This window comes from Stegodyphus dumicola, chromosome 3, assembly GCF_044657685.1.
Source record: "Stegodyphus dumicola isolate Sdum_Otavi_A_Nest chromosome 3, ASM4465768v1".
NCBI lineage: Eukaryota > Metazoa > Arthropoda > Arachnida > Araneae > Eresidae > Stegodyphus > Stegodyphus dumicola.
Genome location: NC_140770.1, coordinates 160639031 through 160711119, shown reverse-complemented (window position 1 = coordinate 160711119; position 72089 = coordinate 160639031). Strand labels below are relative to the sequence as shown.

General features: G+C 33.4%; 2 protein-coding genes across 2 annotated transcripts; both read right to left on the bottom strand.

The window, feature by feature from the left end:
- Nucleotides 1-50403: 50403 nt before the first annotated feature.
- On the bottom strand, nucleotides 50404-50949 carry LOC146998170 (uncharacterized protein F54H12.2-like). The gene has a single exon (XM_085812466.1). It carries the CDS (start codon nucleotides 50947-50949, stop codon nucleotides 50404-50406), a length of 546 nt encoding a protein of 181 aa, XP_085668592.1.
- Nucleotides 50950-51049: 100 nt separating this feature from the next.
- LOC146998169 (uncharacterized protein F54H12.2-like) lies at nucleotides 51050-51685 on the bottom strand. Its single transcript, XM_085812465.1, has one exon. The coding sequence runs from the start codon at nucleotides 51683-51685 to the stop codon at nucleotides 51050-51052; it is 636 nt and encodes a 211-aa protein (XP_085668591.1).
- Between the last annotated feature and the right edge of the window lie 20404 nt (nucleotides 51686-72089).

The window sequence follows — 72089 nt, the reverse complement described above, 5'->3', positions numbered from 1 at the left end:
AAGTAAGATTTAATGCGGTTAATTCTTGGCACAAAAACTCCAGTCGAAACAGCAGCAAAATAATAATTTTGTAAACGGATTCATCAAGAAAATGCTCCCGTAATTTGACACAAACGTTTAATCTTAGCAGTTAAAACGGTAATTAACTGCATAGTGATTTTTCAGCCTTATGAGGTTCTGAAATTGTACACATAAGTCAAAGAGGAAGCAGGCGCCATAACATTTGCTTTCTTCTCATCCCATTCATTTGAATGAATGAATGCTTTAGAGGTTGGGTTAGGTTATTTAATTGCGGCAAAGCTTCGAGGGCTATCTGCGTAAGAGGAGAGATGCCTTCGTGGTGGACTTTCCAAGGGAAACTGGCTCGTATACACGTTACACATGGGGAAAACCACGAAAACACCCATGCAGCTAGCCCGTTCGCGGGATTCGAACCTCGGACCGAACTACCAGTGTTCAGCGACTTTGAATGAATGTTTTAATTATCTCATCGAGAATGGGATAAGGACGGTGCTTCGGAATCCACAGTTTCGCCTATAATGGCAAAAATGGGATGTCTTCCTATTGGTCATTCACTTACTGATATGAAATTAGCAAATTATTAAACAAAAAACTAAATGCAACATGACATTTTGTTTCACTCATTTTTTCATTCCTTTCCCTTTGTTCAACAATATTTATGCTGAAAACATATAAGCAAGAGTTGTCGACTCGATTCAATCAATCGGTTTTATAATTTACTAGAAAGCCCAGCGGTCATACGAAATGACCACTGTTCTAGATATTATAAATTGTAATTACATTTAAATTAATTGCATTCAGTTATAAACCATTTCAAAAACAGATGATTGCTTATGCAAACAAATGTTCACGTTACCCCTGACAGGCTCAATATGCGTTCAGCTGAAAATTCGGTTTAAAATACAATGTCGGAATAAAATCGGGCAAAATTTTAAAAACTCTTTACGCGAAAGGATATTTAGCATAGGAGTTTGGGTAAACCTCCTGATGAGATGTACTACGCACAACTCGTTAGTTGGTTTCGTCGCCTTTAATTTCTCAACGTTTGCAAGTTTTTAGGTAATTCATATGTAAATATAGTTAAATGCATAATAAGCAACAATTGTATGAATTAAAAATATTTAAATGTTCTTATATACCATGATAATTCAATTAAAACAATGATAACTGCATGTATGGTATCAGTGTATATGGACTTTTTGAATGCCGTGGCAACTTCACCCCATTGGCTACTACAGTTACGCAAGCAACCAATAAACTATCGGGGACAAACAGACACTTAAGCCGCATATATAAAGATAATTTATAAACCGCTTTTAATTATATGTTTTATAACGATATATATTTATAAAATAATATTATTATATGTAGTGAAACTTCGAGATACAAACACCTCTATATACGACAAATTCGAGATACCAGAAAAGTATGAACGAAAATTTCGTCTCTAAATACGAGCATCGACTCGAGTTACGAGCAAGGAGCCAGCTGTGGGTATGAGTGTCGTGTTTCTCGATCCGGCTCCACAAATGGAATTCCCTTGTCAAATCACTTGGTGTTCTACGTATTTGTGCGCTTGTGAGTTAACTGTTTTTTACATTTAAAGTGAAAATAATTATTTCACGATGCCTCCCAAGAAGATTGTTGCCTCAGATAGTGATGCAACGAAACATAAGGAAGCCATGGCCGTTGAAATTAAGAAATCATAGATAAACATAAGCTTGGTGTAAGAGCGACGGAATTGACAAAGACTTACGGTCGTACGACATCGACGATCTACACTATTCTGAAGAAGAAGGAAGAAATTAAGAAACTTGATGTGGCCAAAGTAATTACTGTTATTTCCAAGCATCGTCCAAAACGATGTTGAGAAGCTGTTATTGCTGTGTATTAAATAGAAGCAGTTAAAAGGCGATTCGGTGTCGGAAGCTAAGGCTAAGAATCTGTATCGGACCTTCTTCGAAAAACACCAATCGACTGAAGATGAGATGACAATGAGATTTTTGGGGGAGAGGAACGGATTAATTGCATTTCCATTATTTTTATGTTTGTTTCTAGATACGAGAAATTCGATATACGAGCACAGTGCTGGAACCAATTAAACTCGTATCTCGAGGTTCCACTGTATTTATAAACCGACTAATTGAATCGAGCCAACAATGTCTAATGAAATTAAACTCAGCTCTTCATACAAACAAACAATGCTCTAAATTAGTTCATGTAGCGGAGTTAGAGTTACATTACTTCTTTTGCTGTCCTTGATAAATAGCTTTGTGATTTTTTGCTTTTATATTTTTGATGATGGATCGATTCTTGAACAGTGATAGATGTCATATTGTAAATGAAGAGAATATCTCTTCAACTAGTGGTACGATTTTGGACAAACGAAAATATCCTAAATATGATGACGGTTATTTAGAGTTTGCTTTTACGTCAAAATAAATGAATAGTGATGAGCGACTACAATGTGTATCGTGTATGAAAGTTTTGGCAGCAGAGTGTATGCTTTCAAGTTAACAGAAGCGCCATTTAAAAGCTAAACACCACAGTATGGTTGGCAAAACCTGTGATTTTTTGGCCAAGAAGTTAAAGGAATTGAAACAACAAAAGAATGCATTTTTAAGACTGCATCAACGCCAAACAAAGCTTTACTATCATCTGTCTTACTAGGTGGCTTACGGAATCGCGAAATGTAAGAAGCTTTATACCATCGCAGAAGGACTTATTCTAGCGGTTGCTATAGATATGATAAACATCATGGTTGATGCTTCTGATGGTAAACTACTTTTAAAAATACCTTAGTCCAAAATCACAGCTAGTCGGAGAAATGGCGGAGGATATCAACGCTCAATTAATTGAAAAAATTAAAGGAGTGGAATTTGGTTTAAAGCTAAATGATGAAAGATGATAATAATATTAAAGAAGATCTTTTGTTTTATAAAAATGTCACTGCAAGAGCTAAGGCTCATTACCTGTTCGAGATTCTTGATATATTCATATTTGAAAATAACTATACTGGCGTAAGTGCCTTGGTGTCTGTATTTATGGAGTTCGCTCCATATCTAGCTGCTATGGATGATTACAGGCATTTATTCGAAACAAATCATCAAATGCACTGTGGGGGGCATTGCATTATTCACAGAGATGCACTTAAGTCAAAGCATCTCAATGCTGCATTGAATCAGGTGTTAGAATGTGTGGTGACTGCAGTAAATTTTATAAAAGCTTGTCCATTGAAACTAAGGTTTTTTTTAAAAAACATCTGTAAAGATATTAAAGCCGAATACTCGTCTATGTTGTGCTATAACAGTACACGATGGATCTCTTGTGATACTGTTTTATCACGAATACCTTGCATAAGAAAAAGGGACTGTTCTATATCTCCCGTTCTACTGGACCAATTTAACTTGCGTTTTTCACGTCTCGAAAGCACGACTCAGGACATATATTAGATTTATATATAGAATTCTGTAACATAGGTATTTTCATACAAAATCGGAGTTTTTCTGAAATAACATACCAGTTTTGTTCCATGGTTTGATTCTACGACTCAAATTATGGCTAGATATTAGATTTTGTAATTTTTAGGGGGAAATTTATGGAGAAATTAAAAAAGTCATCTTGGCACATTTTCTTCAATTTGCGCCAAGAATAAATTAGTTGGTAAACTTCTTAATTTATAGCAGTATGGAAAAGTTTTATTCGAAAAACAGCGCCGCGACTTTTTATGAACACTGTGTATTTGGTTTATAAACTGCAACTTTCAACTTTCTTTTGGAATACGACAATTTGTTAGTGAAAATACTGAATCTGAGAGCCAAGTATTAGCTCGCTTTAGCTGCCGCTGATAGCAAGGTTGAGAAATGCGGCTTCACGGATATCTCACCGTCCTTGAATGAGGTAAATGTGGTCTGGGGGGGTAAACAGGAGGTTTTCCTTCAGGCCAGTGCATTTACTGTTAGCAACAGAAGTCAAATATCATGCCACCAATACAAAACTACATCTGTATATTCGCTGTTGATATTTGAAATTATTTGCTGATGCGATTGCTGATTGATCACCGAGGTTGTTACAAATAAGCATATAAGATTTTTCAATAAATAAGATTCTTAGGTGCAGTCTTCCATTGTTAAGCATTTGTTACAAATCTCATTTTGAAGCACTTCATCTACAAAAGTGAAATCATTTATTGTACAGCCCTAACTTTGCTTTCGAATTAGAGCCTTGTTCAGAGGCAGAAGAACCTACTCGTACCATTAAGTGAGTATATTACGGCCCATTTATAAAAGCCCTCATAACGATTCGGTATAATGAAAGTTTTACAGGCGTTTCATTACACGCAATTTTAAAATTTGTTTATATGTGAACTGCGGCTGCTGCAGAATAGAATAACTGTTAGTTATAAACGCATTTTTATATTTGTAAATTTATTATCTGACTAAGAAGAAATGCTAATTTTCATAAATGCAAGTTAGTATTATTTATATCTCAAATTTGGAATATTTAATTTCCTGTAAATTTTTCTTAATTAAGACTGTGATGTTAAAGCTTTCCAAAATACACATATCTAAGTTTTAGAGAAACCTAGCCTTGTGTTTGGTTCTTGGATAAGTAAATCAACTTACCGACACGTGTACGTATTTAGAATCTAATTCACGATTTTTATTTACGAACTTTAATTTTAAGCAATAATATTCTAGACTATAATCCCCAGTTTGCACTCTACTCAAATACGCAGTCTATGAATTTAAATTGAGCATACATTTTTTTTTTCTCTCCTTCACATCTCAGAGCCATAAAAAGGATGCAGTCTATAAAGGATGTTTCGGTTAAAACTGGATTTAACATCCTTTGTTCCCGAGCACTCAATAGCTCTGATAACACTGAAATGCTAACTTAACATCTTTTTCCGAAGTAAAGTTGGACAAAGGAAGGAAATTTCAATTTTTCGTGAGCGATTCAATTCAAGTGTTTTCACCACTACATAGGCTTTATATTTTTCTTTGTAAGATGTACACTTGATATTTGTTTTAAAATTTATATTTTGTCAAACTTATCTTCAAAATTATTTTTTCAGTCAGTTTAAGAAGAAAAAAACTATAAAACCTCTTCTTAGTTCGAGTTAAATTTCCATTATTTTTAATAGCAAAAAGTGAATTTTTGTTAAATTTTTATTTTATAACACTGGTAAATTTATTCTCAAAATGGTTGAGCTGCAGATTCTAAATAAGTTAAACCCTTTTATATTTCCATCTAGCTCTTCTAAATTCTGCGCACTTTCGGTCGTTGCATTTTGTATTACGCAAACAGCAAATACCAAAATAATATGCAATAAAATTGAAATTCGTTTAAGAATATGATACGTATTTTCTAGCTAAAGAATTTTAATACTACTACTATACTACCATTATTTTGCAAATGCAATTACAATTACATTATCCAGCTTTACAGCAATTAAAATGCTAACTAAATTTTAACAAAATAAAATATTTTCTTTTTAAAATCATAAGAATTCAAACAATATAATCTCCACATATAATAAAAGAAAGAGTCTGTTTGTGTGTGTGTCTTTCGTTCGCGCTGCGCGTAAGCTAATAGATCCGCGGCTACCAAATTTGGTACATAGGTGCATCTAGACAAGAGCCAGTGCACCTCGAAGCGATATTTTTCGAAATTCGAATTAGAATTTTTTTTTATTTTATATTTTGTAACGAAATCGAGTCATTTTGAGACATAATGGGCTATAGGAAAGCGATATTTTACTCTACACACTCCATTTTCACATCGTCATGAAACGTAGGCACTTAGCTATTTTACGAACTTAAAATAAATTTCGTGTTTCAATAAATTAAATACGAATTTATTTAACAAAGTGAGCTTAATACCTTTCCAACGGGGTTTTTTTTTTCTAAAAAAGTTTATTTTTAAAAATGTACAGTTTATTTTTCTTTGATTTTTGGACGCGTTAAACTTTCATCGTTGCGACTGCTTTTACAAGACAAATTTTGGAAAAATGATAATATTTTGTATTTTTTAAAAAAAAATTTTAAATGAAGCTTCCGAGTACACTTATCACATCTCCCATCTTTAAAAATGTGAATTTGGCAACAATTTTCCTGTCTTATTGTTGTCGATAGATTTTTGATGAAATGGCATCATTTTGAATAGTTTCATTCTTTTAGAAATATGGGTTTGGCAACAATATTTCATCGTATTTCTTATGTCACTGTTTTTAAGAGATTGGCATATTTCATTTTTATATTTTAAGGTCATTTTATATATATATATATATAGTACATTTTTATTGAATTTTTTTTTTTTTTTTTTTTTTTTTGATAAAGTTGTTTTGCAGAGTAAAATTCTGCGCGGAATTTTATGTTTTTTGAGTTGCTTTCATGTTATTTTTTGCTTATTTCACTGTTCGTAAGATATTGAAAAGTTTTGCATGACTTTTTTTCTTCAAGGGAAAGTTGGTTAATTTTTTTGTTAGGATAATTAATATTTGGATTAAGGGATATAGCTTATTTCATTGTAATTTTTTTCTCTTGAAAATATAAGATAAAATATCATTAATTATACTTTGCTTTTCAGAATTTTTGTTTTTTGTATTCTTTTATGTTATTTATTGCTCATTTCACTGTTTTTAAGATATTGAAAAGTTTTGAGTGATTTTTTTAGGAAACAAAATTCTTAACCTCCTTTATACCATTTGAGTTAAGATTTTGCAAAGGGAAGTTGGTAAATTTATTTATTAGGATAATTAATATTTGTATTAAGGGATATTGATTTCATTGTAATTTTATTATAATAACTTTTTTTTATGAAGTTGTTCTGCAGAGTAAAATTCTACGCAGTTTTTAAATTTAACGTTTGGTGTTCCCTTCAGCTATTTTTCCGGTACATTTAAGAGCCAGACGAAGGCTGGCAGCGAAGCTGCTAGTACTTAATATAAATATGGAAGCAATTATACATTTATTATAATTATTCATCTTGAATAAATAACAGTTTTTTCACGAAGATTTTCACCTACAGATTCTAATTGATTTTTAGCGTAAAGTCCATAAGGCAAACAAGCCCCGTTCAAACATATTACCAAATGACAGAGATATGAATTCTCCCATCAGTAAACATGTCTGGTCAACGAACTCTACTTTCTATTTTGTCCATCCAAGCCACCCTCACTCAGCTTGCGAGCAAGATTTGAACCCCATCCAGTGTGAGATATTTCACACCTTTCTTTCGATCCTCTGTATCCCAACATATATTTTCAAAATGCGTCTGAAAGAAATTATTTTTTCGAAAAATTATCTGAGCTTTGAAAAAGAAACGTCAATGAATAAGTCAAGGAAAATGCTACGTATAATCAAAATTATACATTGAATAAATGAAGTATTTTGCTATTAATATTATTTCAAATACGTCGAGATACAGATAAAACGAGTATAAATTTAAAAGACGTATAAACAAGAAACGTATAAACCAGGGGTGGGCAAACTACGGCCCGCCGGTAGGTTCTATCCGGCTCGGACCAGCAAATTATTTTTAATTTGCTGGTGTGGTGTGGTGTGGTGTATTTAATTATGGCAAAGCACACTAGGACTATCTGCCTAAGGGGAGGGATGCCTTCGTGGAGGACTTTCTAAGGGAAATTGGCTCGTATACACGTTTCACATGGGGAAAACCACGAAAACACCCATGCAGCCAGCCCGTTCAAGAGATTCGAACCTCGGACCGAACTACCAGTGTTCAGCGACTTTACCGCTTGGCCGCTGGTGGGCCTTTTTAATTTGCTGGTCCGAGACAAATTAAAAGAAATATATATTTCTATATTATATATCCATCTTCTTTTCTGCTTTTTAAATATTTTCCTTCCTTTTTTGCAAAGGACTGATGATCTTTTTCTTCCACTATTTTTGTTCTACAAAACTTGATAGGTGACGGAGTACGGGGACGCCTGGTGTTTAACAGGGGTAAGCAGGCATATGTCCCACGCCCTCCACTATCCAAATGCAACAACTCCCTGGAGCCGCACAAGGCCGCACCGGGAGCTTATTGATACTTCCTTCAGATTAAACACGGCCATACAGGGGCGACATTGTGCTACAATGAAACTTGATGTACATTTGTGGGTGGGTAGTCTTGTTTATACATTAAACAAAGCATAAACGCACATGAAATAAACACATAAAAAGAAGAATATATAAACACTAAAAACACCTGTAGCACTTAAACACCTAAAACATTTAAACACTTAAAACGCTTCACACACGTAAAGACACCTAAACACTTAAAGACACTTGAGAAGGTACACAAAAACACTTAAACACTTCGTACAATACAATGTGTATTATACGAGGTAATACAACGTACAGTGACACAATATGCAATAATAAACGCATATAATGCAATACACATATGCTCAGAAGATACGTAACGCAGTTCACATGTACACAGTACGCATTGCGCAGGACATATAAGTAATAATCTGAAATATTAGCATAGTAACGCGAGCAGTGCTGTAGCGATAGTAGTGTACAATCACTGCGGCTATAGAGGTACTACAATGTGCAATAGAGGTAGTAAAATATACAATAATACAAAGTGCAATATAATGAAAAGCAGACCACGTCAGAAATCGTCGGAAACAGCAAGCACAGACAGCTTTCAATCGAAGTGTTAAAAGCGGAAGTTCTTTGTTAGTTATAGTTGTAGATTGGCGCCAACAAGCGTTATCTCTTTCTCGAGGAGCAGACATATGGGAATTAGACCTCACATGTGGCAAACTGCCCATTTTAAACTCCAACCAGCTGCTTTTCCTTTTGGCGCGAGTTCTAATATTATTGATTGCGTATGGAAAAATTTCTGACATATAGTATCATTGTGAATAGTGGTGAAATTATTAAATGTATAGCATAGCTAGTGCTTGTTTGGGTTATACGTAAAATTTTCAACTCCAAAATGGCTTCTAAAAAAACGTAAAGTTGATTCAGAGTGCCGGGCTTTTAATGATGAATGGACTTGGAAATCCATTTTTACAGTTGTAAAAGATAAGCCAGTATGTCTCATCTGCAATGAAGCTGTAGCAATCTTCAAAGAATATTCACTTAACATTTCACTTCATTTCACTTAACATTTCACTTCATTTCACATCTAAGGATAAGAATTCCAATTACGAAGCAATGTCCGAATATGAAGGAAAACAAAATGCAGAAAGTTTTTGTAAAACATTATCAGGCCGACTAAATTTTTTCAAGAAGGTAAACTGTATCCAAGAAGCAGCTACACATGCAAGTTACATTGTAGCATGCAATATTGCTAAAAATAATAAAGCTCTTAATGATGGGGAGTTCGTTAAACAATGCATGCTCCAAGTTTGTGATGATTTATGTCCGGATAAGAAAAATAATTTTGAGACTGAAAATTATCTCGAGAAACGGTGACTTCTAGAATCGAAGACATCCGTAAAAATTTGAAATCACAATAAGAGTCAAAGATTGGCCGGTTTAAATTTTGCTCCGTAGCTATGGATGAAAGCACTGATATATAAATGATACTGCTTCATTAGTATTATTTATAAGAAGTTTTGATGAGAACTTTGAAATTACCGAGGAACTAGCGTGCATGCGTTCTTTAAAGAGAACTACAACGGGATGTGATATTTTTCGTGAATTTCAGGAAGGGCTTTTAACTTTGCCTATAACAAATATATGTAATATTAACGACCGATAGAGCACCAAATACGACAGAAGAAAAAATCTGGATTTCTTGCAATCTTTAATCAAAAATATCCCGGGAACATTGTTTTTCTACACTGTAAAAAAAAAGGTCGCTCTTTACAGGCAAAACTCACCACAAAGGCAAAAGTTTTGTAAAGTTACAGAAATTAAAATGTTACATGAGAATTTCCTGTAACGTAAACAGTCTGAAATGAATTAGTGCCGTATGCAGACGATTTAAAAGTACACTTACAAGCAAAGACTAAGGTTTCAGTTTCGCGCGCATGAATCAGGCAAGGAGGTTAGAATAGAAGGAGGGAAGGTTCAACTCAAACGGTGAAGCTTGGCGGCCATGTTACTGTTACCACTGTGACTTGTGCAAGGAAGTCTGTAATTGTAACATTTTTCCCCCTTTTCTTTTTGAAGCATGTCAGCTTATATTGCATATGGATGCACAAATAGATTTTCAAAAAATATTCCTGGGATTACTGTTTACTCGTAAGTACTGATTTTCTTTTTGTGTGTGTGTGTGTAATTTCATAAATATGTTAAAAAATATCACAATGTCATGTTGTTTTCTTTCCAGATGTGAAAAAAAAAAGACTTAATAATAATCGAAACATGTTAAATACATTTTAATGTTTTTGCTTACAGCTGGTATCTTCGTTCCTTAACATACGATATGTGCTAGTAATTAAACTGTATGATTTGAACGCTTAGGTAAATAGTTTCATAATTTTCATGAAAAGTAAGAAATCAATTGTTACTATTTTTATGAATTGTAAAAGTGTTAAATAAAGCAACGCTTTCTTTATGCATTAATTATTATTCATTTTTAAGTTTTGTGAACTGTTACGAATATAATTTGTGCATTTGATCGAGATAAACTGTTCAGTTGTTAAAATGTTTTTGCATAAGCTTACAAATTTCTGGGCAGTATTGCGATAAACGTAAGTAAAATATTTACACAACTGAACATGTGGAAAGATATATCCAAAAATTTATATAGGTACATTTCTGTAATTCAGCTTAATTCAGGGTAATTTCTTTGAGATTTATAAATATGAAACGCGCATAAACTGAAATCATTGAATTCACATAAATCTGGTTTATTTTATTAATATTTATTTGCTTGTTGATATAAGGTTGTTGGTTGTGAAAAAAATCTATTTAAAACATTCATTTAAAAAAGCAACATGTTACCATTTTTTTAGATAATTATCTGCTATTAATTTCAGGTAAAAATTATTCTAAGTGATTCTTTAATAAATTGTAATAATATTGCGAATAAATCAGAAACATCACTTCTTAAAGAAACAATTGGAAAGTATACCCAACAAGTTGATAATAAAACCTATACAAATTCTTGAAGTTATGCAGAAACATCATTTAGATTTCGAACTATTTCTTAATGATTTTCTGTACTTAGTAAATTACGGGTATCATCTTTATAACTTTAAAACAAAAAACTAACAATAGCGAAGCATTTCATTATAAATTTAAGATATTTTTACTGGAAAATCCCTGCATTTAACAGCTGAGAAACACGTACGTTTCACTACCGTATGGCAAATGTTTTGAAGTTACAAACATGGACGCCGCTTGTTCCGTGGAGCTTCATTCCCCGATAGTGGAGGAAACTGCGAACCCTTCCTCCTTCTATTCTAACCTCCTTGGAATCAGGTGACCGATTGGAAAGTGGGGAGGGGGGGATATCTCACCCAATCAGGAGAAGACAATGATAATTGTTTTAAAGATAGTAACAGATATACATGATTGCCTGCGTGTTTATAACGTTCCTGAGCGGTAAGTAAAACTTTCATAGTTACTGTTTGAAATATTTTTATTTAATTTATAATTTTATGTATTATTCTTATGCACTTTACACTGTTATATATATTGATAAGTATTTTAACGTTTAGCCCCAGCTACTATTAAATATTAATGTCCGTAATATGTATTCTATTTAAGATGCTCGTAATATGTGTTCTATTCTCTATACTCAAAGAATATGTATTCTATAGATATTCTTTGGTCTAACGCAGAGTGATTTGTATTAGAACGATTATCTAGCAAATACAAGCACTATCTGCATTTAATATAGTGTAAAATATTTATTCTAAATCTAGATCTAATAATAATAATTGTGATTATGAATTCAATAAATTAAGCTTTTAAGTGACCATTTTATTTATAACCAGTATTTTTTATATAACCAGCAGTAATTAATTGAAACAGTGATATCGTATTAATTTCGTTTGACAATTTTATGATTCTAAAATGAAAAATTACATTTGATTAAATCGCATGATATGATATTGTATGATAATTTTTGTAATGTTTCGTTTTACTAACTAGGTGCAACTTCGTTATTCCATATATTTTAGTATATTAATATCGACAGGGAAAAGTGAAAACAACCTAAAATATTTTTTTTAGCAATATGTTAAACTAATTGTAAACAAAAACAACATATTGCACTCTATTCGCAAAAATATCATGTAATTAATATTTTCTAAATTAAAAGTTTTATTATACTCTGTAACTGCCATTGCATATTTATAATGTGTTTAACATATATAAACATGTAATATGATATGTAAATCATAAAATAAGTTCTTTTAAAAAACAAATGGTGACTATATGTGGAATTTAAAACCATTCTGTATGTGTATGTCTGTATTAAAAATTAATTGATAATAATATTTTTAATAAAATATTAATTTTAGAATTAACAATATAAATATACATAAATACAATCTCAATACAAGCCACTTTTCCTTACAAATCCCTTCATAATTACATATGTCTCTTTAGGAAAATAGCTTTACATGCTTTGCCATGTTCCATCAAACCAAACGATACAAATATGCAGCAAATTTTGCTTTAAGTTAATGCGGGAAATAAAATTCTGTACATTTGTAAGCTACATTAGTTCACTTATAGCTTGTAATTTAGTTATCCAATCATTTGCTAGCCAAAATTAATATAGAATGCAAATATCTTTTAAATAAAATAAAATTAGGAGGGTCTGATTTATAGACATATACATGAAGATTGATTTTTTTAAATTATTTTAGATTATCCAAATTGATTTCACATTTAAGTACGTATTTGTGACTTTCAATAGCATCTTTGTCAGAAGTCTTAATTTCAGTTGTAGAGTCATTAGGCTATTTTGAAGCAGGTGACATGAAAAATGACCAATGCCCTCGTCGGAACTTAACCCTAGACTTCTCGAATACGCGCCGAGTGTGCTATCGTTTCACCACAAATGCATGATGGAAGGAGGGAGAAAATACGTTATAGTATAATAACTGAAGGTAATTTTTCTTGTTAGCGAAATGAAAAAGCATGAAAGACCTGAAGTGTATTTATAATTTAAGCAAGTTGCAGGTTCAGAATGTCCGGTGGTTCAGAACGTCCGGAATGTTCCAATGGACCCTTTTTTTAAATATTTATTAAAAAATTATTTAAGCATAAAATTTTCAAGCTTTGCAGATGTGGAATATCACGCTTAATTTATTAATTAATTTCATAGTATTTTGCATGACACTAGTAATAATTATTAGTTAAATTTTATGTAGTTTCTGATCTGTGTTTTTAATATTAATTTTATATATTAAATTCAGATGTTCTGTTTGGTAAAGTAGAAATTCTGCAAAATTTCGAAAAGTACCAAACATGTACTGTGAAATTTTTTTTAAAGCCAAAGACAAATTTCTGTGAAAAATTCTAAATCTAAATGCAAAACGGAAGAATAAATTTGACAATTATCAGATAAATAAAAAATGTTGGTAATTTTTGCAAGTTTGTAGAAGAATTTATATACTTTTCTGAATTAAATATACTATTTTTTTATTAATATTAATTACTACAACTAAATTACTGCAACTTAAATAGATAATTTGGCTTAAAATTTATTTGAACTTAATTTTCTAATTTATTTTAATCGAATATATTTCATACACCTCAAGCCTAAAAATAAACTTAATTCTCATCCTATTTATCGATACAATGTTTTTAAAGAAAAATGCCATTTGTTTTCCTTAGGTGTTTTTCATGAAGATATATGTCTATATATATGGAGAGGTAGAGGTATCACCATGTTTATTCACAGATTTCCCCCCTTTTTTATTAATTTTATAGTAGGAAAATCCAGAGGGGAAAACTATTCCATTCATTTAATTTTGAAGGATGTGATTACAGTGAGAATATACCAATTGAAACGTATTCAAGGATAAAATATTGGTAACTAATTATTTATTTAAAAGAAACCTACTTTACAATAAGAATGCATTGTAATATTAATATTTCAGTATCTAATAAGATAATTTCATTCCTGCTTCTATTGCTATTAAGTCATCACCATTCAGTCTGTTTTACCCCATGCAATGATTTTCCAAACTTTTAAAATGTATTCGTCTACATAGTGATTGTTTTTGTCATGTTAAAAAAGACAAACTTTTGCTTACTACCTGCAAAGGCCATGCTGAAGCTTTCCTATCTAAGTGTTGGACTTTATGCCAGCCTAATACAAGAAATGACCCATTAAAGTGAAGCAAACATCAATCGATAGTCACTCTGCAATTTTGCCACGTCAGCTGTATAGTCAAATTCTCTAATTATTTGTTAGAGTTGAGGCTTAAGTAGTAGCAAAGATGATTGCAAAAATGGGAGAAATTCGAGTTATAGAGAAGTAGAAATGAGATAATTTATTAAATGTCTAATTACGTGGATTCTTATCGAAATGTAGCTTTATTTTAAAGAAATAAAATTATGATAGTTACTAGTAGTTTACCCATGATTATTTTGCATTTATGATCTTACTTCACTGTGTCTTTTGGAAGTTAAAATTGTCTCATTTTTCCCTCTCCATTTCAAATGATAAAATTAGTTTTAAAAAAATAGGGAATACGGCATGAAGAATATTAGATACCCCCATTTTCTTGAAGCTGTTCACTGTTATTGTTTTATTAATCATGACCCATGCACCCAAAATCTAAGGCAAATTAGTTATTAAGACGGAAACGATAACTACATGAATGAATGTTTTAAAATTTAGGGAAACTCACTGTATGGACGGCTGAAGGAAGGCGAAAAAATTACGTAAATAATTTTCAAAATTTCAGAAGCCTGTGCTAAAAGAAAGCTAGGAAGAACTAAGTGAGCTAATACGTTACTTAGGGACTGAGATTCAGTGATTCATTTGGCAGAAATCTCTAATATTGTTTTAGAAATCTAAAGGTAATTGACAATTTAAAATTTTTTGTGCTGGAATTTTTTTTTTAAATAAATATACTATATATATTACGTTTACCATCTGTAATGGCTTCCTTTATGAAAGAATTTGCCTATTTGCTATTTTTTTATAATGAACCTTCTCTAAGCTACAAGATTCCTGAAAATTTCAATAAAAGTGGGCATGCTAGAAAAAAAGTTATGTCTACTAAGTTATGCTTAGTTATTTTGTGCGAAATACTATAATCATTTTAAGAAGTTATTGAGGCAGCTAGACGCAATGAGACAGTTCACTGTAATTCAATTGTTTTAATAATATTAATTAGTTAAGATAAGTTATTATAAAGACATGCAAAAAATTTTTATATTGCAGATGTTTAAAACATCTATTAAAATAATTTTTATAAACATTTTAAAAGCATGATTTATTTATTTATTTAATAAATAATTTATTACTATTATAAAAATAATAAATTATTTTTGTATCTTTATTACTAGCCTATTATTTACTTCACAATATTACTAGTAAAATGTGTGTGATTATGGCAAAGCCTCGAGGGCTATCTGCCTAAGGGGATGGATGCCTTCGTGGAGGACTTTCTAAGGGAGACTGGCTCGTATACACGTTACACATGGGGAAAAACACGAAAACGCCCATGCAGCCAGCCCGTTTGCGGGATTCGAACCTCGGGCCGAACTACCGGTGTTCAGCGACTTTACCGCTCGGCCGCTGGTGGGCCCCTACTAGTAAAATGCTTTTGCAAGTTATAAATTGAATAAACTTCTCAATTAACATGCTGTACTGAATAAATATGGCCTAAAGTTCGTTTTCTGTTGTCACATGTATATTTCACAATTTTGTATGCAAATCTCCAAATTTATAATAATTGTGAATAATTTTTTTAATATCACTTTCTAAATGATATTATTTTTGAATTAAAATGAATCTTTTAATAATTTGACCGTAAAAAAACAATGTCACATTTATGCTTTACATTAAATCATACTTATTTGTAATTATGCTAAGATTTTATAATAATATAAAAAAAAATTGAATATTATTAGAAAATAACACTAAATTAAAATAAAAATAAATTATTGTCTTGTCTTAACATTTAAAAATATTTATATGTTTTTATAAAACAAGATCAGAAGCAGGTCAAGATGGAAAGGCAAAGTTTTTAACACTTTTTGAAACTATATAGCATTGATTATGCAGTAGGTTGTAGGTGTTGAAAACTATGAATTTACGAATTTATATAAAATTTTGTGATGCTTATTGTGTGCTTTAAATTTGGTTAACAGGGAATTTCGTAATGCAAGAAATGAGACATTGTAGCAGTTTAAAGTTTGAAAGATGATAATGTCTTTTTTTAACATAGAAAGAATATGAGGCAACTTTTAAAAAAAGATGATTATGAAAAATTAAAAATCAATTCTTGTGTAGCATGAAATATAAAAATAGTATTTCTTTTTTAAAGTGGCTTTTACATTCAGTGGTCAGAATTGGCAAACTTAACCTCACAATCTTTAATCTGCAATTTCAGATGCAAAGGATTTAAATTTAGTTGCTCTATAGCAAACATGTATAACATGTATCTGCATATGAGTTGGAAAACGAAAAGGTTTTTAATCTATGAAAACTGAATTTTTTAAATTTTATTTTACAAGTTTTTAACCTGTTAACAAAGAAGATTATTACCAGTAATGGAAAAAAGCCATCATTATACACAAAACATCTATTATCTTTACAGATACGTATATCCTTTAGTATTTCAGTTGTAACAAATATATTCAACATATGTAATTACATAATGTGTTATAAGAAGCAATAAATTTCTAACTTATACAGATACATAGTTTAGGATATTATATACGAAAAGTACGTTGTACTGACATAATTACTTCGTGAAATAATACAAAAAAATAACCTGGAATGGTTACATATTTACATGAGAAAAACACGTTCTTTTCACATAATTACTTGCTGTAATATTACCCGCAAATAATCTGTAACCATTACAGATATATCGTTTGGGATTTTACATGAGAAAAACATGTTTTTTTACATAATTACTTGCTGTAATATTACACGCAAATCATTTGTAATCATTACAGATATATCGTTAGGGATTTTACACGAGAAAAATATGTTCTACTTACATAATTATTTGCTGTAACATGACAAGGAAAAGATCTGTAACCATTACAGGCATTTTCCTTGTAAAGTTGCAACGAATGCACCTGTTACTGTTACTCAAATAACCCATGGCATCCCAGTTTCCATGAGTTTTTTTAGTAACGTTACAGAATTTTTTTTACAGTGTACATTGTGTTATACATCAAAATGCTCTGTGTAAATCTGCATTGAATATGAAACCCCGAGCTTGGTGCAGTAGTGAAGCTTGTAAATACTATTCGATTTCGTGGTTTTACTCACAGGCAGTTTCGAGATTTTCTTCAGTCCCTGCAATCTGAATACTCTGATGTATTGTGCTACACGAAAGTAGGGTGGCTTAGTGCAGGATGTGTTTTCGAGCGGGTTTGGCAGCTGAAAGGCGACGTGTCGTTCTTCCATGAGAAACAATGTTCTGCGGAGTGGGAAATGTTAGAAGATAATAGAATGGCTTTCGGACTTTGCGTTTTCACAAACCTTCTTTGTCATATGAGCAACTTGAATGTCAAGATGCAAAGGAAAAATCAATTTATCGACGATATCTGGGTCCATCCCAAAACTTTTAAACTAAATCTGCTTGCTGGCAGCTAGTTAAGAAAGACTTGTCTCGTTTCCCGAGGTTAAATTCAATACCCTCCAGGGAAGATGAAGGGAAGCTTAAGAATTATGAAGATGGCTTGAAAAATACTGTATTTTGAGTTCGAACGCAGATCTCAAGATTTCAATGCCATTCAAACAGAATTGGATATTTTTTTACCATGTCTTTCAACGTACATTATGAAGCAGTGAATTTGCAGCTTGAATTAATTGAGTTGCAACCTAACAATCATCTCAAGCAGCTGTTTTTAAATATGCCAAAGTTTTACAAATCATTATCGAAGGTAAGTTTCACAAATTTAATATCTCACGCCCAGAGAATCAGTGCTATGTTTCAGTGCGTTTTGGCATTTTGCGTCGATTCACGATAAGCGTTGTTTCACTTTTCAAATTGTTGCCACCAAATATTATCGCCCTGTATTATATTTAAAGAAATTAAATAATGAAGAATCTGCCTGAATGTATGTATGTTTCTCGCATTGTGATAAAACAAGGGTACCTAAAGCCATCAAAATTTGAATAACGTAATTTTCCATAGAATATCGGCATGTGGAAGCCCTAATTTGAATTTGAAATTTGTTTTATTATGGATCTCATATTTTGTAACACTTCAACGAATTTTTGATTAACAAACTCAGCGATTTCAAAGCGAGCAATGGCAACACTGTACAGGAGGGGGAAAAAATGTTTATCTTTAGCGCTCGAGACTCTGTATCGGAAATTCTAAAGATATGCTCATTTTAAAATTATTTTGCGATATTTCTGTTGAACTGAACTTGATGGCTTGAGTGCGAAGAACATTATCTATAATAATAAAAGCAAGTGTAATGTGTCTGTCTGTCTGTCTGACCGAGCTCTCCAGCCAAATCTATCGCACGCAGGGACCTGGAATTTTTTATACGGAAGCACAAAGGGGCTGGCCACCAGACCTCGAAGCCCGATTTTCGATTTTTGAATTAGAAAAATTTTAAAAAAATTATTTATAATTAATTAATCACGGTTTTTTTGACTCACTGATATTATTATTTGTTTTCAAATAACGTTCGATTGTAACAATTGATTTCTTTATTCTAGCGTTAGTTTGCTGTTTTGACGATACATTAAATCGATTAATTACAATTCATTTCTTTTTTGTAGCTTATGGGGGGGGAAGAGAGAGAGACAGTCTACATGTCCTACACTACTATTCCTGCGCTATTCACTTATCTGCATTTTCTAAATGCACGGGCAACGCCGGGCGGGTACACCTAGTATTAAATAAAGGTTCACACTAGGAAAATAGAGATAACACACAAAATGTTGAAAAAACGCCCCCCCCTTTGGACGTAATTTAAAATCTGAAACCTTCCAGATATATTTATATTTTTGTTTTCTTTTGATTCAATTAATGTCTCAGCATACTATGCGATTTTAATAATTTATAATCTTCATTTGAAATTGCTAAACTTTTGTATCTATATATATATATTATTCAATGGCTTTTTAGTCCAGTTATGTACGCATCTAGTTGAGGCACGTTAACTGCTTTGAATAGTAAGACGCTTTAATTATAATACACATGAGAACGTTTAAAATGAGTTATAATACACTAAATTTTAAAATACTAATATAATCCGTTTCAGTGTTAGTAGTATACTTATAAAGATGTATCAAAATACATAAAACCGAAATTTGTTGCTATGATCGCCCTGAGACAAGAGCATTTTAAATTATTCCCAGTAATTTAATAATTTATTCTGTTGATTTTCAGCAGCTTATACAAATTACTGACAGATGAATGATCCGCCAGATTGTTTCGATTCACTGAAAGTAAATACGTTCGTATATATTCTTAGATTCTCTTCTTGTTATGAAAATTCATTATAAACAAAACTTACTCAGCTGATTAAAATTTTTGCTAGTAATATTTATAAATATTATGAAGTACTAAGAGTTTTAAACTTAGATATAAGTATGCCTATCAAACTTATTTAAAAATTTTCCCTTTATTAGGAATAGGTGTCATAAAAATAAACAAACAACTCTATATTCATATTACAATTACAAAATAAAATCAAAAGTAGTTCTAATAAACAGTACTGGAGTTTGGAAACTGTAGGTGGCACTGATCGTTACACTTATAATTTTTGGAAGAGCTTGAGTATAGGACCCCATTGGCGATTTTTTGGCTCATGGAAAAGCCGTTAAAATTGAAAACAAAAGTTACAAAGCCCGTTTTAACCACAAAAAATTTTAGAATATATGTTTAAACAGAAAATTTGAAGGTACATAAGTGAGTAGGGGCACATTTTAAGTAGTTATATTGAAAATAGACGTTAGAATGCACATTTTAACAAGAAAAATTTTAAATACAAATTTCTAATATATATTTAAACAGTGAAACTGAAAATAAATAAATAACGGCATATTTTTAGGAATAATACTGAAAATACAAATTACAAGCTGTAAAATTGAAAATAGGAGCTCAGAATACATGTTTAAATTAAAAATATGAAATTAAAAATAGGAGTTAAGAATGCATGTTTAAATTAAAAGTAAAGAAAAGTTTGAAAATACACAAGTACATGTAGGCATATTTTAAGCAGCAATATTGAAAATGCAATTTTTAAGTTATAAAACTGAAAATAGGAGTTCAGAATACATGTTTAAATTAAAAATAAAAGAAATGCTGGAAAGTTAGTAAAGTTTACAAAATCATGGAAAATTTACAAAGAAATCCTATACTCTGCCCGGTTTATGTCCCTTACAATTTCGAGAAATTTGTTGAATACAACAATATTTTGCTCCTTCGAAGAAAATGTCACTTTCCAGTTTAAAACACGCGCGAATGCGACAGGGTTGCCGAAGTGACGTATTCTAGAAATTGCTGGGTTACCAGAAAAACAACCGTCCAAAAAGTGCGCCAAGCCAAAAGTCGCCAATGGGGTCCTATACTCAAGCCGTACCAAATTTTTAAATGCAAAACATCTTATTAAAGATTTTTTGTTAGTAATCAAAATTAAACTAGAAACATTTAAAAAATAGGATTTTTTTAATTTTCAAGTCAGAAATAGCAGTTACTGTAAGAGCTTACGAACGATTAGGTGGCGCCATCTGTACGAGAAAGATAACATTTCGAGCTATACAGAAAAGTAATATGCTTCTCTAAAACTCAAATTTAAATATTTTATGGCCTTTCAAAGATTTTATTTAAAACTTACTCTAATTCCAGATTTCTCTGAATAATCTTAGACTATTTCAATCACAGCAAAGTAGTTGGAATGCTTTCCAACATCTAAATTAAATACCCCTTTTTGTAATTTTAGTGCAACATACATAATTTTAGTGCTGCCATCTGGTGCCTCGATAATTAACTTTAATCTAATGCGTTTCACTTCCAAAAAAAAAGCTTTAAATAGATTTTAGGATTAAAAATTGCAATTAAATATTGCTAACTAAATCACTTTTTCTAACCTATTTTTTATAATATGGCTGTGGTATTTCATAATGTAATAAAGTAAAGATTTTAATAATATAATGATTGATAATATTTATGGAAGTTTGCAGATTTGTTTTTAAAGTGTGAAGAACAATTGACACCTAAGCATTTATACTAATTTTTACAATTTTTTTACATTATTAGAATATTTTATCCTAAAAGATTCCCCTTTTAGTTTTATTTGTAGATTTATATTCGAAGTTTTAGACCATAACCTGAGGTTTCAAATTGGATTTTTTCATTACTATTATTTTTTATTCCTTTCGTTTCTAGTAAAGGTTCCTTCCCGTTAGTTAAAATAAGTTTTATAACTGCAGATTACACTGTCGCAGTAATATGGCCAGTTCTATAAAATTCCGTAAGTTATTTTTTAGTAGAATATTTGAAAATTGCTTTTAAGTGAAGTTCTTTTCCCCAGATAACAGCGGACTAATTTATGAAATTAATAACGTTGCATAAAAACACTGAAATGGATTTAAAAGGGTAATGCAAAATTTAAACATTAGATGATAAATTACTGTTAAAAAATCCCAGCTGCGGTAAGATAGTTTTCCCGCAAAGCGGCTTTAGGGTTGCCAAAAAAGGTTACCATACTCCTTTATTATTCAATTGTTTGATAAAGGCAGGGTTAAAAAAAAGGCAGAGTTGTCAAAAAAGGCAGGGTTGTCAGGTTTGGCGCGAAATCGCCCATCTGATGACATTTGGCGAGAAAAAATGGCGATATGTCTTAGGCTGAGCGAGAACATTCAAGAAAGAATTCTTACCGGTTTTTCTCGAGAATGTTCTCGAAGGCAGGTCAAATAAAGCTATAAATACCCTGTCTGTACGCGGAGTAGCAGTTTATCGTGAAAAGTACCTTGAGTGTGTTGAGTTCAGTAGTACTGCTGTAAGACCAGAGATTAGCTTGCCAGCGATCGACTGAGTCGGTTATTATTTTCTTTTCCATTTCATTTTGTTTCATAAAAATACAGGTGTGTTTTAAAGTGTTAAAATAAATCCTTTTAAGTCTTGTAAAAATGCCAGAGAACTGTGGGGCATTTTACGCTGCACGTGCTGTTAATGGTTACAGCTTTTTCTTTTATTGCCAGATGTTATCTGAATAATATACTCTAATTTATCAGCTTTGGTAGTCTTCGGAGTTTGAAATTACGTGATTACAATTATGATTTCAGATATCCCGAAGTAATCCTTAGTAGAAATTCTGTAAGCTGGGGATAAACCTTGGTTTATTTATTTTTGTATACTTGAAACATATCTTAAAACTACTGTTTTAATGCGTATGCTGTTTATCAAAAAAAATAAATACAGTACAAAGTCCGAAATCCAGATGTCCATTATCCGGAATGATCTAAAATCCGGACCTAAAAACCGCCAAGAACGTTTTCTCGTAGGCTTTACGCATGCGCATTTTATTCCCCCCCCCCTCCGTGCATAATAAAACATCTGGAGAGTTCCGGTTCTTAATTTCACTTCGACACTAAATAAAATACGTTGTTATTGAAGAAACAATTATTTTAGCATAAATTTGTACGATCAGTAATTTGGCTCCGTTGCTGCGTATCTGCTTGGAACACATCTCAAACCGAAACATTCCACATACATACATTGTCGATCTGAAGTCAACCTGGCGAATCATTATTTATTATACTTTCTTTTCATCCCCGCATGTTTACCAAAACATGGCAACTCATGTAACGATTCCTAAACAATTTATGTTAACAATTGAATAATATTGTTGCGTGCGTACGGGTTCGTTATGAAATGAATGCACAAGTCCGATGAAAAATGAACAAAAATTTATTATTATCACAACAAAAATGCTTAAATTTTCTCAATTTATCATGCAGTATTACAATATCTCACAGTAGTTATCTTTTAACTACTCAAATGTCCAATAGAACGTAATTCAAAACAGCTAAAGAACGCTAATCCGCGAATTCGCTACAATCAACAAGAGCAGTTTTCTAAACAACAACAAACTAAGCAACTACTACGAACTGAGATGTTTTCCTCCTTTTATAACATTTTAAAATCACGCGCTAGAATTTTCCAGTACTTTCTCGAAATGAAAAAGAGTTATTTATTTATTTAATGCACGCGCTCTTGTATTTTCAATTTTCCGGCTTTTAATATTCGTCACGCGCTGCACTGCGCGAGAAATAAAACCATTTAATTTATAATTGAACTAACATTTGCTTTTTAAATACCAAATTCGTAACACTGCCCCCTTCCCAAGGACTGCACGTCCCGGGCAGTACAATCCCTGGATAGGAAGCTAAACTTACAACTGTGGCATAAATGCAACTGAGGCATAAACATTACATTACAATATCAAACAACATGAACAATAAATGCAATAACTAACTTGAACAAATCAAATGCTATCAAATACTAAATACAAATCAAATACTAAATACAAATCAAATCAAATACACATTTAACAAAAAGGACCATGGTCTTATACTATTTACAATTATTTACATTATGTACTATGGCCATAGTAATGAGCTAACCTGTCGTAATGAACGACTTTAGGTTTAGAGTTCGAAGACTTACGAATCCGAACCACGACGTCATTCAGCCTGTTTAGGACTGTGTACGGCCCATCCCAAGGTGACTGTAATTTCGGACAAAGTCCTTTCCGTCGAGTCGGATTCCACAACCACACCTTGTCTCCTTCGTGGAATTGATGTTCAGTAGCTCTTGTGTCGTATCGGGTCTTCATCTTCTCCGTCGCCAAGTTGACTCGCTCTCGTGCAAAATTGTGCATCACTTCAAACCGGGCCTGGAGATCTTGAATATATTCCTCAGACGATGAAGGAGCATCTGGAGGGCGGCCAAACAATAGATCACAAGGCAGACGAAGGTCACGACCGAAGAGCATCTGTGATGGAGAATAGCCGGTAGTCTTGTGGACAGCACTGCGGTAAGCCAGTAAAAAGAGTGGTAATTTCTTGTCCCAGTCCTGTTGGTTTCTGGAAACCACTAATGAGAGGTTATTAAGGATGGTTCGATTGAACTCCTCTACCATGCCGTCCGACTGGGGATGCAATGGCGTCGTTTGAGTTTTGTCAATGTCAAGTAGTTTGCATAGTTCTTTGATTACTGCCGAGGCAAAATTCCTTCCCTGATCGGAATGTAACTGAAGAGGCACTCCGAACCTGGAAATCCAGTGCTGTATCATTACCTCAGCTACTGTGACTGCCTCTTGATCAGGAATAGGATAAGCTTCAGGCCACTTGGTGAAGTAATCAATGACAACGAGTATGTATTTGTTGCCATCAGCAGTTCGTGGCAGAGGTCCCAGGATGTCAAAGGCGATACGTTCAAAAGGCGCACCTACGTTGTAACGTTGCAGTCTGCCTCGGCTGCGTTTCCTCGGTCCTTTCCGACCTGCACAGGCATCGCAAGATCGGCACCACTTTTGCACGTCATTCTTTGCATTATTCCAGTAAAAGCGCTCACGAACTCTCTGTAAGGTCTTCATAATTCCAAAGTGACCTCCTGTAGGGCTGTTATGTAGTTCTTTGAGGACATCAGGAATCCGGGATCTTGGAAGTATCAGTTCCCATCGGAACGTCTTCCCATCATCCGACTCGAATTTCCGGTATAAGACGCCGTTTCGAATGTGAAGTGAATCCCAGAGTGCCCAGTATTGTTTTGTTGTAGGACTACAGATAGAAATGTCCTGCCATGTAGGTTTTCTGTTTGATGACTCTATTATATCAAGTATGGGTTTAATGTCGCGGTCTTCCAGCTGGTCTTTCCTGACTTCATCATCACTCCACGGGTCTCGATCAGCCGATGTTGATGTTGTAATTTGTCTTGCGACCGGAGTCAGCAGCTCGTATTTCGCTTCCACCCTGGAACAATATCCGCAGCTTCCTTGGCAAGGTCTTCTAGACAGGGCGTCGGCGTTTCCGTGTGATGATCCCTTACGATGACGGATAGTGATGTCATATTCTTGGAGTCTCTGTATCCACCTGGCTATTTGACCCTCAGGATTTTTGAAATTTAAAAGCCAGGCCAATGAGGCATGGTCCGTGCGGAGGAGGAATTTTCTCCCGTATAGATAATGATGGAAATGTTCTACAGCTTTGACTATGGCGAGCAACTCTTTCCTTGTGACACAGTAATTCCTCTCCGGTTTAGACAGGCACTTGCTCCAGTAAGCTACTACACGTTCTTGGCCGTCTATTTCTTGGGACAAAACAGCACCGACACTTTCATTGCTCGCGTCGGTGTCGAGAATAAATGGTCTGTCGAGCTGAGGATACGTCAGGATTGGAGCAGATGTTAAAGCTTCCTTTAAGTTGTTAAATGCATCCTCGCATTCCTTTGTCCACAAGAATCTTTGCTTGCTCTCTGTCAGCTTGTGAAGTGGTCTTGCGATGGAAGAAAAGTTCTTCACGAATCTCCTATAGTAGGTGCAAAGCCCTAGGAAGCTTCTCAGCTGATGGACATATTCGGGACGCGTCCAGGATTTAACCGCTGATACCTTTTCAGGATCCGTGCGCACACCTTCTGCAGAGATGACATGTCCCAGGTAAGTCACTTCCTTTCGAAACAATTTGCATTTAGCGGGAGTCAGCTTCAGATTGGCCTCTTTCAGTTTCTGAAGCACCTTTCTTAGATTTTCTAGATGCTCTTCAAAACTCTTTCCGATGATGATGATATCGTCCAGGTATATCAGACAGGCTTCGTAGGAAAGGCCTTTCAAAACAGTCTCCATAAGACGTTCGAATGTTGCCGGCGCATTACACAGTCCAAACGGCATCACTTTGAACTGCCAAAGTCCTTGTCCCGTAGTAAATGCCGTCTTTTCTCGGTCATCAGGATGGATTTCTACCTGGCAATACCCACTCTTTAAATCAAATGTTCAGAACCACTTGCTTCCAGAAAGAGTGTCTAGAATGTCATCAATTCTAGGAAGAGGGTAACTGTCTTTCTTCGTAACCTCATTCAACCGGCGATAGTCAACGCAAAATCTTGTTGAGCCGTCTTTCTTTCTGACGAGAACGATGGGAGATGCCCATGGACTCGCTGAAGGCTCGATGACATCGCCTTCTTCCATATCTTTTAACAGTGTTCGCACCTCTTCCTGTTTAGCAAACGGTAGACGTCTTGGATGTTGCTTGATCGGGGGATGATCGCCAGTATCTATTCTATGTTGTGTCAAACTAGTTCGACCCACGTTAGAAGACGAGCGGGAGAAAACAACTTGAAGATCTTTAATGACGCGATCGGCAGCATTTTTCTCTTTATCGTTTAATTGTGCATTCTGCAATAACTCCGATGTAATGCTCTCTGAGGACACGGATTCTGGGATGTTACTCTTTCTTTCAACGCTGGTTACTGGAGTACATGTTGCAACCACTTCACCTTTCTTAATAACTCTCGACTTTTCAGTTACATTGGCGACTCTCACCGGGATAACCGTTCTGGATAGGTCGACGAGTGTTGAGGCTACTAGTACTCCTTTTGGGATATTACAGTTATTAGGATATTCTATGATGCCGTAGCGGAAATTTCTATTTTCGGCTATGGATCCAGGAAGTAAAATTTCTGTTCTTGCCGGTATTGTGATATAGTCTTGTGCTATGATTTTATGGACAGATTTAACTTCTTCATCATTAACGAGAAATAACGCTATGTCCTCAGATGTAGAATGCAATTCGTTATTTTTAAAATCCAAGGAAAAATTGTATTTCCTTAGAAAGTCCAATCCGAGTATGCAAGAATCAGTGATCTCTGCTACATATGCCGTGTGATGGTAAGCGGCACTTCCAAACGTGATGTTAACATTTACTTTTCCGTCGATGTCGATCTTCTCACCGGACACAGTCTGGAGGGTAACGCAGGGCGGCGTCCAGATAAGTTTGTTTCCTAGTTGTTGAGCCAAATCTTTTTGGATGATAGTGACGTTGGCTCCTGTATCTATAGTCATATTGCACGGAACTCCATTAATATGTCCTATTATGAAAAGTCCATTACTGCTGCCTCTCATTGCAGAAATCTGAAGCGCTTTAAATGGGGGCTTTTCATTATCTGGCAACCTCCGCCCCGCGAGATGGCCACTAATTAGTTTCCCTGCTGCTTGTTAGAAGCGGTCTTAACATCAGTACCCTGGGGTGTTTTGCAGTTTCTTCGTATGTGTCCTTCAGCACCGCAGTTCCAGCACTTAACGGTCGGTTTCTTCTCACCAATATTCCGTCTCAAGGCGTTCAGTTGTCTAGTTAAATCGTCAAGTCGAGCGGTGACTTGATCCCCTGGCTCCTGGACTTGAGCAGCTCTGATTGGGTGGCGGTCTCGACGAGTGGCTTGCTGGGCTGCCTCAAATTTCATGGCGTACACTAGAGCACTTTTTAAATCTTTTACATCCACCATTCGTAGAGCTTTCTGTATTTCAGTATCTCGGATGCCGTCGATAAAGTATTGCAAGGACAGGATTTCCCTTGTTTCTGTCGGGCATTCCGAAAAGGCGAGATGGGACAGCCTTTCAACATCCGCGGCGAGCTCCTGAAGTGTTTCGGTAGGCTTCTGTTGACGAGATTTTAATTGGAGACTGCTGTAGTCTTTTAAACACTTCTCCCCAAAGCGCAACTCCAAGGCGCCGGACAGAGCTTCGAAATCTAACCTTTTGTTTTCGGGAAGAGTCTGAAGGATATCCGCTGCGTCGGCTCTTAGAGAAGCGGCGAGATGACAGGCCTTAGCTTGGGAATCCCATCCATTCGCATCCGCCACGATAGAAAATTGTATCTTATACACCTGCCAGGAGGTCTTCCCATCATATGTGGATAGCTTCAGAGGTGGACGAGCAGGCATTGGTAAGAATTTAAAATCATCACTCCTGCTCCCTGCCGACGCTACGAATTTCTTTAAAGTATCCATTTCTTTGGCAACTTCAGAAACTCTCTCATCAATTTGTTGTTCGATTTGGTGTTGGACGGCACAAACTCTTCCTTCAATTCGTTCCTCCACAGCAGAAACTCTCCCTTCTATATGTTCTTTTACAGAAGAAACTCTTTCTTCTATTTCTTCTTTCACCGAAGAAACTCTTTCTTCAATTAGTCCAACTTTATTTTCAACTGTGTCAATTCTGCCTTCCATAGCTTCAAATTTATTTTCTATTATGCAGGTAATCTCTCTTTTCATTTCTTCTTGACCTGCTTCAATCTTTTCTTGACCAGCTTGAACGGCTTTCATTTCGTCCTTAACAGAGTTGACGGCCCCTTCCATCTTTCCTTGGCTAGATTTCATCTCTTCTTTCATTTCTTCTTTAAACGAGGCAAAGGCTGTTATCAATTGCCTTAACTGCTCTTCCATCGCTCTTGTTATTGGCATTCAAACCCCACTCCTGACACCAAAAATTGTTGCGTGCGTACGGGTTCGTTATGAAATGAATGCACAAGTCCGATGAAAAATTAACAAAAATTTATTATTATCACAACAAAAATGCTTAAATTTTCTCAATTTATCATGCAGTATTACAATATCTCACAGTAGTTATCTTTTAACTACTCAAATGTCCAATAGAACGTAATTCAAAACAGCTAAAGAACGCTAATCCGCGAATTCGCTACAATCAACAAGAGCAGTTTTCTAAACAACAACAAACTAAGCAACTACTACGAACTGAGATGTTTTCCTCCTTTTATAACATTTTAAAATCACGCGCTAGAATTTTCCAGTACTTTCTCGAAATGAAAAAGAGTTATTTATTTATTTAATGCACGCGCTCTTGTATTTTCAATTTTCCGGCTTAGCTTTCTTTTAATATTCGTCACGCGCTGCACTGCGCGAGAAATAAAACCATTTAATTTATAATTGAACTAACATTTGCTTTTTAAATACCAAATTCGTAACAATATGTATGGTAAATATGGTAACCTTTTATATTGACTTTACGCTTAGCGATGATTACAGATTTAAGTTAAATGCGCTAAAAAATGTTGACGAAGAAACATTTATCAAAATTTTCTTTTCATATGCTAAAAATAGGTTTTGTTGATGGTACTCATAGACCCAAAAATTACATTTAGGGCTATTTGAATTAGGAATAACTAATTTGTTTATTCACATAAACCCAGTACCAGCGCTAGGGCTCGTATGGCCGCAACGAGGCGCAGAATCTAGGATTCACAGAGACTGCATCAGACGGTAAGATATGTAGCGCCGGCCCCCAATAAGGCTTAAGGAAATTTATTTATTCAGAACTCTGATAAGCATTAAGCATGTGGAAGAAATAGACATAAGTATAATAAATAGCTAAACTAATACAATTCAGGCTTAATAATCTCAGTGCGCGATAGAAGCAAGATAAAATTAACGGAACAACTTGTCGTTAGTCACCAAGCTCATGATGCATAGCCAAATACGTATAGTGAAGGATAGCTAGATTTGATGATGATAGCCGCTAATTTTAAAGGTTTTCGGATATCGCAAACCAAAGGTGAAATTTTCCAATTAACGGATTTTATAAAGAAATGTGGAGAAACGGTAATAAGTGAAGATAATATTAAAATAGTGTTTCATTGTGATGACAATGCTTCTTAATTATCAATCAATTAATGAATGGCGAAATCTGTAGTATGGTTCTAGATCCAGAAAATACCGCTACCGATAGTAAAGAAAGTGACAGAGAAGTTACTGAAAACGAGAAAATTTCTATTGACAATTAGTCGGAACTCTCAAAACAAGAAGTACAGGACTTCAAATATGTAACTGAACAAGAGATTATGTCTGTCTTCAGAATTAAAGAGAAAGTATTAGTGTAAAAAACGGAGCAACTTAAAGAACTTACATTGAAAAGAAATATTTAATAAGGTAAACAAATAAACATTAAGCATTTTTTTCTTAAATTTTGATCCCCTTTAGATCATAAATACTTCATTAATTCATAAATCACGATTACATATTTTTCATTTTATAATTTCTACATGCCAGACTAGATTCAAATTGATGATCTAAAATCTGGAAAAATCCCATATCCGGAATCGCCGAAGTCCCGACGAGTCCAGATTTCGGACTTTCTACTGTTATCTGTGGGAATTTTTTTTTTCTTTTTTTTTTTTTTTATTTGATGTAAAAATCAAAAAATTCTCGATAATGAAAAAGAATCATGAATGTAAAAATTCTAATCTAAATGGTTATGGAGTATTTCATAACAGAAATTCTGTAAGTTGGGGGTAAACTACAGTTGGATCCCTCACATCTCAATTCTCTATATCACTAAAATATCCAAATAACAGCTACTATCATTTCATTTCTCTGCCTTTTGTTGTACATGCAGCAGCAAGTTTTATGCTGCAGCCTGCACAGGTACTGCCTATTTTCTTATAGTTTGCTATCATTTGTCATTGTTTGACTGTGATGACTTTCATAATTCTGTACTTTTTTTATTGGATACAAAAACATGTAAAATAATACGCTTTAAAAAAGTAAATAAACTTTTTACGCTCTTCAACCAGAAAAATTGTGGAAACATTTCAGTCGGTTGACATCTGTGTTTCTGTAGTACACTTATGGCAGTAAATTAGAAAATTTTTCTTTCTTTTTTGCTGAAATTAGACATGCTAGGAATGACTTAAATTTTCTTACTATCTCTTTACATCGTCAAGTCAAATACTTCTTTCGGGTTTCAAAATAATAAACTTCTTGTTTTTTAGTGTTGAATTCGACAGCACTGTTTCGCAATATTTCGATACTTTTACAAGGTATGTCAGGTAGTTTAATGGTCGAATCGACTTGTGTTCTACCAAGCATTTCGTGAATTTGCATCGTTACTAATGACGCAAAGTACTTTTTTTTTTTTGTTCGAATAAAAAAGTTAAATAGATTAAGGATGATAAATATGATAAAAAATTATTATGGTTTGCTTTTTAAGTCAACTAGAACTTCAAAGAAAAATGAAAATATGAAAAAGAATTTTTTTTTTTGTCTTTTATCTCAAAACAATTTTAACTATTTCATAAAACTGCTTATTCTAACAGCAATGAATAACTAACGATGATTAAAATCGCAATAATAACCTTGTATTTAGCGTACATATGTTAAAACACTCGATCTATTTCGAGGTCAGCTAAAGGTCCCTCCTCATCAGGAGAACGAAATTACTAGAAAGGGGGAAAAAAGAAGAAAAATAAAGCATTGGCAAAGGAGTCTCAGAAACACGTAGTCGTTATCAGCACACACGTGGTTGTAACCGGATTTTGAATCAGATTTACACTGGCCGCCTACTTTTACTGAGCCAGCCTATCTGATCAAACATATAACCTCATATTCGAAGTTCAGTTTTGGTGCGTGAAGGTGCAGTTGCCCCCAGCTCCCTATTTTTTGACTCCCTTGATTTGTTTGCGTTTTAGCCTATGTGTTATATGTTTGCTCAGATAGCTTGGCTCAGTAAAAGTACGCGGCCACTGTAAATCTGATTCAAAATCCGGTTACGACCACGTGTTTCTGAGACTAGCTTATACGGAGAGAAGGCAACTCAAGGTTCATTATATACTAAAGCTTAGGCCAGGAACGGAAAGAGCATGCCATTAGTTGCTGGTAGTGACGTCACACGAGTGACAAGATACATCGGTCGACGCGTCTGCTGCATGATTTCAGTAATGGAAAAAAAGTAAACTAAAGCAAAATCATCATTTTATTTATAGTATATATAATAACATATCGGAAATACCGGGCATATACTTTCCTACTAAGCATTTTGTCAAGGCAAATGTTTATTTTATATTCAGAATTCGTACGAATGCTAAAACAATTGTAAACATCCTTTTATTAAAGGAAAGCATTAGAATAATAAAAATGATATTTCAGTTAATGAAACTAAATATTGTAAACAGCGGTATTTTAAAATATTTTTGCGTTGTATTGCCTGCACTTAATAAATCTTGTTGAATAGAAGACATGAAGGCAGAACTGCTAAAACCATGGTAATAGCATAATCAAAAACATTTCCCATATGTTTTCATTGCTCGTGCATTTAATGAATTTTGATATTCTGTGAGTAATATATGATCGTGATTTAAACTGTACACCTGCTTGCTCTATCTCTTTTTAGCATAAATTTGGATGAATCATTCATGTTAGAAATCTTTTTCTCCAGATTAACATCAGCTTTTGAAGTATAACATATTGGTGGGTTATTTCATACGATGATGATGTAAGGTCTAAAGGGGAACAGCATTAGCTTTCAGCACCCTTTTAGAGATTGAACCAAGCAATTCTACGTTTAGATCCCGTACGTAGTCATCAGGTGTAAAACGAAGAGCACATATTCTTCCATTTTCGATGTTGGTATTATCTGCTTTTTTGAAGCGAACAATCCATAACTTAAGAAGTTCTGGATCACTTAGAAAAAGATGGTATGTGATACCCTGACTTCTAGTTTTCCTTCTAAATTCTGACATAACGATACAGCACAATTTGAAATTTCTGACCAGGTATAATAGCAAATCAACAACACAAATAAAATGAAACTGTTGATGCAACGAATGTAAATGAACGCCAAGAACTGTCACTCACATGCAGCAGACGCGTCGACCGATGTATCTTGTCACTCTGTAATGGCCTTGAAGCGCAAAAGTCACGTGATCCAGATGGTCGATGTGTGTGGTTGTGAAGATGTGTTGTAGTGTGTGTTCGTGGATTTTTTGGATGTTAATTTTGCTATTCTAAGTGATTTTAAATCACTTAAACTAAGGTAAATAATATTTTTATTTATATTTCGTTTTATACCTTTTTAATTTTTAGATTTATTTGGGAAAATTTGTAGCTGTTCTCAATCGTATTCAAGTATTTCGTTTTAACATAACATCGAATACATTTACTCTAGTTTGAACATTTTGCATAGTATTGTTTTGAATATTTGTTTAGTATAGTACATTAGGAATTCTTTATTTTGATTATTTCTTTCTAATAGAATATTTGACAGTCTATCCCAATAAAAGAAATTTTATCACCACAAACATTTCAGGCATTAATAATAATTACAGATGCATGCATTCAATTGATTCCACATTTGTTTCAAAAGTATGAAGCTGAATACATATTGTTTGAAATTAATCAATTTCTTGACTTATTTAATAATTTCGGACGAATGGTAATATATTTAGCAGAGAAAACCTTTTTAATTAACAACGAACTATTTTATTTAACATTCTAAACATATCAAAAGGAATAACATACCATGCGTTATCACGCTCAAAGCTTATGTCAACAACATCACTGTTGCCACAAAAAATCTACATTATAATGAACATATTAAATTACTGTGTATTAACTGAGTTCGTGCACGTTCCTGAACATCCTCCCACCTTGCAATTTTAGGAAATTGCAACATATTCTCTACTCAATTCAGATATTCAGTCGATGAGGAACTTTTACTTGTGTTCCGACCCTAGTGGTTATGGGTCTGCCTATTGTAGGGGACTCAGTCAGAGGCTCAACTATCCTTGAGGTATCAATCTGACCATCCAGAGCTGTTCGTAGTTGGGGGGAACTTCTAATATCCGCATCTTGATCTGGATTTAACGAGACTTGAGGCTGAGGTAGCTCTGAGGGACAAGTCACTTCTAAAGGATACAGATTTTGGACGGGTCTTATTTTTTCTCCGTCAGCCGTTTTTACTTTTGCCACTCTTACATGACCATCTGCACCTGGAAATACTTGGACAACAAGTCCCAGTGGCCAGTTGATGCGCTTTTCCGGAGTTCCAATCAGCACCACATCACCCACCTCTAAAGTGTCTCCTTTTCGTTCTCTTCTATGGACTAGCATGGCTAGTGTCACATTCTTGCCATTATCTTTCTTAGATTCAAACATTTACACAAAAAAGATACGTCTCATCAAAAACAAATATTTAACTCTTACTTAGAAAACAAAATTATTCTTTTGCTGAATACTTCAAGAACAAGTATTAAAATCTTCAATTTTAATATTCAGCTTTTGAATTCACTTTATTAGAACTTTTCAAAAAAACCTGGCGTCCCTGTGCGGGCGCCATAAAATGTTGCATCAGGTTCTTCTATTTACAATAAAATTAATGTAAAATTCCTTACCTGCTGCATCTTCAGTGTTCTCGACGCCAGGCTTCTAATAATCACGTTTTCCAGTAAGAGTTTCTATTACAATTAGCAGGCCATCTTGTCTTTTAATTATTTATTCAAAGAAAACGCTAATATACACTATTTACAAGGTAGGTGATAATTATTTTAAGACAGTACATTTTTAATTCTGAGTTTTTACGCTCCTCAGAGCGGTTCCAATCTCGACTGGACTCGGAACTTAATTACAGCAAAGTAAAGGAAGAGATGCCCGCCACCTAGTGGCAAGAATGTGACAGCTAGGTACTCATTTCTAAATCTCGAGCGTAAATCAATCCGAAGATTTTGTAAATACCGCAAGCGACGATTTAAACTTTTGCTATCTATAGTATCCAGATGCTTTACATCATGGTGAGGGATTTCTTGTATAAAATATGCAGGTGTCAATGGCTTTAACTTCGCAGTCCCGTCTTCTAAGTAAGTTAAGGGTCGTGAATTCATTGTTGCTTCACGGTCGCATAGTATAGTATCCAGCTCAATGTAACTGACCGTTTTAGAGTCCAAAACTCGTCTTAAAAGATCTTTTACCCTCCGTACCAACCTCTCCCTAAATCCTCCCCACCAGGCAGCGGTTGGAGGTTTAAACTTCCATTTAATCTTCTCAATTGTTGAGAACTCCATTATTTTTTCCCAATCAAGTTCGTTTAGTGCATTATTCGTTCCGACAAAGTTGGTACCATTGTCAGTATATAAGATGCTTATTCTACCCCTTCTTGCAATGAATCTTCGGAGTGCCATTATAAATGAATCTGCTGATAAAGATTTCGTCAATTCAAAGTGCACAGCACGATAGATCGCACAAGTAAAAATCACAATCCATGCTTTTTCGCCAGACAATACATACAATGGGCCAGCCAAATCAATGCCAGTGACCTCAAAAGCTCCAGCATATTTAATGCGGTCCTTTGGTAAGGGTGCAACTGGTGGTTGAACAGATTTGCCTTTGAATCTTTTACAAATAACACACTTTGAACCAATTCTCTTCACAAGACGTCTCACACCGACAATCCAATAATCTTCTCGCAAGTTGCAGATCAAGGTCCCTGTACCTGCATGCTGCAGTCGCCGATGTTTCTGCTCTATTAGGCGATGAACTAGTGCATGGTTTCCTGGCAATAGAATAGGACACTTAAAGTTTTCGCCTTCATCACTTAAAATTAGTTTGGTTCTTACTCGAAGAAGTCCAAAGTCATCCTTAAATGTAATCATCCCTTTCAAATTTTTTCCATCAGTATTCCGAAAGTTTTCGGCTTGGATTAAATATAACAACCTTTTCTCTGCAAAACTCACTTCTTCTGAGGTTAATTCCTTATTAAATTTTTCGTTTTTTCTATGATAACTGTTGTTAAGAAATCTAAAGATCCAAGCTAATACTCTCACATTTTTATAATATCCAGAAAATCGAGTGAATGTTTCTGTAAAGTTTGGGGTTGTACAGGAAAGCTAGAAACCACATTTTTCCTTTTTTCTGAATTAACTGTACTTTCATCAGTTTTTAGTTCTGACTCTTCAGAGAGAGGTCATTATCCGGCTCCTGTTTAAACCAAACCGGCCCCTCCCACCATCTGATCTGTAGCAACATTTTGCCATCGCACCCTCTAGAGGGAAGATCATCTGGCTTGCTTAAGCTTGGTACATAATGCCAATCGTCCGGATTTGTGCATCTCCTTATTTCAGCTACACGATTGGCCACAAAAACACTCCAGTGGAAGTCTTTTTTTATCCATGTCAGAACTACAGACGAGTCGCTCCAAAAGTACACTTGGCACTTTGTCAATTTAAGAGCGTCAATGACTTGACGGTACAGCCGAGAAGCTATAAGTACTCCAAGCAACTCTAATCTGGGAATAGTTACTTCTTTGGCAGGCGCTACTCTTGATTTACATAATACCAATTGTACTGAAGTTTTGCCTTCAAAATGTGCACGTAAGAAAATCCATGCTGCATAAGATACCTTACTAGCATTGCTAAAACAATGTAGAGAGATAGAGCAGTCATCGAAGGGTCCAATCACAAGTCTTCTTGAAATTTTACAATAATTCAAGAAGTTTAGACTTTCGAGCCAAGTCTGAAATTCTCTTTCTATACCTTGTGGAAGATTTTCATCCCAGGTAAGTTTCATCTTCCATGTTTTTTTGCAGAATGAGTTTTGGAATTAACGTGGGTGGACTTGTAAATCCGATGGGTTCGAATATCCTCTGTGAGACTGACAAAAGAGATCGTTTCGTGTGGGCACTCTTCGAAAATGTCAAAGGGGTTAAATTGCAATAGATTTCATCATTCTCGGGGTCCCATGAGAGTCCCAGAATTGGAATGACCTTCTAATAGGAAGTCATGCTTCTATCTTTGAATGGTGCAGCAGTCCACCCTCTAAGGTAAAAACCTCCTGAAGACATTAGAGTTTGGGACTCTTCTTCGAACTTGACTACTTCTTCTTCGGTTTCGAAACTAGCTATACAATTGTCGACATAAAAGGATTTCTTCAATCTAAGTGCCGTTCCTCTTAAATCTTGTGGAGCATTATCCAAATGGTAAGAAATCGTTGCTCCTAACAGAAATGGACTCGAAGAAATGCCGAACACGACACGACAGTGTCTGTAGGTAATAATCTCGGTTTTGTTTGAATCTTTCCACCACAGGAATTTCAAAAAGTCTCTGTCTCTGACACACAAACTGATTTGTAAGAAAGCTTTCCTTATATCTGCAATAACACCAATTGCATGTTGCCGGAATTTTATCAAAAGTTTTGGAAGCATTTCTATTAAATTCGGCCCCTTTTCGAGGCAAGCATTCAAGGAATTCCCATTTTCATCCTTCAATGATGCATCAAATACAGGTCGCACTTTCGTAGTCAGACTGGAATCCTTGATTACTGCTTGATGAGATAAATAGTGACCAGTATCACTATTATTCGGAGCTATTTCAATTATACCTTCCTCGTGCCAGCCTTTAATAATACCATCATATTCTTCGAAAAATCAAATCTTCTGCAGTCTTCGTGTATTGGCGAAAAGTCTTTTTTCCGCTTTATCTTTATTATCTTCAAGAATCCGATGACTATCCTTCCAATTAAAACAGACTTCATACCTATTGCCCTCGATTACTTTAATGTGCTCTAGGAAAAATTTGATCGTTTCATTGTCTAAATTCTCCTTAGTCTTCACTTCCGCCGGATCTTTTATGCCAATTGTCTCTAAATTCCATAGTTCTGTGAGATCCAAATAACAAAGTCCGACGGTACCAAGCAAGGTATTATGACTTTGCACTGGGCCTTGTAGGGTCCAACCCAATTTTGTTTCAATGGCAATAAGGTTTTTGTGAATTAGAATGATATTATTCGTCATAACTGTCCGGAATCGTAGGCTCCTATTAACAATCCGATATCTGGTATATTTCTTCCAGAATCACTGATTTTGATTTTATATTCTCGAAGTGAGGAACATATATGTTTGAATTTCACTCTAGGAATATATCCACAAATTTTGTCTTTATCTAAAACTGATAATTCGTATTTGAATTTATTTTCCGTTCCTTGTATTTCGATATCAAAAATACCATGGACCTGAGATTCAGTTTCAACTCCACCAAACAAATTGTGGCTCAAAGTCTCTTGATCTAATGCGACTAAATCTAGTCTCTTTATTATGTCTTTCCGTAAGTAAGATCTTTGTGACCCACTGTCAAAAAGAGTTCTCACAAGCTCCTTTTTTCCATTATGGACAATCTTCACCATAATAGTTTGGAGAAGAGTTGTTTGCAGTTTTTGGTTAGACAATAAAGTCTCACTTGTTTCGTTAGCTACTTTAGGTGCTTCCTTTTTTGAACTTCTAGAACCTTTTAATTCTCTGCACATCACCGTTACATGATGTTTGTTGCAAAATAGGCATTTCACAGAACTTTTACACTTTTCGGCAGCATGCCCAATTTTTAGGCAGTTAAAACAAGCTTTTTTTCTTAGTAAATTTTTCTTATATTCCAATGAAAGGCTGTGCAGCTTAAAGCACTCATAAGAATTATGCGTTTCCTTGTCACACCAAACAGAAAAATCAAGCTGTTTGTTCTTTGAATCTCCTGCATAAATGCAAGCTGCTGTGGCTGGAACCGAGTCCAATTTGTCTGGAGCAGAAAAACTTGAACGGGCCAACTGAAGACGCTCTTTCCTTTCAACTTCAATTCGAAGAAAATGCAATAAACTTTCTAAATTTTCAGTGTGTGCCACACTTTCCCTACGCTGGCGAGATCGCTTCCATGCCCTCAGAATTTCTTCAGGTAGTGAAGACTCTACAAGGGGATACAGCATAGCTGCATAAATCTCACTTTTTACCCCCAACGTCTCCAAAGATCTGAGCTACGTCTCTAACTTATCATATAAGTTGGATAGAGTCATATTTTCTTTTTTGCCAGCTTGAGACAAAACCAACTTTAATAATTCACGAACATAGATTTCTACCAGTAATTCGTCTCGTGCAAATCGAGATGGTGCTACTTTGGTAGACGGTTGCACGGATTATGACGATTTTTCTTTTCGCGAGTAATACAACTTATGGTAAACCCATTGATGGATAAGTTATTTATGGTAACCGATACTTTGTTGTCATTTTATTTAAAAAAATAATGCGTTTTATTATGCATAACTTCCGTGTTTTAAATATTATTTATGGCTTCTAAATATTAAAAATCAATTTAATTTTACATTTTTATTTGAAATAAAAATTTTGTTGTTTATAATATTTTATGTAATTTTATGTTGTTGATGATGTAATCAATGACGTCACCTTACTTAAAAAGTAATTGGTTTTATTAATATCTATAAATTTAATGTTTTAAACATTATTTATGGCTGTTAAATATTAAAATACAATTTAATTTTGCATTTGTTTTAAAAATGATTTTATTATGAATGATTATTTAAATAATTTTAATTCTATGCGTGATGTAATCAGCTCCCTGATTGGTTACTGAATATTTGTGCATTACCGCGCCATTTTAAAATTTTATTATTCATCTCTTCGAATTCATCAGATTTCAAATGGAATGGATATCTCTGTTTCGAAGATGAATGTTGTTACTGGTAATTACCAAGAATTATTGGTATCGGAATAAAACAAATTGCCCTTTGAGACCTTATTTTGGCCAACCTGTCTTTCATAATCAAAGATTTATTTATAAATTGTTAATAGCGTCAGAGGAAATTTATTTAAAATTTTTGGAGGAAACCTCGCTAATGGCTTCTTCAATGAAGTGCGAGATATGTGGATAACAGATGAAGATGGTTGAAAAAGCCAATTCAATTATGATTTCGATTTTTTTGTAGTACTTATCAATAAACAAGATGTTAAATTACTCAAAAAAATGTAAATACATATTTTTCTTTTATTTTATAATTGTATACTTCAATTTTTGTTAAAAAAATTAATATATTATTTTCAAAAATTGCTGAGATAATTATTGTCACATATGTTTTAATGTTAATTATATTTTATATAACGTATTTTAAAGTATTTGAATTTAATAATATTCTAATTCTTTTAAATGTTGGTAGGATGGTTTTTAATTCGATATTCAATTTCAGTAATATTTTAATCTAATTAACCGTTGGCACAATGTTTTTATAGCGGTGTTTTTATTCTCTTTTTTGGATACTTTTCTGTTTCGCCGGCGCAAATCTCGCCAAGCAGACTTTATTGGAGACAACATACAGTATACACATAAAAAATATTTAAAAAATTTTAGTTCTAAGAATTCTTTTTTTTTTGAAGGCATAAACATTTTAATATCGCTTAAAACTTATATTTATAAAAAGCCAATAAATAAAGACAATAAATTTATAAAAAGTCATTATAATTTAAGAATTTACTATGCTTTCATGGTTCAACATCCTAATTCGTCGGTTCATATCACGTGACCCAAGCGATCTCATCTCACGTAAACTACTCTACAAAAATCTAATGCTCTCGGTAATTATCTACATTAATTTCAAGTTAAATCTTAATTTGGAACACAAGTTTAAATGCAAGAAATATTTCAATGCGTACGAATAGCTCACTTAGAAATTATTTAAAACTGCAGTGCTTTACTTCACTAATGCATTCTCATTAGAATTGATGAATTTAACCTTTTCTATATATTCGGCTTCGGGTAAGAGTGTGATTGCATCCTAATTGACTTAATTACCGAAAATGGCCTTAGACATAAAACTGAACTATCTGATAAAAATTCTATGTAATTATATGCCAGTATTGAAAGAAACAATCAATCTGATAAGAAAAAGCTGCAACTTGTTTTGAAAATGAGGCATAAAAGGTTACCAGCGAGAACATTCCGTTTGGCATCGGTTGTACCATTATTGGCGACTTTATCGCTTGCGCCGGCAAAACGGAAAAGTACCCTTTTTTGCTATATAAAAGTAATAATAGCCTTACTTTAGTATTTTATACTCATAGTAAATGTATATATTTACACTTGCCTGCCATCTTAAAAAACGACATTTTCAACAAAAAATTAATCCATTACTTTTAACGATATTTTTTTTTGGCACAGCTTTAGTATAGCCCACCCGGAATTTTAAACAAAAAAAATATCGCCAAGAGCGTTGATAAATGATATGATCTGGTAACCGATACTATTCGCCAAACGCAATGTAAACAAGAGGATGGAATTACGGTTACAGCTAATTTAGTAGTCAGTTACATTTATTCAATTTCAATACAAATTACCGACAGATCCGTTTACTCAAAGTTTTGCACGTGCCCTGTATTCTTACTTTTCCGGTATAGATTTCTCTTAAAATTTGCCTCACGCTGCGTTGCAGGAGGAAATACAACATTTTAAATTAGAATTCTACTAAAATTAATATCTAAACTAGCGGGCAAGCCCGCCAGCTAAGCGGGCTGAAGCCCGCTTATCATTGTTCGTTTTTAAAAGATATCCTATGTTAAATTTGGCCGGTATTGAAAAGTTGAACCGAACTACCATTTTTTAGCGGCATTCCGCGGGCTTCCCCCGCTTTTTTCACCTATGCATCCAGAAGTTACCGCATACACTATACATATGCGGAAAATCACGAAAACACCCATGCTTCCAGCCCTTTCGCGGGTATTCGAAATTTGGACCGAAATACCAGTGTTCAGCGCTTTTGGGCGGGAGCCCGCCCAAAACAGTGTTCACGTGTGCATGCAAAAGATACTGCGTACACCGTACACATGCGTAAAATCACGAAAACACCCCTCCAGCCAGCCCGCTGCCGATTCGAAAGTTGGACCGAAATACAATTTTTCAGCGATTTTGCGCGTGCTGTGCCCGCTTTATTCACGTATGCATGCTGAATGCACAATTCGTAACACTGTTATTGGCGATTGTTTAACGCTCAGATACCGTGAATACTATTTTGTATAGTATATTTTTTGGCTACTTGCGGTGATATTTTTACGTTTAGTTATTGCTTGCTCTAAAACTGCTGTTAGTGATGTTGTAATTAAATATCAGGAGATTATAAAGGAAAATTTAAGGTGGGAGTTTTCAAACAAGCGTAAAATTTTGGAAACAGATATTTTATGTATGAATTAACAATAGAGTATGAACTTTTTAGAGGATTTTTGATGGATTGTCGATTATTGAAGGATAACGTTTTCTGTGAAAAATTAAGATATCATGCTGGTTAGTTAGTCAGAAAAAGCGAGTACGGATCGTTGTGTATAAAGGAAAACGAGATAATGTGTGATGACGAGCTGTAATGTAACGTTTTTTTATATGCAATCTTTAACATATCGTTTGTGTATTTTAAATTTGTATTGTTGTTTTAATTGTGAATTATATCATTTTTCATTTAAATTGTATTTTATTTTTTTGGTTTTGATATGTTTATAATGCTTTCCGACTTACGATATATATCGATAGCCCGACGATCTACTCAACACTAGCAAAACTGTAAACTTTGACCCTATAAGTAACTTTTACCTCATTATTCTAATACGTAGTGTTTGCAATCGTAATCGCACTTGATAATATGAGATCTTTGATAATACAGTGTCTCACAAAAGTGATGGAACACTTGTGCTTTACAAAAGGAAACTGTAATAAAATAAATTTTAAAAAAATGTAAAAATTTTTGTGGGTGTGTTTCATACTTAAATTTAGTAACAATTATTACATAACATACATTTTCTCAAAATATTAATTTAATAAAAATACAATTGTTGAGAACGGAGCAAAAAATGGTTCACATAAGTGATACGACACCATTACATACTACTACGTACTATGCAACAAAAATCGTCTGAAGTAAGCAATAAAAATATTTTTGGGGGTTTTTATTTTTACTCAAAAGCAATTGGAAATAATTTATAAAATCGTCTGCAGTATTTCTCTCCAGTTTGTTTTGGAATTTTTGTGTTTTTTATCTCTGTGCAGCCATGAATGCTAAACGAAAAGAATCTTTGCCTGAAATTCGAAAATTAGTTATTAATTTGCATATTGAACGTGGAAATTCTATTAGAGAAACTGCTGAAACAGTTAAGAGTCATTCAGCAGTTTTCAATATCATTAAACGATATAAAAAGAATCATATGATTCAGGATAAAAGAAGACCTGGCCGACCATCAAAGCTATCCAATAGAATAAAGCGAATTATCGTTCGAAATATTAAAAAACAAAATCCAAGAATGAGTGCTAGTAGTATAACATGGATGGACTCTGGATAGAATTTTACTCTCTTTAGTGGCGATGGTGGTTTTACTCTCTTTAGTGGCTATGCTGGCGATGGTGGTTTTACTCTCTTTAGTGGCTATGGTGGCGATGGTGGCTATGGTGGCGATGGTGGTTTTACTCTCTTTAGTGGCTATGATGGCGATGGTGGGCTATGGAGTCGATGGTGTGTAAGGAAACTTGATGTTGTCGGAGCTGAGTTAAAATATGTAATAATTTCAGATTATTATGATTTTGAAATGTTTAGTCATGTCATATATTTTTTTTTTCTGTGATTCCTACTTTTATGAAACGAAAGATATGCTTTTTATGATGGGAGAAGTAAAAAAAAATTTTTTTTAAGTATGTAAAACGGTTGTATTGTTAGTACATATGAGTTTTGAACGGAAACAAACATCAGGGGGATGGAGATGTCGAAGGTGTGTTAGGAATCGGAGGATATGTAGATGTGTGTTGGGGAGTTGTTGTCGGAGATGAGTTAAAATATGTAATAATTTTCAGATTATTATGATTTTGAAATGTTTAGTCATGTCATATATATTTTTTCTGTGATTTCTACTTTTCTGAAACGAAAGATATGCTTTTATGATGTTTTGGTGTATATACATTGTTTTAATTCGGTATCGAGTTGACACGTTTATATATATAATGATGAGACGCTATGTGATAATAATTATTCGCTTCCCTTGGAAAAAGGAAGGAGGAAAAATCCATTTTAGAACTAGAGGAAAAAAATGAGAACACACGTTCGAACGAATTTAGATTACAGGATGTTTTTTTGTTAAAAGGATGACAACTAGATTGGTGTGGTTCTTTATTAAGTCTATATGAGTATAATGACAAAATGATATATGGTATTTTTTTTTACTTTCGGAAAAGAACAGAAAACGTTTTTAAAAGGAGGAAGGAAAAAGATTTAAAAAAGAATGAGAAAAAAAAACTCGAGAGAATTTAGATTACAGGAAGGAACAGTTCTTAATTTGTGATTGACATATGACATGATATATTTTACTTATGGAAAAAGAGTAAAAAAAAACTTTAAAAATAATAAAAAAAGGAGGACGCACGTTTTTTTTTTCCTAGAGAAATTAAAGATTGCAGGGGAGCGCACACGTTATCAAAACAGATGAGTATTCCGAGGACGGGAACATAAAAAGATGTGGAAACGAGGGTTGTTTTTTTTTCCCTTCTTCCTTCTTTGAATGTGCCATCGAAGCTGCATAGAGGAAACGCGAATGGAGGTCGCAAAGAGGGAGAGGGGAAACCTCAAGTATGGAAAACGAAAGCAGTTAGTTTTAGCGCGGAGGTCAATCTATTGGGTCGAATGCGAAAAAAAAATGTGGGTCACTGAATAAAGTTTAGCAACTCCTTTTTCTTGGTAATAGAAATAATATTGAGGGGAGAAAAAAGTAAGCATATAAATGTACTGGAGAGGCGATGAGGGAAATTAGGACACGAATAGCGTATTTAAAGAGAAAAATTCGCAACGAAAAACATATTCCTCCACTCGTTTGATTTGCAGTTCCTGACAGAATGGAAAGTTCAGCTTCGACGAGCAATGGTAAGACATTTTTTTTATTTTATGCTTTGCGCTGTTTTTCAAAAAAACTATTTTTTTTTCTGCTCCCTAGAATTTCGTTCATAGTATGTGTAGTTTTAAATTATTTTTTTAGACTGCAAAGTGAAAAGACACATTAACTTGCTTGACGACGAAGATGTGGAATTGAATAATCCCCACCGTAAAAAAGCAAAGAGCTTCGATTTAGATTTAGCAAGCGAAGAGAAAAAAACCCTCTTCCCATCGTACTCAATACATCTTGGTCGTAATCTTGTCATGGAACTCAAGGAGTTCCGTGGATCTCATTACATCGGCTTATCCAGACAGACCTCCAATAACGACATCAAAAATCGGTTTAACATCTCCCTCGAAATGTTGGATACCTTGAAACAGGCCTGCGAGCACATGATCAATCACATTAAACGCAATCGAGTGGTTTAAAAAAAACGCTTGTTTTTTAAATTTAATTGTATTATTTTTACTATTTTTTTTTCATTTTTCTTTTTTTGAAATCAGTGTGTTATTATGTATAAATGAATGTGTTATATATTTAACATTGACTACTTTTTTTTAATTGTGTAGCATTTGTAAAGTACGTTTTGTTTAAAATTATTCAAAAAAAAATGAATATATCAATTTGAAGTAATTTAAGAAAATCATATGAGGTTGTTTTGTTCAGCACAACCTTTTTTTTTTGTAACAATCCAAAATAATAGTTTCTAAAATCAGTATGCTAAATTTTAATGTGCACAGAAATGCCCATCGCGGCTTTGTGCGTTCGTATAGAGCTATTTGCAACAATTACAGTGATCCTCATCTACTATATCAGGACAGTCGACAAATAATTTTTTCATTATTAAGTAGTAGTAATATTCTTAGGTTAAGAATACTTATATGCTTAAGCATATTATTTAAGAAAGGCGATGGAGACAAAGAAACAGAAAAAAGTTTCTATTTTTGCTCCAAATGTGAACGAATCCTAACACGAGGACAGATATTGATAGCGATTGACAATGCATTTCGAAAAATATTTCTAGGCATTGATAACTTTATTAGAAACGGTAGTGGATGGACAATAAAGCGTCTGAACTATATCGACATTCAAGTAGGCAATTTAAGAGAAATAAGAGGCGGATGTAAACACACAGAATTGCCAGCAAAAATTAGAAACAAAAAAGCAGTTTTAAACATTAATTGTTATGATAATAAATGCTTTTTGTATTCTGTTATCGCAAAACTATATCCAAGGAAACAGAATAAAAACACGTTAAATTATTATAAAAAATATTTGATATGTCTTAAAATTAGCGGGATAAAATTTCCGATTTCCTTAAGTGGAATTCAAAAATTTGAAAAGTTAAATGATTTAAAAATTAATGTATTTGCGTTTGAAGAAAATGAAATCTTTCCTTTAAGTATAAGGAAACAAAAAAATATCGACTTAATGAAAGAAATTGATTTACTTTTTTTTGAAAATCATTTTTTTTTAATCACAAACTTAAATAGATTATTAAATGTTCGTAAAGGTATTCATCACTATTGTAAAAACTGTTTGTTAGGGTTTCAGCGAAAATGCAGTTTAGAAACCCACATAAAATTGTGCGAAGGCAAAGAACCTCAGAAAGTAAGCATCCCTCAAAATTTAGTAGTTAAATTCCCTGACTTATCTAAACAATTATATCATCCTTTTTGCATTTTTGCGGATTTCGAGTCTCTCACTAGAAAAGTTTCTTCAGCTTTTCCGTCTGAGTTTCAGAGTTTTTCAGTAGCAGTTGAACACCACGAACCTATCAGCTATGCAATTCTTGTCACAAACATTAAGGATGAAATAATATTTACGGAATACTACTCCGGAAATAATGTCATTAATAACTTTCTAAAAACTTTGAAATACCTATCACATAAATTGTTACAGAAAATGAAAAGGATTCTACCGATGGTGGAAAGCTCTGAAACTTATGACAGAAACTGTTGTCACATATGTCAAAAGCAATTTTTACCAAACGAGATACGTGTTCGAGATCACTGCCACTGGAGCGATGGACATATACGCGGATTAGCACACCAGACATGCAATCTAAATTATAGATGTACATATTTTATTCCAGTGGTAATACATAATGCGCGTAATTACGATTCCCATTTAATTTTACGAAATATGCCGAAAGATGTTTTCAAATGCATTAATATCACACCAGTAAATTTGGAAAAATTTACTATGTTTACTCTAGACGAAATCAAATTTTTGGATTCTTATCAATTTTTAGACGCTTCGCTAGATACATTAGTTGAGAACTTAAAAGAGTCCGAACACCAATTCGAGATTTTTAATAGTTTTTTCAAAGATGAAACAAACAGATTTTTACTGCTGAGGAAAGGAGTATTCCCATACATTCAGAAGCGGTTTTAAAGGAAACCTGCTTACCAGATAAAAGTGCTTTTTTTAATATTTTAACAAATAACCATATAACAGATGATGAATATGAACATGCACAACTCGTGTACAAAACATTTCACTGTGAAACAATAGGAGATTATTTAGAGCTTTATCAAAATGTTGATACTGTTCTACTAGCCGAAATATTTTCGGCCTTTCGCCGAATGTCCATGACGTACTATAATTTGGATCCCCTCCATTTCGTGACAGGAGCGGATCTCACATGGAATGCGGGATTGAAATATACAAAAGTAGAATTACAGCTATTCAGCAATGCCAACGATTACATGTGGATAGAATCACAAATACGTGGGGGGATTTGTTTATTAGGCAAGCGACATGTAGTGGCTAATAATCCGTATACTTCAGATTATGACCCATACAAACCCCATAATTATATTTTAGCACTTGATGCTAACAATTTGTATGGATATGTCATGAGTCAGTCGCTACCATATGGACATTTCACATGGTTGACGACTGACGAAGTACGACATTTCGATATTTTGAACATCGATCCTAATTCAAGCGTTGGATATATTTTAGAGGTAGATCTCCTATATCCACCTGAATTGCATGATATCCACAATGATTTTCCGTTGGCCCCAGAACATTTAACAATAACATATGACATGTTGTCTCCATATGCGAAAAAGATGTGCGACAAATTAAACATGAAAAGTGTTTTACCCTGCAAAAAATTGACACCAAATTTTTTCGAAAAGAAAAATTATATATGTCATTATTTAAACTTAAAATTTTATCTTGAACAAGGACTTGTTCTACAAAAGATACATAAGATTTTGGCTTTTTCCCAATGCAAATGGTTAGAAAGCTATATAGCTTTTAATAACGATAAAAGAACGGCATCCGAAAATGATTTTGAAAAATCTTTCTTTAAAAAAATGAATAATAGTTTTTATGGCAAAACATGTCAAAACGTAAGAAAGCGTGTTAATGTTAAAGCGGCCTTAAATGAAATTCAGAGCAAAAAATACTTGCAAAGTCCCTTACTGGATTATTTTGAAGTGATAAATGAAAATTTATCATTATATAAAATGAAAAAACAAAATTTGTGTTTAGATAAACCAATTTATGTGGGTTTCACTGTGTTAGAATTGTCGAAATTGCATATGTATAATTTATATTATAAGTATTTTAAGAGCGTGTACAATGATAAATGCGAATTGATTTATACTGATACTGACTCATTATATATGAATATTGAAACTCACGATATTTTTAATGACATGAAAATGTATTTCAATGAAATTTTAGATTGTAGTAATTTCGAAAAACATCATTTAATGTACAGTATAAATAATAAAGGCAAATTAGGGTTTTTGAAAAATGAAAACAATTTACCCATCAAAGAATTTGTGGGGTTAAAGTGCAAAATGTATGCATTCTCTTTCGGAAATACATGTAAAAAAAAGTTAAAAGGAATTAAAAAAAGCTAGTGTCGCAGATCTGACCACTGAGTCATATAAAAAGATTTTGTATGATGAAACATTAATGAGACAGTATCAATATACAATTACTTCCAAAAAGCATGATATATGCACTGTTCTTCAAAACAAAGTAGGATTGTCGCCATTTTACGACAAAAAGTTCTTAAAAGCAGACGGCATAAATGCCAATTGCTATGGTCATCATAAAAATCTGCTTTTAGAAGATGAATGTATAGAAAACACATTTTAATATGTAATTATTTTTATATAAACAGCAGTCATTTCAAGAAAATTGAAAAAAACTGTTTCATGTATTTTTTTTCCTCTACTTAGAATATAAAAAGCAACGAAATGTTGTTCCACGTCGATTATTCGACCCCGAATTTCTTACATCATGTAAAAGAAAGAATCTCACTACGAAAGAACTGATCAATATATTTGCCAATGGATTTTTATCCACTCCAGTGAAAAACAGACTACACACAATATGTTTTTTTTAATAATTTTTTATATGTATATTTTTGAATGCTATGTTTTTTCATGTTATTTTATGTTATTCATATTTTGTTATTATGTATTTTGATTTGTATAGTTACTTTTTTCATGTAAACTAGTTTTTACGATTAAAAAAAATAAATAAATAAAAATTAAAAAAAAAATGGCAAGCCCCTCAAGGGCTTGCATATTCACGATGAAAAGCAATCTGTCGAAATATATATCAGATGCTTTTTAACGTGAGTATGCCAGACAGAGGGAAAAAGATATGGTATGAAACTTATAGTATAATTTGTATATTTTTAAAAAATATCTAGTCTGTGTGATTATAAAATAAGAGTGAGTAAAAAACATGTTTTGTTAAATATACTTCTTTTTTATTTATTGCAGAAAAAAAGAGATTACATAGTTTTTTTTTTTTTTTAACATAATAATTGTTTACAAATGAAGTTCCCGAATAACTTCGTCGTCGGGAAGGATGATGAAGTATCCAATCTTCTTTTTAGTGCAAGGAACTGTATCTGGAACATCTTCACCGCCGCGTATATTTTGTTTCCTCATCATCACACAGTCAAATAAATTGTTAAACAAATTTAGTGATGAGTCATGCAATAACATTTTATCGCAGGAGAGTTGTAGTAGTAAATATCCATATTCATTTGCTTTCGAATGAGCATGAATGTGATTCATCACTTCCGAATTGTTCAAAATTTTAAAATAGCATCGTTTTCCAATCATTTCATTTTCAATTGAATTCCTGATACAGCTAGTAATATCTTTAAATAAAACATTATGCACATAATAATATTCTGTGCCATTGGAATCAAACAACAGATATCCGTAACGTTCCATGTTTCGTCGATGAACTAATGTTTGATGGCTTTGCTCATATATATAAGCGCAGTACAACGTTGATTTCCCCAATGAAATGTGTGGTGGCAACATCTATTCAGTTTAAAATTTTTCTTCACGAATAGTTTGATAAATTTTTCATTTCTTCTTGTATTTCTTTTGTTAAGATCCTTTAATGTCAAATTTCTTGAATACTGATATAAAAAATAAAGCGTAAAGTAACCGCACGAGGAAGAAAAATTATTCTGAAAGCAAAACTTGTTATAAAATACTTTTTGAGAATTTTTATTCAAAAATCGCAGGATGTTTTTATTTGATGGAGGTAATCCATAGCTGTCGAAATAATACGCTTCATCGTTTCTAAAATAAATAGCAACCCAGTGACTGCCCGGTAGATTTTGAGGATCTAAATTCACTATAAAGCTTCTAAATTGATTTTTTACTTTAGGTAAAATATCCGATGCATATACTCCGCCAAAATGTTCCTTTATTTTTAAATCACTACAAGCTAATCTACACAAACTTATCGTATTCATTTCTCCTTTCGCCACAAGATATTTTTTTTTTTTTTAGTAATCCGTAAATACACTTCGAGATTTATCAATCTCTATGACATTACGATATTCTGCAAATGCCAATAAAGTGACTGTCTCTGGTAAACTATGGGAAAACTTTATATCTATTCCGATATTTCCATTTTTATTCACGCTTGTATGTGATTCACTTGCCGCATAATCAGGATTCAAATCAAAAACATAAAGCGTATATCCATTTTTATATTCCTCATAATTAATGTTAATATTCTGAAAATTATGGTAACGGTTTAAATCAGTAAAAAGATTCATATAACATCTTGCATAACAATCCTGTTGAAAATCAGGTTGGAGAGGCTTAGAAGGAATCATTTGACTCCCATTTAATATACAGAGATAATTTAAATTATAATGAGAAAATTGAAAAGGATTTTTTGAAACATTCCCGTTATATGCTTCATTTGATAAAAAACCTAAAATGATGCGTGTTGGTAGCTGCCCAATAAATGCATTCGCTATTGTTGTCGATTGTAGTCCATATGATAGAGCAAAGGTCTTAACTTCTATTCGACGTATTGGCATTTTAATCACGCCACTTTCTAACGCTTTTTCATGCGCCAGAGAAACGGAAGGTGAGACGTTTACCTTACGAACGTATAATTTTGCAGAATGAATCACAGTTTTAAATTCGTCGTCTTTGAATCAAAGAAAAAATGTCTTTGTTTTGTTCTAATTTGATGCGCACATTAACACCATTAATCAGTAGCTTCGGTTGAGTAGCTAAATCAAAATGAAGAGGTCCTATTAAATCCATTAAATTGCTTTTAGCACAAATTTCGTGTCGCTTCTTGTATCCTGAGTTGGTTGAATTTTTGCCAAATACATTATGTTGTGATGCCGTATCTTTATAAAACAATGAGGATGTTAACATATTCTCTTGGCTAGATTTAGAAGAAAATAAAAGACTTTCGAGGATTGAACGATACGCGTAATTTCCCTGTGAAGAAATTTGTCTATCATTGAGGTAAACACTGCACTCGGAAAACATAGTGTTTAGGAAATAATTGATCGGAGCAACATCATCTGTTTCTGTTAAATCGTGTCCGTTTTTTTTCACAATCTTTGCCTGTATATGTATAAGAGTATGTGCCAAATCTAGATAATGCTCTCCATTTCCACTTATATAAAACTCTATCGGAGTTTTATCATTCAGCGAGGCCACAGGATGAATTTCTAAAAATGAGGATTCTTCAATGGCAAGTTGTGTTGGTGAAGATGTAAAAAGATCCAGTTCACTTTTTAAGCACATGGATTCCATCGTGAAAAATATCTTTATGCTGTGTTTTTCGACGTTTTGTTTTAGTAGACTGAGTAGATTTTTTGTTTCGCTTTCTTTTTATACCCTTTCCATGTTGTAATTTGTTAAAAATATCATCTTTTATTTTTTTTTGTTGTCTCACGTAATCTAGAGCGCGCCGAGTCTTTTAGAGAAGCACCAGATGCGACGTCTGAAAGGACATTTTTTCCAGTTTGTAGCAAATGCCTGCCTAAATAGCCTGAAGCTTTTAATGCCAATGGAGTAATATATCGCCTCAAATCTCCAAAAATTCCATAACCTCGTTGATGTGCTATACCTTGAAAGTAGGGACCTCCTCCACCAACCTGGGAACAGTAATAAAATTCGCACTCTTTTGCGCTCAAATGCATGTTGTTTCGTTTCGGAAACAAAGAATGACAAAATTGTGCTCAAACTATTTAATTTATAGAGTGTTTCGTTTTTTAAAGGACAACACTACAAACGTTTTTCCACCAGTAAATATTATATTATTACCACTACTTGTTTTTAATTCAATTTCAATTGTGTCAACAAAATTCTTTCTGATCGGGAAATAAAGCGGTTTATGATAGTGTTTTACTACTTGTTCTTCCTTTTCATTCATACATGGTATAACTCGAAGAAGAGGTGGTTAAGAATCTCCAACATGATGTGGATGTATTAAATCTGTGTAAACAAATATTTCAGTTATTCCAGCATCCAACTCTAGTGAATAATTACTGATATAATTTCCAGCCTTAAAATGCAAGACATTAAATCCTAACATGTCTGCCAGACCTTTTCCGAAATTTACTTCATGTTCGGAAGGAACGTTTAAAGCAACCTTTTGGTTCGGTAGCTGTTGCAATCGAATGTATTTAAATTCTTCGAATAATTTTAATGCATTTTTATACATTCCCACATTCACTGATAGATGTTCAGTTTGCATTTCTGTCCTTTTTGTTTGATGATATTCTTTTATAATTAACTCCATTTGTTCTCTCTCTGCTATTAAAATCAACGGGTTGCAAGCGAATCGTTGAGTTCCTTTTATGACTGTATCATGATTCAAATTTAGGTTTTGCATTAGTGAATTAGCGTTGCTTTTTTTCAATACCAATTCGACATAATCTGAAAGTTTAATTTCCACTTCTTTTTTTATTGGTTCATATGAAAACTTAACATAATTCTGAAGCCCCAATATTTCGATATTTTCATTTATGATGCTGTAAGCGTCTTTTTCATTATTTACACCACGCTTGATAGGTGTTGCTGGTATTATATGCGAAATTATATTTTTAGGATTTTTATTTATGATTGTAAATGTTTGTTGCATTTGTCTCTGAACTGTTGGTCTAAACCTGAAAGTCTGATTCTTTTTTATAATTATATCTTTAAACGGCAAATTCAACATATAAAGTATTATGGGAGCTTGTTTTGTTGTAATATGGACTTCAAATCCTTCTTTGACTTCGATTGTAATCCGATTTTTTCTGTCTCCATCGGAAGCAAATCTTACATTCGAGTTCACACTATGTGTCTTTTCAGTTTTTCCATTCACTTTTAACAAAAAATTCTCAAGACTATCTTTTGATTCACACATTAAAGATATGTCATATTGTATATTTTCCATTACTATGCTTTCCTCTTTTCTAAAAGAAACAGAATATTTGTTGTTATGATCACCAATGTTAAACCAATTTCGCGGAATGAATATCTCAGAAAGTCCTACAACATAATTATTATCATTAAAAATAAGAGGTTTGCAGAGTTTGGTACGATATGAAGATTGAGTGTTTTGTGGGAAATATTTTATGCTGGAATTGCTTGGTAAGGTAACATAAAAATCAGTTACTGCTTCATCCATGATGCTTTTACCCAAGAATTAAAACGATGATCAAATCCTTTCCACTTCACATAGAATTCTTTGTTTTCTCCTGTTCCTTTCGTTTTTAGAATCTTTTCTATTCGCCAAAAATCACTTGATCGCTTGTTCACTTTCTGAAGCTCTTCCTCATAGAACCTTCCTTTTAAAATTTCTTCTTTCAAATCTTTCAACATATATGTAGGAGGATTCGAAGGATATCGTTTAACTAAGGTAAATATTTCATCAGTCCAATTAGGTAAATATCCACGACGAAATGTCTTCTTTGCTTTCGAAATTCTCACTTGATCACCAATATTGAACTTATATTCTGACTCTATTTGAAAATTGTATAATTTTTTAAAAATTTCAGGTTCCAGTTCAGACGTGACTGCAGTAGGAGCAAAGCCGGTACTGCGGTGCACACTTTCATTATAACTTTTTAAAACAGATTTTAAGATGTCTAAATATTTATAGGAATTTCGATGTGTAAATATGCGATATAATTTAGATTTTAGAGTACGATTAAATCTTTCTACAACACTAGCTTTATGCTCGCTATATGAGGAATAATGGTGTATCTTATTCTTTTTGAGTAGTGCTTGTACTTTTTTATTATAGAATTCTTTCCCTTCGTCAGTTTGCAAGTTTACTATTGTCTTTAATTGCTTAAATAATTTTTTAAAAGCTTCAACGAGTGCATCAGCATTTTTAGATTTTATTGGTATCGCATAGCCATATTTTGAGAAAACATCTATCGCAGTTAAAAGATATTTAACACCTTTATTGTATCTAGATACTTTTGACATGTCGACTAAATCACATTGGATCAGTTCACCAATTCCAAAAGATAAAACTTTTCTTCTCTTAAACTTGTATCTTATCGGTTTATGGAGTGTGTTAATGACACAAGACACTTATGTGTCTTGTGTCATTAACCATTCTTTAGTCTTTTTTATGGGAATGCCACTCGTTTTTGAAAGACGTAATACACCCCCAAATGCTGCTGGATTATTTACATCATAATATATTTTTTCTAGAATTCTAGCCACTTGTCCGTTTTTAGATCGTGAGCTTTCCATGTTCTTGAATAGGGTCCAACAAGCGAAGGATGACTTCGAGTCTTCTTTCCTTTTAATATTCTACTTTCCGATTCTTGTAAAATTTCTTCACTTCTGCTTTTCTCTCGTGTTAGTTCGCTTTTTGTTTCGCGCAACTTCGATACTAATTTCTTATTTCCTATCCAAGACAGAGGAATATTTATTTCTTTAATAGCTTTTAAAAATTCACTAAAATGATCGGGTTCAATTTGAGATTTTGTATTTCGAAACATGTAGGAGAAGAAATCGGCTGCTCTGCTGCCTCTGGCAGGAATACCATCATGGGTGAATTCTCCCTTTTCATTCCAGTAATATTGTCTTGTTTTAAGTTTTTCAACAATCAGCGGTACATATTTGGAATACTGATGAGGTGATGAAACCACAATATCTCTCACCTTGGGATCGTTGTCGTAATCCTCTTTCAAATGTCTCTTTTTGTCTTTCTTCTCATCATCTAGTAGTTGTTCATTAGTAATGCTTACCCGCACTGGATCTGCGGGCGTATGAATAGTTTTTTGATAGCGAGTGATAAGTTGACTTAATAATTTTACTTTCATATCATCTGGTAATTTGTTTCTCTCTAACAAAGTTTCAATATCATCCTCAATGCGAATTTCTGTTTTGTGCAAATGATACGATGAAACCAACTCTTCAGGAATAAGTGCTACCTTTCTCGCCATGATATCCTTTTTCTTTTTTTTAAACTGTAATAATGTATATCATGATTTTTTTTTGCTTATAGTGTTTGTTCAATATGTTAATAATTTTTCTTTATATTCTTTTACCAATATCACTCCCAGCAATACCAGCTAAAGCAGTAATGATAGCAGGAGCTATCAGCGGCAAAAAACCACCAGTCTGATTTATTAAAAGTCTTTTTTTACTTTGAATCGAAGACGTTCGTTTGGCCAATCTTCTCACGATATTTTTATATTTTTGAAGTTTTTTTTACGTTTACAGGAAGATGTCCAGCTAAAATGTTTAAACAAATTTTGCACAAAGAAGCGATTTGTGCGTTATTTGCAGTTCTCAGTAAGGCTCGTTTTTGATTAGGAGATGATTTGGCTAACACTTGTAGAAAATGATAGTTCTTTTTCAAATTCTTTTTCATTTTGGACGGTAAATCCAAAAAACTCCTTCATTAGTAGGAAATAAATTCCCTCGCAGACGATACTCTTCCTCCGTCTCGGGATGTAAATCAATAACTAAATATTTATATGGTTCAGCAGTAGCTTTTATATAAGCATCCAATAAAAATTGTGAATTACGTGGATATATTTGTGATTAATATATTATGAGAATTAAGACTAATGTCTCTCATAACTTTTAAACGAGGAAATAAATTTTGTAGTATTAGTATTACACTGATATTGCAATGATGAGATGCGGCTGTGAATAAATCTGCAATTTTTTCATTTAATCGATGCATTAAATCATCTATGATTATCAAATCTCCATTTTCATATACTTCTGGCAACCCGTGTATAAATTGAATATTTGGTTCTTCTAGAAACCATGGTGCACTATATGAATAACACCACTTAATGTTTTGTTTCGGAATATCGAAGATATTATTTTTTATCATTTGTCGAACTAGTGATGTTTTTCCAGATTGACTCGGACCAACAATCAAACACGAACTTGGATGTTTTAACTTTAACATCTTCTCAACAGTGTTTTTTTTTATAAGTTTTATTTTTAATAAATTGTTTTAATACCGTTTAACAACAACGGAAGGTAATGTATCTCATCTCCGCATAATGTTCCTCGAATAAATAAATTTTTTGTTGTTATATCTGTGTTTTTATCGCTGTGGATTTCTCTCTTTAAAAAAAAAATGTTTCAGATCCTCATTCCTTATTGACTATTTGATTGTATATGGTTTATCGAATTTTTTAGGAAAAAAAAATAAACATACAATTTAAAAAAAAATGTTACTGTAGAATGAAAAGTGTGCTTTTTCAAAATAAATAAAGATAGAAGAAAGTAAAGAGAAACAACACAAGAGTTTTTGCAATTTATCCATATCTTTTTTATTATTTTTTCTTTAGATTATATGTTTACATTGATAACAAACTTTCTTAAATTCATTTTGGTTTAACTGTACTCCAATAATTTCAGGTTTCAAATAATCAGTTTCATTTCTCCAAAAGTAACGTAAATCATATATCCTTTTTCCATCCTTAATACAAATATGTAGAAATATTCTTCTCCCAACATGTTCAGAATATATGCAAGATGTTTTGTTCAAATCTACTTTTGGTTCCTCTTCTTTCTGTCTTTCCACACAGTTTAAACATATGTATATTAGAATTTCTATGATACAAACACTGAGACAAATTAAGATTATTTTTTTTCGATCTTGTAACGTCCACTTCATTTTTATAGTCTTTCTATTACGACAGCAACAACTCAAATGAACCTTCTCCAAACATTTCATGAAAATTATATTAAAAAAACACAAGAAAAATCATTTTTCCCCTTCTCCATCCAAGACGAAGATATCTCCATATCGAAAAAATCTTAAAATATTCAGAGAAGAAGAAGAATATTCACAGTTAATATGCGTTTCTTTTCGTGTCAGTACACACATAAATTTGATATTTTGAAATAGTTTATGTGCGTACTGGCATGCCAAGCAATGCACACATCAACACTCCATCCAAGACGAAGATATCTCCATATCGAAAAAATCTTAAAATATTCAGAGAAGAAGAAGAATATTCACAGTTAATATGCATTTCTTTTCGTGTCAGTACACACATAAATTTGATATTTTGAAATAGTTTATGTGCGTACTGGCATGCCAAGCAATGCACACATCAACACTCCATCCAAGACGAAGATATCTCCATATCGCAAAAATCTCAAAATATTCAGAGAAGAAGAAGAAGAATATTCACAGTTAATATGCGTTTCTTTTCGTGTCAGTATGCACATAAATTTGATATTTGAAATAGTTTATGTGCGTACTGGCACGCCAAGCAATGCACACATCAACACTCCATCCAAGACGAAGATATCTCCATATCGAAAAAATCTCAAAATATTCAGAGAAGAAGAAGAAGAATATTCACAGTTAATATGCGTTTCTTTTCGTGTCAGTATGCACATAAATTTGATATTTGAAATAGTTTATGTGCATATTGGCACGCCAAGCAATGAACATATCAACAATTTGTCCAAAACATTCGCAAGAATCGAAAATATAAGTATGTCTTTTTATGCCAATATGCTCACAAAAAAGCTGTAAACAATGTATATACACCAAAACATCATAAAAAGCATATCTTTCATTTCATAAAAGTAGGAATCACAGAAAAAAAAATATATGACATGACTAAACATTTCAAAATCATAATAATCTGAAATTATTACATATTTTAACTCAGCTCCGACAACATCAAGTTTCCTTACACACCATCGACTCCATAGCCACCATAGCCACTAAAGAGAGTAAAACCACCATCGCCACTAAAGAGGCGATCGCCACCATCGACTCCATAGCCACCATCGCCACCATAGCCACTAAAGAGAGTAAAACCACCATCGCCACCATCGAGGCGATCGCCACCATCGCCAGCATAGCCACTAGAGAGTAAAACCACCATCGCCACTAAAGAGAGTAAAATTCTATCCAGAGTCCATCCATGTAATACTACTAGTGCTCCTAAAGTTTCTGCTGATTTACAAGCATTATATGGAGTAATTGTTAATCCTGAGACTATTGGAAGAGTAATTCGATCTGCTGGATATCACGGTAGAGCAACCAGGAAAAAATTCTTCGTGAGTAAAAAGAATAGAAACCTCAGACTGGCTTTCGCAAAATCCAACATAAATAAGAATTCTGATTACTGGAATGAAGTTATATTTGCTGATGAGAGTAAATTTAATATATTTGATTCTGACCGTAAAATCTTGGTGTGGATAAAACCCAGGGAAGAATTTCCCAAACACACCATTTCTTCAAAACAACAATTAAAATCGGTGCTTCAAGAAGAATGGGGTAAAATCACTCCAGAAATCGCAAAAAAATTAGTCGAATCCACCCCAAGAAGATTAAATCATGTTTTAAAAATAAAAGGAAATCCAACAAAATATTAAAACCTTTTATCAAGTAAAATTTTTGGATAAATATTTGATGGAAAAGTAAGTGTCCCATCACTTATGTGAGCCATTTTTTGCTCCGTTCTAAACAATTGTATTTTTATTAAATTGATATTTTAATATTTTGAGAAAATGTATGTTATGTAATAATTGTTACTAAATTTAAGTATGAAACACACCCACAAAAAATTTTTACATTTTTTTTTTTAATTTATGTTACTACAGCTTCCTTTTGTAAAGCACAAGTGTCCCATCACTTTTGTGAGACACTGTATGTGTGTGTGTATGTGAAGCATTGCTTAGTGTTCCTAATTTGTACTATTTATTTTCTTATAATATTTTCTTTCATTGCGAGAAATTAAATTTTTTATTTATTTGTGTGTAGAATTCTAGTATGCCTGCCTACAGAGAATATAATGTGATTTAGGAATTTAAGAACCTGTTTTTCATTAATGTGAAGTTTAAAATTTTTAGAAAATAATGAAAATTGTCTACTTACTGGTATATAAGGGATTATTTTGTTACGTAGCAAAACGTTAATTTGTAAATATGATAAAATTGATATGTTCCAGAGTATTAATTAAAATAAACTTTTTTTATTCGTATAAATGCTAAAGCTTAAAAATATTTGAAAATACTGAAGCTGTATGAAATACAAGTATGAGAGACTGCGACGTTCTTTATCGTTGTAATAACTGTTAGAATTCGCTTACTGTATCATGATAATTTTAAATATAAACAATTTATTATACTTTTCAGTTACGCCTAAGCTCAGAAATGTAAAATCAAAGAATTTGATGTTAATTTACAATAATAAACAATTCCTTATTTTTTTAAAAGAGTAAATAGAAATTACGCGTAGCATGGAGAATGCATTGTGACGTCACACCAAATTATTTATTAAAGGTGAAATAGCTAAAGGTTTCCGGTATTGTTTTTAAAATTACATCCTTTTAACCTTAATCATTTTTATTAATCATTTCTTAATATTTCTTTCTCTTAAAATCGTGTATAACAGTCGTAAACTTATTTCTATTATCCACGATTTCTGGTGAAATAAAGATGGCCGCCATTTTTTGAAACACGGAGTTTCGTCGAAAATCTGGATGGCAACCATTTTTCAAAACAACGTATTTCATGTCCTTTGGCGCCAAACCAAATTCGCCAAACTTTGAAGGTGGGCTATACTAAAGCTGTTCCTTTTTTTTAAGTTTCGAATACTTTACTATGCGTAAAAACAGCGTTTTTCAAGATGGCTGACGATTGTACAAATCGCGCCAACAATTGCGCCAATGTAAATCGCCAAAAATCCGTGCAACCGTCTACCAAACTAACCGTCTACCATCGAGATTTTAGCTCCTTGATAGCTTCTTTATAATTCGCGCCTGAGGGAGGATAACTAGAGCTCTCTCGCTGGGGATCCAACGACCGTTGCTTGTAATAGGTATTGAAATTTGTCATCGTCATCTATATTTACATCTTCGTCGATCTTCTTAAAATGTCCCCAAAATCATAACCAATTTCGGTTCTCGCCATTGAATTTTTGAAGCTCCAACTTTAATTTAAAGTTCCTTTTCGTGGAATTTTCTAAAATTCCAGGTGTAATTACAGGAGTGTAATTCACCATTTTGTTTTCTACTTTTGTTTTTAAACTGATATATTTATCACGATATGTTTCATTCGTGTCAAAATCAGCTAAATATTCACTTTCGTTTTGACCTTCCAATAAAAGTTCGGAAATTTGTGACTGAACTTCATGTAATCTGTTGAATTTTTCTTCCAACTGTAAGTTCAATACTTGGAGTTGATTAACTTCCACGTCAGGCTTTAGAATTTCAGCATCTAAAGCATTGGCAGTAATCGTAAACGATTGCCTTAGTGGCTTACGCTTTTTTAATAAAATTTCCATGATTTTAAATTCAATGTCCAATATATTTAAATAATAAAGGATATAATCAAATAAATCATAAACTCACTTGATAAATTCCAATACGAAATCGATGTTTCGTTTCCGAACCGTTGTTTCGTTTTCTTCAAATAGCCATTCCGTCTTGTCAAAGGACGCCAGTTGTTTGAAATTAATCAATTTCTTGACTTATTTAATAATTTCGGACGAATGGTAATATATTTAGCAGAGAAAACCTTTTTAATTAACAACGAACTATTTTATTTAACATTCTAAACATATCAAAAGGAATAACATTCATGCGTTATCACGTTCAAAGCATGTCAACAACATCACTGTTGCCACAAAAAAACTACATTATAATGAACATATTAAATTATTGTGTATTAACTGAGTTCGTGCACGTTCCTGAACACATATTGTTAGGAAAATTTCAAACTGATGCTACGGAATCTCGTTTTGGAATCTATCGGCAAATGTCAGATTCAAATTATTAAATAAATGACCTACAATTATTAGAAAGTGAGAAGAAGCTTCATTTTGGAAACAATATTATAACTTCATGATCAAATATGAATGTCCCTTTTACCAGATTATGATAAGGATTCTATTTTTACTTTTGCGAATATTAATGATTATTCAAATTTACTAATTAATGATTTTTTTTATAGAAAATGTTTCTACTGATATTTTAACAGCGCTAGTTTAGGTTACAGATTATGATGCCATGAAAAAAATTAAGGGTGATAAAATGCAATATTTGCCAGGACTGGTTACAAAGCATTCATTCAGTAGATACATCAGATGATATTTTTGGTTTTTTTTAAAGAATTAGATAGGGGGAAATTAAAACTTTTCAATCTAAGGTTACTTTATTAACATCTTCAATTGTATATTTCTTATTTGGTGAAATTCTTAAAAACATGAAAGATACATTTCTTATGTCAGGAAAGCAAATGGATATTTTACATAATTTATCTTACATACACTTAGGTCGAATTTAACAGATTCTTGCACTTGTGGAATGACAAACTCGGTTAGAAAATATCTTTGATAACTTGTTAAATAATTATACAAAATATAAAAATGACAAAATTAATATAAAATGTTCATATAAAAAAGTTAAAAAATTTACCAATTAATTTCAGTTAATAAATCACAATTTTTTATTTTATGCTTTGTTTCTGCATAGATTATGTATAGTATGTAGCATGTATGTATGTGCTACAGCTCTAAGTTTTATGAATTTATTTTTAATAGTGGAATATGCCTGTAATTTGGGGAAATTACTTTAAAAAATCCAAGACTAATCACTTACCTCTTGGATGGTTTGGAAAAAGTGATTCAACATAAAATTGGAGCTGCTACAAATAGATGGCTGTCTTTTTTATGAATGTAATTAGCATTTAGTTCTTTGAAATTTCCTTGAAAGATTTATTTATAGTATAACATTGCATGTAAGTTCATACTCAAATTTGCTAGCATTTAAGGAATTTTTAATTCGTTTCCCCTTTTTGACAAAATTGAGATATCCAGTTTTTATTAGTGAATGGAGTGAAGAGAGATGACTTTGGGTATTTGCCTTCTGAAAATTTATATAGCTGATGCGATTTTATGTAGTTTAATTTACATGTAGTTTTACAAAATATTCTGCCCTTAATATTTATTTTACTAGTATGAAAATCTAAATAAAATTTACATTCATAAATCTATAGAATTCCCCCTTATGTGGATTTTATATTGTTTTGGGAATAAATTTGATTCAGATAACATACATAAATGGATTCCATTTTTATCAAAATTACGTAAATAAAGTTTGCATGTGGTGATTCTCAATAATATTTTTAGTTATATAAACAAAGTACAAATTGTTTTAAAAGCTATTGAAGATATACGTTTTTACCGCCTGTAAAAATTTAAATGTGAAAAAATTTAATGTTAATCATGCGATCTACTCACGTTTATTAATTTTACTTATATTTATTTTAAGACAAAACTATTATTTTCAGGAAAGTTAAACTCCGGGATTATAGTGAAGAGAAAGAGATCGACTTTTTCGATCACGTGACCTTCCGAAACTGATTTCGCTTCAAAGCCCACTCACATGACGTCATGCGCACGCAGCCATGGACCTTACAAGAAACAGACTAACCCAGCGGGCGGGGCGCGGGTCACCGATATGTCCGCAAGAAAGAGTAGGGACGATCTGGTTTACTTTAACACTGAAACCTATGGCGTTTGTATCACATAACTCTTTTTATTTATTAAATGTGATACGTTGTATAGTGATGAAATTATGAAAGCCACAGTTTTTTTTTTTTCCAAATAGGATTTAATATATCTCATTAAAGCCCTTTTTACTGCATTTTTTTTCACGCCTAATTCTTGTACAAACATCTTTACTTTGGTAAAACGGTAAAAACTCTAGGCACAAAATTTATTAACTTAATTTTGCGTGCAAATAACGTAAAATTAAATAAGATTGATAGTACGTGATGCTTTGAAATAAATAAATGTAAAATTAAACAAGTACTGGTAACTTTTTTTTAAAAAATTTTAATGACCATTTTCAGGCAGTGATTTTCAAAACTATAATAACATTACAAAACGATCATTTATTTGATTACATCATCATTAACTTATTAACATTAAAGTGGAATATTTATTTTAGTAATTTATAAAATTCGGAGCATAAAATTTTCTGAGTGTAATGAAGGAGGACAAAAGGTAAAATAAAATCTAGAAGCATTCAGATTTTATATTACGCCGAAAAGGAATCATTTTTTAACGTTTTGTGTGTTACCTATATTTATTGAATATCATGTTCTTCGCCCGTAAACCACATACATTTGAAAACAGCATATCTTAAGAATTTCCGCACTGGAGATAAAACTGTTATTTTCTGTACAGTGCTCTCTCTGAACTCATTGAGTTTGTTAATAAAAAATTTGTTAAAGTTTTAGAAAATATGAAATAGATTAAAACAAATTCGAAATTCGGCCGTCCAGATGCCCATGTTCGGGTGGAGGATTACATTATTCAAAATTTGATAGCTCTAGATACTGTCGTTTTTGGTCACCGAGAAACATACATGTATTCATGCAGATTCTTCATTATTTAATTTCTTTACATATAATACAGGACGATAATATTTGGTAACAACAATTTGCAAGGAGACACGGCCATTTATAGTAAAACATAGCAAAATGCCGCTTCGAAACTAACAGCATTTCTAGACTACCGCCCTATGGGCTAATAAATTAAATTAACAGTAAATAAAAAAAATCTTATCCAGAACTAAAAATAAATTTAAAAAATAGTCACTATAAAATACAAGCAAAATTAGTTATTACGGTTAAATACAATTTTAATATTAGAATTAAATGTATAAAAATTATTAAGGAGTCAAAAGTGTTTATCACTATGATGTAAATAAAATTCCTTTGTAGAAATTGTGCTATAATACTCATTTATAATTTTAAAAAAGCAGCACAACTTAGAATTTTAAACAAAACTTTCAAAAATTCGTTTTTAAATATTTTAGTATTTTTTACTTATTTACACCAATAAAAAGCATAAAAATTGCAAGAGAAAATTGCTTGTTTGAAATTTTCTATTAGTTCAGATTTAAAATGTTATTTTCTAAAAGAAGTAGTTACAAATTTCCTTACAGCATTGGAAAAGCTAAAAAAATATCCAGGCCTGAAAGAATGCAACAGCTTTATAATTATTTGGAACGTTAATTATGCTTGATAAATATGCTAAATTTTTAAAAATCAATCTCAATTTCAAAAATAAAAATAAATAGATATTCTAATTTGTGAAATGAGGCGCTACAACCAGCTTTTTCTTGACAATTGTACACGCTGCAATAGGCAACCACTGTTAAATTTCTGCAAGTCGTCCCTACTCCTTCGGATGTGATCAAGGTGACAGCCGGGAACGCCTCAGACGAGAGAGAAAACCCATTTGGGTTGTTCTATTTCTTATAAGGTCCATGGCTGATGCACGCCAAAGACTGTTGTAATTGGTCGTTAAAGACTGAATGTAGTTCGAGTATTGTGATTGGTAGAATTGGTCACATGATGTCGATCTCATTTTGGAGAATACGAAGTCGTAATTTTAAATCAGGATTCCTAAATCTTTGCCAAAGTCTTCGTACTTTATTCTTTTCTTTAATTTTGGATTTAATTTCAGGAGGAAGTTTACGAAAATTGGATCTAAGGGTGGGTTTTAGTTCAAATCTGAAATTGTCCCAATTTGTAGAGACGAATGCCGGAGAACTTGGATTAATAAGTTTACAGCTAAGGTCGATGATCACGGGGTTGTGATCTGAGGATAAACAGTTTTCCACAGTCACGCTAATGCAAAAGGAATGTTTCGAAATAGTGACAAATCAATGAATGAAGAAGCTCCCCGTGTATCATATATAGTGGGGGATTCCGGCGAAATAATTTTAATCTGAGCGCACTGAGCCCATTTTAGGAGGCCACGACCAGCAGGGTTTGATCTACGACAGCGCGAATGCTGATGGTGACAATTTACATCACCAGCAATAATCAAATTATTTGAGAAAGTGAGCAATTTGTTAAAGACTTCCACAGGTAATTTACCTCCTGGGGAATGATAGGCAGAGACCAGTACAAGGGAAGGGGGATTTTGAATAAAAATTTCAATAATCGTTGCCTCGAGTTTATCATCAAATTGAGAGGTTATCCTCCTTTTTATAAGATTTTTAAATCGCGCGCCAGAATTTTTTGCAACTTTCTCGAACTCAAAAAGAGAGATTTATTTGTTAAATGCACGTGCTCTTGTATTTTTAATTTTCCGGTTTAGCTTTCCTTTAATATTCGTCCCGCGCTGTACTTCACGGGGAATAAAATAATTTAATTTATAATTCAACTAACATTAGCTATTTAAATACCAAATCCGTAACAATATTATTGCAGTTTTAAGTCAGCTTTAATTTCTAATTTTAAGACATAGAACAATGTGAAAAATTTAAACAAGTAACAGACAAAATAACTGCGTCACGTGCAAAGCAAGGAAAATGAACGTTCATATTATAAAAAGAAATGCATCGAAAAGTTTTCGTTTTTTCCTTTGTCTGTATTGTCTTATTTTTATCTATTTTCAGATACATTATGTTATCTATTTTCAGATACATTAAGTAAAAAATTTGGCAATTGTAAAATTATTATAATAAAGTTAAAGAAATATCAAAACTGCTAAAATTTTCGGCGACCACCAGCTGCAGGTCCCTTGATCTCCTTAGAGGTCGCGATCCACAGTTTACGAAACCCTGTTCTAACTGATATAAAGTAAAATATACATCATTTATATTAATTACGCATATTACTGAATAAAATAAAGATTTAAATTATTAAGAAATGTACTTTTAAATTGCTTAATTTATTAGTTAATAACCTTATCAGGTTCTGTGTTCCTCCTTACTTGCTTTGGGAACATTAAATGTCCTGACTCGGAACAGGGAGCTTACTAAAGCTATGTTCAATAAATTTGGGAAGTAGACAATACACACAGGAAGGGTATACGAAACCCTTTATTTTTCTCTCTTTACAATGATTTCCGGACTTCGGAATACAGAGACCAACCACTTGTGGTCTGAACGGTAGAATATAAAAATATTAACTAAACTCTAACTAAACTAACTTTGGATTAACCAAACAAGTGCCTAACTCCAAGATTGGCCGTATATTAACAAAAAGCCGTATGTAGTACAGAGAACTGCTAACACTACGATACGTTTAAAATTATCAAGAGGATTAAACCTCTGTCCTTGAAGGCAACCAGCAACCGAGTAAAACTACTATGGCAAGCGGCCTGCTTCTAATAGCTCCTTCCTCTCTCTTGCTTGGCAAAAAGCCACAACTTAAGTACTTGGCGTTCGCAAGACAAATTTGCATAAATAAGTTAAAGCTTTTAATTCTGGCCGGAAGTAGAAAATAAGAAGTGATAGTAAAGATTTAAAATAAAATAAACGTTAGTAAAACTTAGGATCCTTACATACTTCCCGCCAGAGTTAATTAGTTTGAAACTGAGGTCTAAAACGACCTTGTTGAAAACTTTTAGCTCTAGAATCTAACGCGAGGCCAATCTTTTACAAACATTTCTCACTAGAAACTAGAAATTAAAAAAAAAAGTCGTTTTTACATTATCAACTCCTTGGACAATTACTTTTCATCTGTACTGCATCTACACAGGAGTTCTTAGTTGAAATCTGGTTCCTTCCAGATCTCTGGAAGGAAAACTAGTTTAATGAAATGTTACACAATTAAATGGCAAGTAACATGAATACTTATATTTCTGTTTTAACATTCTTATTTCATTCATGACGTTATATAATTATCTCCCCGTGCTCTCTGACATGTGTTGTAAAGGAAAACACCAAACACGAACGTGTTTATGTACAAGTGTTCAACACTACCGCCTGCAATCAAAACACTAACGTGTTAAAATTCAACATAACAAGACCTCATAACACACCTTATATTCATCTCTAAACCCTGAGGTACTATTCTCAAAGTGGCTAACTCTGAAGTGTAGCGTCAGAGAGCCTAACTACATTCATTCAACCTTTAACACATATTCACAATAATTTGCTCTTATCACAGTCACACGAATAAGTTAAAATTTTTTGGCATTACTTTCACTTTTAACATATCACAGTATTTCTTAACGTTTAAAATAACAGTTTACATTGTATATAAGGACATATTAATATGCCGTTAATTTTACGCATTTTAAAACATACATTAGTAGTACATTGTTAACTTCTATTCTTTTCCAAGCAAGTGCCAATTCTTCTACATTGAAATACTACATTTCAAAAGTCTTTCAGACTAAAACTTCTTTCTTGCCAGAATCTTTTAAATAAAATTTTATACAATAACTTTTACAATATTCAAGTATTTACACATTCCTATCATACATTAATTTTAGCTTTCTCACGAGTAATTGAAAAACATAATACCAAAATAGGTAACAACTCATTTCTCGCCTTTTTGGCGATAAAGGTAGACCTCACATGAGGTAAAACGTCTTGAATTCTGCCACTTGCAGTAAGAATGAAAGATTAACTTAAGGTTTCAAAGTAACATAAAGTTTTACTTATCTTTGTGATATTCGGACATCCTTTTTTCTGCCCAGTCCTGGAAGGTAGCGAAGACTACGGTTTGGTTTATCTTCCTTCTTGTGCGGGTTCGACCTTCGGTTCCTTCCTCGATGAGCTTTCTTTTTCTTCCAGTGCGGTCACCCTTCAAGACCTTCTTTTTAGCCTCTGCCTGTGGTCTCGGCCGTTTGATGGCAGCTGGTCTTGGCAGAACCGGGACAACTCTCTCTCGTTCCTGCTTGGAACTCGTTGCTGGCTGTTCAAATTTTCCTTGTTTCTTTGCCTCCGCAGCTGGTGTTCCTTCATCAATTCGTCGACATTTGCTGCGTAGGCTCCTGTCCGATGGGTAGATCTTCCGTTTTGGAGCCGGGTTATAGTTGCCGTCATTTCTCCTGGCTCTCTTTGCATTCCTCGCACTTCTCCCTTCTTCATTCTGGGGGTGGTCGTGCTCTCTCTTTTCTGGTCGGTGGAACGGCTTCTTTTTCATGTTACCTTCAATTTTCAACGGGGAAACTTCCTTTTCAATTGCTCCTGTCTCCTAATGGCTTGCCCTTGTGATTGTCGTTGTTCCACCTCTGGAGCTTGTGCCTGCAGTGCCTGCCGTGCCGGATCCTGCAAAAGATCTTTAAATATTGGCATTTTATTACGATTATAGAATGGTTTTATCTGGTCAATGTTTGCGGAGCATGTTTCACCATTCCTGGCTTTTAACACCACTACAGCCTGAGTTATTTTTTCTATGACATATGGTCCTTCAAATCGTGGAAAAATCTTGGCAGTTTTATTTTCTGGTGCTGAAGAAAGTGAATGCTTAATTTTTAACACTTCATCTCCTACTTTATATGTTTCTCCCCGTCGTTTCATATCATAATAAATTTTCTGTTTTCTCTGTGCTAGTTCAGTGTTCTTTTTTGCTTCTTTAATTAATTTTTCTATATCGCCCATTTTAAATTCTGGGGCTCTTTGTTGCACATAAAATAATTTATCTAACGGCGTTATAATCTTTCTGCCTAAAAATAACTCAGCAGAAGTTTTGCCCGTTGTATCATATTTTGCGGTCCTAAGGGCGAAAGCAAATTCATTGACATAGTTATCCCAGCTTTTATGAAAATTTTTAACATAACTACGGATAATTTTCACTATATTTCTATTGACCCGTTCCGCTATATTTGATTGCGGCCGATACGGGACCATTTTTAAATGACGTATGCCCAGTTTTTGGCACATGTCTTCAAATATATTACTTACAAATTGAGGACCATTATCCGATATAACTTTTAGGGGCGTACCGTATTTTAAAATATATTTATTTAAAATAGAATCAGTAACTAATTTCGCGGAGGCTCGTTTTAAGGGAACAATTTCGGTCCACTTACTAAAATGATCAACCATAACAAGGAGATACCGACTTTTATTTAACTGACTTTTTGGGAAAGGGCCCAATAAATCGATGCCAATTATTTCATTTGGAAATTCGGATTTAATGCTATTTAGAAACCAGGCCGGGCGGAAATTAATATAATTAACTGCTTGACATGTTGGGCGGGACTGGTCATACGCCCTTGTTAACTTTTGCAGATCAGGAAAATAAACTGCTTCGCGTACGCGTTGGATGGTTTTTCGAATACCAGCATGAGAAGCTAAAGGGGAGTCGTGTAACTCCTGCAGTATATTTAATCTAAGACTAGCTGGGATAACATGTCGAAATTCGTTGTTGGAATTCGTAGTTTTTGTATAAAATAATAGACCATCTATTAGTTCGTAATGGGCCGCCCTATTTCTTATCGCTACAATATCTTGGTGGCTAAAATTTTCAGGATCCTTTAAATACTCATAAATGTTTTTAAATTCAGGATCCTTACCCAGTTCGGTTATTACAGTTTCTCGGGAATATATCGTACATGCTGTGAGCATTGCCACCTTTACAGTATTACCTTCTTCATCTATTTTTATTCTGGATAGGGCATCTGCTACGATATTTTCCTTTCCGGGGGTGTGCTTAATTACCAGATTATACTCTTGTAACGTGAGTGCCCATCTTATTAACCTTGGGGATAAGTTTTTCCCTGAGTACAATCTAGTTACCGCCGCATGATCAGAATACACTGTTATTGGCGCCCTTCCAAAATAGTCTCGGAACTTTTGCAGTGCTAACAGAACTGCAAGTGCCTCTCTCTCAGTCGCGGAATAATTTCTTTGTGTTTAATTTAAAGTTCTACTAAAAAATGCCACGGGCTGCTGATTTTGCGAAGGTACCGCTCCTATCGCATAATCCGAAGCATCCGCAGAAATTTCTAAATTCTCATCGTTTTCAGGAAATTTCAAAACAGGGGCTTGCGTTAATGCTTGCTTTAATTTTTCGAATGCACTATTAGCTTCGGCCGTACACGAGAATCTTGCCTTTTTCCTTTTTAATTTTAACAAGGGTTCAGCAATAGCTGCAAAATCTTTTATAAAGGACCTATAATATGAACAAAGTCCTAGAAAAGAAGAGAGCTTCTTCGCCGTATTTGGTGGCGGATAATTTTGCACAGCGATTATTTTTTATTCGTCCGTCTCGATTCCTTTCTGAGATATTTTGTAACCTAAGTATTTTAATTCAGGGGCTGCAAATTTGCACTTTTCGACATTAACTTTTAGACCGGCCTCATTTAATAATGAAAACACCTGTCTTAAATCCTGTACATGTTGGTCCAGATTATCACTAGTAATAATGATATCGTCTAAATAGATAAATGTGGACTTTCCAAGAACAGGCCTTAGCACAATGTCCATACATCGCTGAAATGTTGCCGGTGCCCCTGAAAGGCCAAACGGCATACGCAGGCATGCATAAGTGCCAGACTTGGTTATAAAAGCAGTCTTAGGCACATCTTCCGGTCTAACCCCTATTTGAAAATAACCAGTCGTTAACTCTAAAGTAGTCATGTATTTGGTAGAAGTTATGTTCCTTAGAATTTCTTCGATAATAGGTAACGGATATACCGGATATTTAGTCATGGAGTTTAATTTACGATAGTCAATTTCAAAACGTCACCTTTTTGGATGTGTTACCGGATAGTCATTATTTTTCTTACATAACACAACCGGGCTAGCATAACTACTTGAGATGGGCGTTATGATCTTTTTACGTAACATATCTCGAATGTGCCACTCTATAATTTTTTCTTTATTCTTATCATATCGGTATGGTTTGTGGCGAACTGGCAGTGAATCTCCGGTGTCGATACTATGGTTAGTAACTTGAGTAAATCCGGGAATATCACTAAATAACGAAGTAAATTCACTTACCACTTGTCGAATTTTTTGTTGCTCTTCCTTAGGCATGTGGTCGAGGTTTAACGTTGGTGGTTCTGTTTTTTCTTCTCGAACTGGTTTCATCGTCAGCTTAAGGGACGCTTCGTTAAAATCCAGAGTTGCTTCTGCCTCTGAAAGAAAATCTATCCCTAAGATGACATGTGCTTGCAAATTCTTTACGATAAAAAACATAATCTTTACTTGCTAGTCCTTGATACGAATGTATAACGGTAATTTACCTATGCACTTGCATCTTTCTCCCTGCGCAGCTAACACTGTCGTATTATCCGAATTATATATGCGGTATTTACGGAAATACTTCCTAAAAAAATCTTCTGCCACACAGGAACACTGCGCGTCTGTATCCAGGAGTGCGGTGGCTGGGATGTTATTCACCAACACTTCAATCTTTGGAAGAGTCAAATTTTTCACCATCACTGTATTTAACTTGAAGGAAGAGGGGTTTTCTTGGCCTTCGAATTTCCGCACCCTCCCGTCAGCAGAAATCCGTTTTACTTTAAATCTTGTTTCTTCCTTTCCATGCTTTCCTTCTTTTTCCGCTGGCCTTCAGACTTTTTTTCTGGCTTACTATTGAACTGTCGACGTTCGCCGGTTGTTTTTGGATACTCAGGTTTCCTTGCCCACTGATTCGCTTTGCTTCCGTAGCCGTGTTCTTGACTTTGCTGTGGTCTTGGCGCACCAAATTGGCTTCGTTGCTCCTACTGGCGTCTTCTTTCAATGTCCGCCGTTCTTCTACTTTCAAACTGGATTGCTAGCTCAAATAACTTTTCCAGTGTAGTCGGATTCCTTAATTCAATAAAGTCTTGTACTTGGGGAAATAACCTCGGCAAAATCACTTGAATTATCTCAGGATCAGGACGGTTGCCATACAAGAGTTTAAAGACGTGAATTTTTCTTAAAATAAAGGTGGAAAGATTTTCGAATCGTTGCTGATATATGCTGAAGAGTTCTGTTTCTAATCTTGCACGATCTCTTACGAC

What these genes read in the sequence shown, in the direction of transcription:
- LOC146998169 (XM_085812465.1), bottom strand. Translation starts at nt 51,685, where the DNA reads ATGGAATCCATGTGCTTAAAAAGTGAACTGGATCTTTTTACATCTTCA.
- LOC146998170 (XM_085812466.1), bottom strand. Translation starts at nt 50,949, where the DNA reads ATGCCAATACGTCGAATAGAAGTTAAGACCTTTGCTCTATCATATGGA.